The 72,089-nt window shown below is 42.4% G+C and overlaps 1 protein-coding gene across 9 annotated transcripts; it reads left to right on the top strand.

Moving 5' to 3' along the window:
* The first annotated feature begins 19,521 nt into the window (after positions 1–19,521).
* On the top strand, positions 19,522–57,838 carry LOC135541366 (nuclear factor of activated T-cells, cytoplasmic 2). 9 transcript variants are annotated; one of them, XR_010455964.1, is made up of 12 exons: positions 19,522–19,877; positions 23,668–24,691; positions 26,376–26,547; positions 29,044–29,246; positions 29,597–29,769; positions 35,169–35,309; positions 38,759–38,814; positions 45,344–45,476; positions 45,725–46,414; positions 55,254–55,710; positions 55,806–55,865; positions 57,026–57,050. XR_010455964.1 is itself a non-coding variant. In XM_064967557.1 (11 exons), the coding sequence occupies exons 1-11, from the start codon at positions 19,739–19,741 to the stop codon at positions 55,301–55,303; spliced, it is 2,733 nt and encodes a 910-aa protein (XP_064823629.1). In that variant the 5' UTR covers positions 19,522–19,738; the 3' UTR covers positions 55,304–57,838. The 9 variants fall into 9 exon arrangements, 6 of the variants coding, with proteins under 6 accessions (XP_064823629.1, XP_064823627.1, XP_064823624.1 ...); XR_010455962.1 differs by having other exon boundaries at positions 55,806–57,838; XR_010455963.1 differs by having other exon boundaries at positions 55,254–55,865; positions 57,026–57,058.
* Positions 57,839–72,089: the final 14,251 nt, after the last annotated feature.

The raw sequence follows: 72,089 nt of genomic DNA, 5'->3' as shown, positions 1-72,089 counted from the left end.
TTAATGACACTTTACCTCTGGTAAATGTGTTGAAGCTCTTGACTCCAGATAGACCCCTCTCTGGCAACATGGCCCAGTGGCCCCTCAACTTATCTTATCATGGCAGTAGTTGGCAAATAGTGGCTCTGTATGTCACTGTGTACCCCTGGTCATGTCGTCTGCTCTGATTGCAATAGGCCTTAGCAGAGGTGGTCACAGTGGAGTTAATCAAGGAGGGTTAAATGTCAGAAGTTATTTGGGTTTGGGTATGAGCTGATCTACTTACTGTTTTGGGAGTCAATATAGTCCTCTCAAAAAGAACAGTATGTATAGTATCCTTGAGATGGACGTCATCTGTTTATGTTGTGATCACACCATAGTTTACTCAAAAGTAAAAGTCCTCCGCTACTTCCTGGCTGCTAAAATGTTTCAGTTTATGTGACAAAACAAGCAATCTTAATGTTGAGAATAATTGAAACATCTAAACTCCTGTGAAATATATTTTCAATAACTGAACATTTTGTATTTTCAGCTGTTTAAAGTTGGTGTACAATACTGAAAGTAAAAAGACACAAAAAATTGATCTTAAGGTCGGGAAGCACAGAACTAGGACACAAATGGATCTACCACCTATCAGACTTGCTTACAATGAGAATGACAGTTCTATAACTCACATCTCTATGTGAATTTGGTCGGGCCGCACACAATGCTACATATTGCGCCATTAAAAGTGGTATGGGACAAAGGAATCAGCTTGAGATTAGACCATTTTGTAGGTCTGAAAATGTCTGACATTTTTTAGAGTGAACTATCACTTTATGTAGATTTATACTGTTGGCTTTGAAATCCAAATGACTACATTGCTTCACTCTCAAACAACCAGGGCCTCATATCCGAGTTGTGATGTAACTTAAGCTATACGATGATTGTACCAGATGTAGCGTTTTTACAAGCCAACTTTCTAAGAGTGATTCCCAAACAAAAACGTAGAGAGAATGTGTTGATACTGATAGGATTGAAAGAAAACAGCACTGCTCTTGGATCAGCTTTCTCCATTTGTATTTGTTATGGACTCCCATTAGTTGCTGCCAAGGCAACATCTACTCTTCCCGGAGTCCAACAAAATTAAGGCAGTTATAAAAATGGTAAAACATTACACTACATTTCACAACAGATTTCACAACACATTACGTGTGTGCTCTCAGGCCTCTACTCTACAACCATATATCTACAACACAAAATCCATGTGTACGTGTGTGCATAGTGAGTATGTTATCATGTGTGTGTGTGTTTGCGTGTGTCTGTGCCTGTGTGGGTGTCTCTTCACAGTCCTCACTCTTCAATAAGGTGTATTTTTATCTGTTTTTTAATCAAATTGTACTGCTTGCATGACTTATTTAATGTGTAACAGGGTTCCGTGTAGTGTTGGGGAATAATCAGAATTGGTTGGTAACATAGGTAAGATGTTTTATATTCATCAAATATTTGTAAGTTACTTCTCATCAAAATGTTATTTTTGTATAATACTGTGGCGGGTTTGCAGTTATCTGTTCTATGTCAAGACTAAGTTGCATGGGCCGGAGAGAGGGGATGTCAAGCGTGTATCTCTTGGCTCCACAATGTCTGTGTGCCAGTCAGTGTGTCTCTGTGATCTTGTCAAGATAGGATGGATTTGATATATGCCTGTTGATATGGAGGATTGGTTTATGGTTCTGAGTTTGAGAAAGGAGACAAAACTGAACGATAATTTATAGCCAACTCTGTCTGGCTAGGGGATACTCCTCTCTGAAGTAAAGTCTTTCTTTGTGTAAGTTCCTGGGACCTGTGGATTATCATGTCGTCTAGGGGGGGGTGGATCTTCGCTATAAAGGATCCCATTTGCCATTATGTGGGAAATCTCAACTTTTCATTAGAGATACTGAACTGTTGAAAGTCAAAATGCTATGTGGAAGGGACTCAGAGAATTCATTGATAGACACTGAATTGATCTGAGAGTCACAGGGTTTGTGATAGAGCTCATATAATTAAAGATGGACTTTGATAACTAACTCTGACTTGTGTGTGTGGTTTGCTCCCATGATTTGGTAAAAAGAGGAAATTTCCACAACAGTAGACATGGCTCTATATAGTACTGTGCGTCTCCTATAGTCTATTGGTGACTGTGAAGAGACCTCTGGTGGCATGTCTTGTGGGGAATGCATGGATGTCTGAGCTGTGTGCCAGTGGTTTAAACAGACACCTCAGTGCATTCAACATGTAAATTCTTCTCACAAATATGAATGGTGATGAAGTCAATCCCTCCTCTACTTTGAGCCAAGAGAGTCTGACATATTAATGTTAGATCTCCGTGTACATCCAATGGCCAGCCATGCTGCCTGGTTCTGAGCCAATTGTAATTTTCCTAAGCCCATGTTTGTGGCACCTGACCACACGACTGAACAATAGTCCAGGTGCAACAAAACTAGGGCCTGTAGGACCTGTCCTGATGATAGCGTTGTTAAGAAGGCAGAGCAGTGCTTTATTATGGACAGACCTCTCTCCATCTTAGCTACTGCTGCATCAATATGTTTTGACAATGACTGTTTACAATCCAGGGTTACTCCAAACAGTTTATTCTCCTCAACTTGCTCAATTTCCACATTATTCATTACAAGATTTAGTTTGTTTAGGGTTTATGTGTTTACAATCCAGGGTTACTCCAAACAGTTTATTTCTCCCAATTCATTACAAGATTTAGTTTGTTTAGGGTTTAGTGAAAGATTTCTTTTTTTTAAAATTTAGGACTAACTTATTTCTTGCCACCCATTCTAAAACTGACTTCAGCTCTTTGTTAAATGTTGCAGTGATTTCACTTGCTGTGGTTGCTGACATGTATAGTTTTGAGTCATCAGCATACATAGGCCCTCAGAGCCACTGGCAGGTCATTAGCAAAGGGCACGTCAAAAGTAAGGGGCCTAGTCAGCTGCTCTGGGGAACGCCTGACTCCACCTGGATTATCCCAAACAAAATCCTTACCCCAGGATTCTTCAACTGGTGATTATTCAACTGGACAATAAAGAAAAAGGAGCACTTTGTTGCTGCATGAATCTGATAGATTATTGATGCAACAAGTAAACAATCGGCTTATGTTTCGGTGTGAATTGCCTTCATCACAGCTGGAGAGGCTTCCATTAAAGAACACCCTCTGTGTTCTGTTAGACAGGTAATTCTCGATTCACAATACAGCAGGGCGTGTGAAGCCATTGCACTTAAGTTTATGATTGATAATGTCAAAAGCTGCACTGAAGTCTAACAAAACAACTCTCACAATCTTTTTTATTATTAATTTCTCTCAACCAATCATCAGTCGATTGTGTAAGTGATGTGCTTGTTGAATGCTGTTCCTTATAAGTGTGCTGAAAATCATAGCATTGCATCTGATCAAACACAATTATTTCCAAACGTTTTCTAGTTAGTAAGAGGCTGATTGGTTGGCTGTTTTAGCCAGTAAAAGGTGCTTTGCTATTATTTGGTAGTGGAATGACTTTTGTTTCCCTCCAGGCCTGAGAGCACACACTTTCCTGTAGGCTTAGATTGAAGCAATGGCAAATAGGAGTGGCAATAACGATATCCATCCATGTTGTCCGATCCAGGTGACTTGTCATTGTTGCTAGACATATTTTTTCACTTTACGGAATTCAAAATGAAGAAGCTTGTCTTTCATAATATGGTCAGTTATGCATGGATGTGTAGTAGGTTTAGAATTTGTTGTTGGCATGTCATGCCTAAATTTGCTAACCTTGCCAATGTAAAAATAATTAAAGTAGTTGGCAATATCAGTGGGATTTGTGACAAATTAACCATTTGATTCAATGAATGATGGAGCCGAGTTAATCTTTTTTCCCAAAATTTCAAAGATTTTTAATATAATTCTTTATATAATTTATCTTCGTTTCATATTACATTTTCTTCTTCTGTTGAGTCACATGATTTCTCAATTTACAGTATGTTTGAAAAATCGGCTGTGCAGACAGATTTATTTACACATCACACAGACCAGCAAATATTATTTACATCTTCAACAATTGCAATCACTACAAAACATATTGTATCACCTCTTATACATCATATTAGGCCCAGGCTTTTGAACTTTGGTTTTCCAAGATATGGCTACATCTAATGGATTTGGATACTGCTTTAAAGCAGATTTCTGCAGCATTAGTAAAGATGTGATCAAAACATGTGGATTCCTGTGCTGTTTGTAAATAACCTGGTAGGTTAACTGATACGGTTGCAGGCACTGGTTACAGTTAGGGTTAGCATTGAAATAATTCTAATATTAGCATAGCAAAATAATTATTCCACGGCAGATCAGCACCGAGAGAGATACTGTATTACCACCTATGGCTGCAAAAATTGAGGCAGATTCTTCTAGATGCTTACCCTTACACATCCTGAAATATATTGAGGCAAAAATAGAATATAGACTATAGACTTCATCATTTTGGATCTCTATGGTGAGTGAGCATAGGCAGCAGGTCCCATGTTCAATTTCCTATTCAAACCCACTCTATACTCCCCCAACCTCATTCTCACTACAGTCTACTCTCTAGATTGTTTACATGGTCATGGGCGATCCCTGAAAAGCAGCATATCTCTGTATTACCCAGTGCTTCCTCTTCTGGTGCTGATGGGGCTGCTTGAACTCTAGATGACCCTGTGACCCCTGCCTAAGCCCCTAGAATCGGCAGGGCACCCAAAATGATGTCACGCACTCAGTGGTCACACTGTGTTGCTCGAGCCCCCACAAGGGTGCGTTCTGAGCCCTCTCCTGTTCACCCATGACTGCGTGGCCATGGACACTTCCAACTCAATCATCAAGTTTGCAGACGACACTACAGTGGTAGGCTTGATAACCAACAACGACGAGACGGCCTACAGGGAGGAGGTGAGGGCTTGTCGCCAAAAGCACTCATAAACTACAGGTGCATCGAGAGCATCCTGTTGGGCTGTATCACCGTCTGGTACGGCAACTGCTCCGCCCACAACCGTAAGGCTCTCCAGAGGGTAGTGAGGTCTGCACAACGCATCACCGGGGGCAAAGTACCTGCCCTCCAGGACACCTACACCACCCAATGTCACAGGAAGGCCATAAAGATCATCAAGGACAACAACCACCCGAGCTACTGCCTGTTTACCCCGCTATCAACCAGAAGGCGAGGTCAGTACAGGTGCATTAAAGCAGGGACCGAGAGACTGAAAAACAGCTTCTATCTCAAGGCCATCAGACTGTTAAACAGCCACCACTAACATTGAGTGGCCGCTGCCAACATACTGACTCAACTTCAGCCACTTTTGTAAAAATATATCACTAGCCACTTTAAACAACGCTACTTAATATAATGTTTACATACCCTATATTACTCATCTCATATGTAAATGTAATATACTGTACTCTATATCATCTACTGCATCTTTATGTAATACATGTATCACTAGCCACTTTAAACTATGCCACTTTGTTTACATATCCTACGTTAGTCATCTCATATGTATATACTTTACTCTATACCATCTACTGCATCTTGCCTATGCCGTTCTGTACCATCACTCATTCAAATATCTTTATGTACATATTATTTATCCCTTTACACCTGCGTGTAAAAGGTAGTAGTTTTGAAATTGTTAGGTTAGATTACTCGTTGGTTATTACTGCATTGTCGGAACTAGAAGCACAAGCATTTCGCTACACTCGCATTAACATCTGCTAACCATGTGTATGTGACAAATACATTTGATTTGATTTGATTTTGATTTAGGTACAGTTGAAGTCGGAAGTTTACATACACTTAGGTTGGAGTCATTAAAACCCATTTTACAACCACTCCACAAATGTCTTGTTAACAAACTGTAGTTTTGGCAAGTCGGTTAGGATATCTACTTTGTGCATGACACAAGTAATTTTTTCCAACAATTGTTTACAAACAGATGATTTCACTTATAATTCACTGTATCACAACTCCAATGGGTCAGAAGTTTACATACACGAGGTTGACTGTGCCTTTAAACAGCTTGGGAAATTCCAGAAAATTATGTCAGGCTAATTGACATAATTTGAGTCAATTGGAGGTGTAACTCTGGATGTATTTCAAGGCCTACCTTCAAACTCAATGCCTCTTTGCTTGACATCATGGGAAAATCAAAAGAAATCAGCCAAGACTTCAGAAAAAAATTGTAGACCTTCACAAGTCTGGTTCATCCTTGGGAGCAATTTCCAAACGCCTGACGGGACCACGCTCATCTGCACGAACAATAGTACGCAAGTATAAACACCATGGGACCACGCAGCCGTCATACCGCTCAGGAAGGAGATGCGTTCTGTCTCCTAGAGATGAACGTACTTTGGTGTGAAAAGTGCAAATCGATCCCAGAACAACAGCAAAGGACCTTGTGAAGATGCTGGAGAAAACCGGTACAAAAGTATATATATCCACAGTAAAACGAGTCCTATGTCGACATAACCTGAAAGGCCACTCAGCAAGGAAGAAGCCACTGCTCCAAAACTGCCATAAAAAAGCCAGACTACGGTTTGCAACTGCACATGGGGACAAAGATCATACTTTTTGGAGAAATGTCCTCCGGTCTAATGAAACAAAAATAGAACTATTTGGCCATAATGATCATCATTATGTTTGGAGTAAAAACGGGGAGGCTTGCAAGCCAAAGAACATCATCCCAACCATGGCAGCATCATGTTATGGGGGTGCTTTGCTGGAGGAGGGACTGGTGCACTTCACAAAATAGATGGCATCATGAGGAAGGAAAATGATGTAGATATATTGAAGCAACATCTCAAGACATCAGTCATGAAGTTAAAGCTTGGTCGCAAATTGGTCTTCCAAATGGACAATGACCCCAAGCATACTTCCAAAGTTGTGGCAAAATGGCCATCACAAAGCCTTGACCTCAATCCTATAGAAAATTTGTGGGCAGAACTGAAAAGCGTGTGCTAGCAAGGATGCCTACAAACCTGTCTCAGTTATACCAGCTCTGACAGGAGGAATGGGCCAAAATTCACTCAACTTATTTTGGGAAGCTTGTGGAAGGCTACACAAAATGTTTGACCCAAGTTAAACAATTAAAGGCAATGCTACCAAATACTAATTGAGTGTATGTAAAATTCTGACCCACTGGGAATGTGATGAAAGAAATAAAAGCTTAAATAAATAATTCTCTCTACTATTATTTTGACGTTTCATATTCTTAAAATTAAGTGGTGATCCTAACTGACGTAAGACAGGCAATTTGTTACTAGGATTAAATGTCAGGTATTTTGAAAAACTGAGTTTAAATGTATTTGGCTAAGGTGTATATAAACCTCCGACTTCAACTGTATTAGATTGGTTGTAGCTCCATAGAGATAAGATACATCACCCACTATTAATAAGCATTTCGCCGCCTGACTGATGAAACAAAATAGATCTCTGTCACCTGTTTTCCCGCAAGGAACATGAACCTTTTGTGGGATGGCATACTTTTACAGTGCATGTTGTCTCAGATGTTTGGGAAGCACTCCCAGTTTCCCACGTTCCACACAGTCAATGGTCCTTGGTGAAGGTGTGCTTTCTTCCTGGCTTTGAAGAGGTTCTTTGAACATATGCCAAAGAGGAAAAGAGATACACCATGAATGGTATAGCCTGGGATCTTCTCCAGGTGGAGACTAGTGATCCTTGAGGTCCGTCTTCTGTCCGAGGGAGAGAGACATAGAGAAAGGACAGAGGAGGCCCATTGAAAGTCACATGCCTGATTTATTGAAGTAGATTCTTAATGTAGCGTCAGTGCATAACGTCACCTGACTTCACACAAACACAGACACACAGTATTAACCCGAGAGTGACAGTGTGCACCTCTGTCAGATGTCCTTCTTTCTCTCTTTAGGTTTCAGAACCACTGAATTAAAAGTTGAAAGTGCGCCAAATTTATGAGCTTCCTGTTGCATATTGAGAAGTTAAGGTTGTTTACCTCGTTGTAACAGATAAATGCAAGTTCACATAACAGCTGCCTGCAGTCCCAGTATTAGCTGTGTTATGACAGCTGGTGTACTGTGTATTAGTCCCAGTATTAGCTGTGTTATGACATCTGGTGTACTGTGTATTAGTCCCAGTATTAGCTGTGTTATGACATCTGGTGTACTGTGTATTAGTCCCAGTATCAGCTGTGTTATGACATCTGGTGTACTGTGTATTAGTCCCAGTATTAGCTGTGTTATGACAGCTGGTGATTGCACCTAAAATCATTTATCGGATCATCAAGAATTTCAAGGAGAGCGGTTCAATTGTTGTGAAGAAGGCCTCAGGGCTCCCAAGAAAGTCCAGAAAGCACCTGGACCGTCTCCTAAACTTGATTCAGCTGCAGGATCGGGGCAACACCAGTACAGAGCTGGCTCGGGAATGGCAGCAGGCAGGTGTGAGTGCATCTGCACACACAGTGAGATGAAGACTTTTGGAGAGTGGCCTGGTGTCGAGAAGGGCAGCAAAGAAGCCACTTCTCTCCAGGAAAAACATCAGGGACAGACTGATATTCTGCAAAAGGTACAGGGATTGGACTGCTGAGGACTGGGGAAAAGTAATTTTCTCTGATGAATCCCCTTTCAGATTGTTTGGGGCATTCGGAAAAAAGTTTGTCCGGAGAAGACATGGTGAGCGCTACCATCAGTCCTGTGTCATGCCAACAGTAAAGCATCCTAAGACCATTCATGTGTGGGGTTGCTTCTCAGCCAAGGGAGTGGACTCACTCACAATTTTGCCGAAGAACACAGTCATGAATAAAGAATGGTACTAACACATCCTCCGAGAGCAACTTCTTCCAACTAGCCAACAAGCCTACCACTGTTGTGTCGTCCACAAACTTGATGATTGAGTTGGAGGCGTGCGTGGCCGCGCAGTCGTGGGTGAACAGGGAGTACAGGAGAGGGCTCAGAACGCACCCTTGTGGGGCCCCAGTGTTGAGGATCAGCGGGGTGGAGATGTTGTTGCCTACCCTCACCACCTGGGGGCGGCCCGTCAGGAAGTCCAGTACCCAGTTGCACAGGGCGGGGTCGAGACCCAGGGTCTCGACCTTGATGACGAGCTTGGAGGTTACTATGGTGTTAAATGCCGAGCTGTAGTCGATGAACAGCATTCTCACATAGGTATTCCTCTTGTCCAGATGGGTTAGGGCAGTGTGCAGTGTGGTTGAGATTGCGTCGTCTGTGGACCTATTTGGGCGGTAAGCAAATTGGAGTGGGTCTAGGGTGTCAGGTAGGGTGGAGGTGATATGGTCCTTGACTAGTCTCTCAAAGCTCTTCATGATGACGGAAGTGAGTGCTACGGGGCGGTAGTCGTTTAGCTCAGTTACCTTAGCTTTCTTGGGAACAGGAACAATGGTGGCCCTCTTGAAGCATGTGGGAACAGCAGAACGGTATAGGGATTGATTGAATATGTCCGTAAACACACCAGCCAGCTGGTCTGCGCATGCTCTGAGGGCGCGGCTGGGGATGCCGTCTGGGCCTGCAGCCTTGCGAGGGTTAACACGTTGAAATGTTTTACTCACCCCGGCTGCAGTGAAGGAGAGACCACATATTTTCGTTGCAGGCCGTGTCAATGGCACTGTATTGTCCCCAAAGCAGGCAAAAAAGTTATTTAGTTTGCCTGGGAGCATGACATCCTGGTCCGTGACTGGGCTGGATTTCTTCTTGTAGTCCGTGATTGACTATAGACCCTGCCACATACCTCTTGTGTCTGAGCCGTTGAATTGAGATTCTACTTTGTCTCTATACTGACGCTTAGCTTGTTTGATAGCCTTGCGGAGGGAATAGCTGCACTGTTTGTATTCAGTCATGTTACCAATCACCTTGCCCTGATTAAAAGCAGTGGTTCGCGTTTTCAGTTTCACGCGAATGCTGCCATCAATCCACGGTTTCTGGTTAGGGAATGTTTTAATCGTAGCTATGGGAACGACATCTTCAACGCACGTTCTAATGAACTCACACACCGAATCAGCGTATTCATCAATGTTATTGTCTGACGCAATACGAAACATGTCCCAGTCCATGTGATGGAAGCAGTCTTGGAGTGTGGAATTAGCTTGGTCGGACCAGCGTTGGACAGACCTCAGCGTGGGAGCTTCTTGTTTTAGTTTCTGTCTGTAGGCAGGGATCAGCAAAATGGAGTCGTGGTCAGCTTTTCCGAAAGGAGGGCGGGGCAGGGCCTTATATGCGTCGCGGAAGTTAGAATAACAATGATCCAAGGTTTTGCCAGACCTGGTGGCGCAATCGATATGCTGATACAATTTAGGGAGTCTTGTTTTCAGATTAGCCTTGTTAAAATCCCCAGCTACAATGAATGCAGCCTCAGGATGTATGGATTCCAGTTTGCAAAGAGTCAAATAAAGTTCGTTCAGAGCCATCGATGTGTCTGCTTGGGGGGGAATATATACGGCTGTGATTATAATCGAAGAGAATTCTCTTGGTAGATAATGCAGGTGAACAGAAGGATTTGAGTTACTCTATGTTTCTGTGATCACACCACGTCTCGTTAGCCATAAGGCATACGCCCCCGCCCCTCTTCTTACCAGAAAGGTGTTTGTTTCTGTCGGCGCGATGCGTGGAGAAACCCGCTGGCTGCACCGCCTCCGATAGGGTCTCTCCAGTGAGCCATGTTTCCGTGAAGCAAAGAACGTTACAGTCTCTGATGTCCCTCTGGAATGCTACTCTTGCTCGGATTTCATCAACCTTGTTGTCAAGAGACTGGACATTGGCGAGAAGAATGCTAGGGAGTGGTGCACGATGTGCCTGTCTCCGTAGTCTGACCAGAAGACCGCCTCGTTTCCCTCTTTTATGAATATAGTTTTTTTGGGTCGCCGGCTGGGATCCATTCCGTTGTCCTGGTTGAAAGGCAGAACACAGGATCCGCTTTGCGAAAGTCATATTCTTGGTCGTACTGATGGTGAGTTGACGCTGATCTTATATTCAGTAGTTCTTCTCGACTGTATGTAATGAAACCTAAAATGACCTGGGGTACTAATGTAAGAAATAACACGTAAAAAAAACAAAAAACTGCATAGTTTCCTAGGAACGAGAAGCGAGGCGGCCATCTCTGTCGGCGCCGGAAGTAATGGCAGCATGCCTGCAAGGTTGGGTAGTTTACTTTCTAAATGTAATCCGTTACAGTTCTTAGTTACCAGTCCAAAATTGTAATCAGCAACGTAACTTTTGGATTACCCAAATTCAGTAATATAATATAATCTGATTACTTTCTGTTACTTTTTAATTACTTTACCCTTAAAGCGATAGTTCACCCAAATTACAAAATTACACATTGTTCCCTTACCCTGTAAGCAGTTTATGGACAAGGTATGACAGCAATCAATGCTTTGGTTTAGTTTCCCTGACACTGGTTCCATATGCTAAGATTTTAGAATTTGTGGCACAAATCCCATTCACGTCCTGGTACCAAAATGTGCATTTTTCATGCATCATTAGAAGTAGACAAAAAGGATCCATCAAACACATTTGGTGTGTCATCATAGTAGTCTCTGACTTGGTGTCAGACTCACTCAGTAGGAAAAAACTTAAATTGGCACCTTTTTATGTATGTTTTTATTTGATTTCACCTTTATTTAACCAGGTAGGCCAGTTGAGAACAAGTTCTCAATTACAACTGTGACCTGGCCAAGATAAAGCAAAGCAGTGCAACAAAAAACAACAACACAGAGTTACATATGGAATAAACAAACGTACAATAACACAATACAAAAATCTATATACAGTGTGTGCAAATGGAGTGTGTGCACCTTTTTTTCAATGCTGAATTGAATGTCATTGAGGGAACAGAAAGGCGTCAAAGTATTTTTTCATTAATATTCTTTCTGAATTTAAAAGTGATCTTAGAAGTAATCATCAAGTTTTTTGTTGTTGCTGGTAACGTAACAGATTACAGTTATATTTAGCGGGTAGTCCGATTACACGTAACAGATTACAGTTATATTTAGCGGGTAGTCCGATTACATGTAACTGATTACGGTTATATTTAGCGGGTAGTCCGATTACATTTAACAGATTACAGTTATATTTAGCGGGTAGTCCGATTACATGTAACTGATTACAGTTATATTTAGCGGGTAGTCCGATTACATGTAACTGATTACAGTTATATTTAGCGGGTAGTCCGATTACATGTAACTGATTACAGTTATATTTAGCGGGTAGTCCGATTACATGTAACTGATTACAGTTATATTTAGCGGGTAGTCCGATTACATGTAACTGATTACAGTTATATTTAGCGATTACATGTAACTGATTAGTCCGATTACATGTAACTGATTACAGTTATATTTAGCGGGTAGTCCGATTACATGTAACTGATTACAGTTATATTTAGCGGGTAGTCCGATTACATGTAACTGATTACAGTTATATTTAGCGGGTAGTCCGATTACATGTAACTGATTACAGTTATATTTAGCGGGTAGTCCGATTACATGTAACTGATTACAGTTATATTTAGCGGGTAGTCCGATTACATGTAACTGATTACAGTTATATTTAGCGGGTAGTCCGATTACATGTAACTGATTACAGTTATATTTAGCGGGTAGTCCGATTACATGTAACTGATTACAGTTATATTTAGCGGGTAGTCCGATTACATGTAACTGATTACAGTTATATTTAGCGGGTAGTCCGATTACATGTAACTGATTACAGTTATATTTAGCGGGTAGTCCGATTACATGTAACTGATTACAGTTATATTTAGCGGGTAGTCCGATTACATGTAACTGATTACAGTTATATTTAGCGGGTAGTCCGATTACATGTAACTGATTACAGTTATATTTAGCGGGTAGTCCGATTACATGTAACAGATTACAGTTATATTTAGCGGGTAGTCCGATTACATGTAACAGATTACAGGGTTGGGGAGTAATCAGTAATCAGTTCCTCCCCAGCCCTTTATGCGGGTACGTGTGTTTGCTTATACAGTACCAGACAAAAGTTTGGACACACCTACTCATTCAAGGGTTTTTCTTTATTTTTTTTACTACTTTCTACATTGTAAAATAATACTGAAGACATCAAAACTATGAAATAACACATATGGAATCATGTAGTAACCGAAAAAGTGTTAAGAAATTCCAAATACATTTTAGACTTTAAATTCTTCAAAGCTTTGCACACACTTGGCATTCTCTCAACCAGCTTCATGAGGTAGTCACCTGGAATGCATTTCAATTAACAGGTGTGCCATGTAAAAAGTTAATTTGTGTAATTTCTTTCTTTCTTAATGTGTTTGAGACAATCTGTGGTGTTGTGACAAATTAGGGCAGGGAAACAAAAGATATCCATATTTGGTAAAAGACCAAGTCCATATTATGGCAAGAACAGCTCAAATAAGCAAAGAGAAATGACAGTCCATCATTACTTTAAGACATGAAGGTCAGTCAATCTGGAAAATGTAAGAGGACCACCACAGGAAAGGAAGACCCAGAGTGCTAAATCAGATGACCTGGTGACCCACAATCACCCAACCTCAACCCAATTGAGATGGTTTGGGGTGAGTTGCACCACAGAGTGAAGGAAAAGCAGTCAACAAGTGCTCAGACTGTGTGGGAACTCATTCAAGACTATTGGAAAGCATTCCAGGTGAAGCTGGTTGAGAGAACGCCACGAGTGTGCAAAGCTGTCATCAAGGCAAAGGGTGGCTTCTTTGTTAGCATAAACACAATACCTGTTTATCTTTAATTCTCCCTGTGTGTCTGCAATCTCCTTTTACAATCTCCCCTATGACCACTCACAGCACAGGTTGGTTACAACATCTGTCTGACTTTGGTGCCAGAGAATAGGTGATGCCAAGGCTGTGTTGACATAGCAAGCCCTCAGGTCATTCTGTTGATCAGATCAAAATGCGATTTCATGCTTTTTTAGTGACACTAGCTCGCCGTGACCTAGTTGTTTGTTTTATAGGCTACCTCTGACAGGCCACCTCTGCTAAACTCTACACACGCATTTGAGTTTGGGGAGAGGGGTAATGGCGACACTACTTTGTTATTAGGTCCTGTGTGTGACGGTGATGAGTGTGTGGCTGGGTGGGCGCCAGCACAGTGCCCCTAGTTCAGGAGCGTCGTGAGGGAGTTTGTTCCACCATTGGGGGGCCAGAGCAGCGAACAGTTTTGATACAGTACTGCTGGAGTAGGCTAGCTGGCAGTGGCTGCGTTGTTGACTTTGTAGGCTATCTGGCAGTGGCTGCGTTGTTGACACTACACTAATCAAGTCGTTCCGCGCCGGAGCGGAACAGGCCATCAGCCTGTTAAATAGCCATCACTAGCCGACTTCCACCCGGTTACGCAATCCTGCACCTTAGAGGCTGCTGTGCTATACACATAGAATTGGAATCACCTACCACTATAATACTTGAATACTAGTCACTTTAATAATGTTTACATACTGCTTTACTCATCTAGCATCTACCAAATACTAATTGAGTGTATGTAAACTTCTGACAAACTGGGAATGTGATTAAATAGTTTTAAGCTGAAATAAATAATTCTTTCTACTATTATTCTGACATTTTGTAACGGCTTTCTTCTGTTGAAGGAGGAGCGGACCAAAATGCAGCGTGGTATTTTTGAGACATGTTTAATGAAGAACGAAAAAACACGAACAATACAAAAACAACAAACGGAACGTGAAAACCTAAACAGTCCTATCTGGTGAAGACACAGAGACAGGAACAATCACCCACGACACACTCAAAGAATATGGCTGCCTAAATATGGTTCCCAATCAGAGACAACGATAATCACCTGACTCTAATTGAGAACCGCCTCAGGCAGCCATAGACTATACTATACGCCCCACAAAAACCCCAAGACAAAAACACACCACAATAACCCATGTCACACCCTGGCCTGACCAAATAAATGAAGATAAATATAATATATTTCGACCAGGGCGTGACAGAACCCCCCCCTAAGGTGCGGACTCCTGGACGCACAACAAAACTATAGGGAGGGTCCGGGTGGGCGTCTGTCCATGGTGGCGGCTCTGGCTCCGGCGCGGGACCCCACTCTATTAATGTCTTAGTCCCCCTTCCTCGCGTCCTAGGATAGTCCACCCTCGCCGCCGACCATGGCCTAGTAGTCCTCACCCGGAACCCCACTGGACTGAGGGTCAGCTCGGGACTGAGGGTCAGCTCGGGACTGAGGGGCAGCTCGGGACAGAGGGGCAGCTCGGGACAGAGGCAGCTCGGGACTGAGGGGCAGCTCGGGACTGAGGGGCAGCTCGGGACTGAGGGGCAGCTCAGCACTGAGGGGAAGCTCGGGACTGAGAGGAAGCCCATCACTGAGAGGAAGCCCAGCACTGAGAGGAAGCCCAGCACTGAGAGAAAGCTCAGCCAGGTAGTTGGATCCGGCAGATCCTGGCTGACTGGCAGATCTGGAAGAGTCTGGCTGACTGGCAGATCTGGAAGAGTCTGGCTGACTGGCAGATCTGGAAGAGTCTGGCTGACTGGCGGATCTGGAAGAGTCTGGCTGACTGGCGGATCTGGCTGCTCCATGTAGACTGACAGCTCTGGCGGCTTCTTGCAGACTGACAGCTCTGGCTGCTCCATGCAGACTGGCAGCTCCATGCAGACTGGCAGCTCCATGCAGACTGACAGCTCCTTGCAGACTGACAACTCCTTGCAGACTGGCAGCTCCTTGCAGACTGGCAGCTCCTTGCAGACTGGCAGCTCCACGCAGACTGGCAGCTCTGGCTGCTCCATGCAGACTGACAGCTCTGGCTGTTCCATGTAGACTGACAGCTCTGGCTGCTCCATGTAGACTGACAGCTCTGGCTGCTCCATGTAGACTGACAGCTCTGGCTGCTCCATGCAGACTGACAGCTCTGGTTGCTCCATGTAGACTGACAGCTCTGGCTGCTCCATGCAGACTGACAGCTCTGGCTGCTCCATGCAGACTGACAGCTCGGGCTGCGCTAAACAGGCGGGAGACTCCAGCAGCGCTGTAGAGGATGAAGGCTCTGGCAGCGCTGAACAGGCGGGAGACTCCGGCAGCGCAGGAGAGGAGAAAGGCTCCGACAGCGCTGAACAGGCGGGAGGCTCCGGCAGCACAGGAGAGGAGGAAGGCTTTGGCTGCGCTGAACAGGCGGGAGACTCCGGCAGCGCTGGAGAGGCGAGAGGCTCCGACAGCGCAGGAGAGGAGGAAGGCTCCGGTAGCGCTGGAGAGGCGAGGCGCACTGTAGGCCTGATGCGTGGTGCTGGCACTGGTGGTACTGGGCCGAGGACACGCACAGGAAGCCTGGTGCGGGGAGCTGCCACCGGAGGGCTGGTGTGTGGAGGTTGCACAGGATGGGCTAGACCGTGAAGGCGTACTGGAGATCTTGAGAGCAGTGTTGGCACAGGACGTGCAAGGCTAGGGATGTGCACAGGAGGCCTGGTGCGTGAGGCTGGCACCAACTTCACCAGCCGACTAACACGCACCTCAGGATGAGTATGGAGCGCTGACCCAGGTGCCATCAAATCCCTGACACGTTCCGTCGGGTGAATTCCATGCAAAAAGCACCAACACAGCAACTCCCTCATTTCTCTCTCCTCCAATTTCCCCATTAACTCCTTCACAGTCTCTGCTTCGCTCACCTCCAACACCGGCTCTGGTTCTGGTCTCCTCCTTGGCTCCTCACGATAAACAGGGAGAGTGGGCTCAGGGTCTGACTCCTGACTCTGCCACACTCTCCCTGAGCCCCCCAAAAACATTTTTGGGGGCTGACTCTCGGGCTTCCATCCGCGTCGCCGCGCTGCGTCCTCATACCAGCGCCTCTCAGCTCTCGCCGCCTCCAGTTCTTCCTTGGGGCGGCGATATTCTCCAGGCTGATCCCATGGTCCTTCTCCGAACAATTCGTCCTCCCATGTCCATTCCTCTCTTTGCTGCACCTGCCTGTTACCACGCCGTTTGGTCCTGTTGTGGTGGGTGATTCTGTAACGGCTTTCTTCTGCTGAAGGAGGAGCGGACCAAAATACAGCGTGGTATTTTTGAGACATGTTTAATAAAGAACGAAAAAACACGAACAATACAAAAACAACAAAAGGAACGTGAAAACCTAAACAGTCCTATCTGGTGAAGACACAGAGACAGGAACAATCACCCACGACACACTCAAAGAATATGGCTGCCTAAATATGGTTCCCAATGAGAGACAACGATAATCACCTGACTCTGATTGAGAACCGCCTCAGGCAGCCATAGACTATACTATACGCCCCACAAAAACCCCAAGACAAAAACACACCACAATAACTCATTTCACACCCTGGCCTGACCAAATAAATGAAGATAAATATAATATATTTCGACCAAGGTGACACATTTCACATTCTTAAAATAAGGTGGTGATCTTAACTAACCTAAGACAGGGAATTTTTACTGGGATTAAATGTCAGAAATTGTGAAAAACTGAGTTTAACTATATTTGGCTAAGGTGTATGTAAACTTCTGACTTCAACTGTATATACTGTATTCTATTCTACTGTATTTTTGTCATTGCTTTACATATTTCTTAATTTCATTATTTTCCTTTTAGATTTGTGTATTTCTATCAATTGTTGGATACTACAGAACTGTTGGAGCCATGAACACAAGCATTTCGCTACAGCCTGCTAAATAACATCTGCTAAATATGCGTATGTGACCAATACAATATGATTTGATTTATAGCAGGGTTGATCTCTGAGTTTACAGAAGAGGCTCAAATGACCATCCCATGTCCAACTGGCCGCCCGTGTAGCTAGCTACCCTCCCAGGGGGCAGTGGGGCCATGGAGTGACTGACCTCCTATAGGTATTACACATTGATGTGTAATCATCGCTGATGGTTAACTGCTCGCTGCGTCATCACGGCAGCAAGGACACTGTCTCTTGAACCTATTTTGTGTACTGTATTACTATTTAGACTTTGTAGCCATAATCTTGTTATTCTGCAGCGACCATGGATGACACATACCTGCAAAACAAACCCAGGGTGGGATATTTGAGTTTTGACATCTTAATTGGCCACCTTGATAGGATCCGGTTATTGTAAGGCTAATGGCATGACAAATGGGTCAGTTTTTGTGCAATCTACACTGTAGTGGGTCATGGTGAAAACATGAACCTACACTTTGGTGAGTCCTGGTGAGGACATGAATCTACACTGTGGTGGGCCCAGTAGAAGACAGGAATATATACTGTGGTGGGTCCTGGTGTGTGTGTGTGTGTGTGTGTGTGTGTGTGTGTGTGTGTGTGTGTGTGTGTGTGTGTGTGTGTGTGTGTGTGTGTGTGTGTGTGTGTGTGTGTGTGTGTGTGTGTGTGTGTGTGTGTGTGTGTGTGCCTGTGCGTGTGCGTGTGCACGCATGCATGCAGCCGTGTGTGTGTGTTTGCCATCTGATGATCCCTGTCAGGGTATCTTGTCATGCGATAATAGCTTCTCATGTCATCTGAAACGAGAGTCATTATGCCTCCTACTGGTTAAAGGGCTGCTACCCATGCAGGGCCGTATTCATAAAATGTCTCAGAATGAAGTTTGGTCTACAAAACTAGAGTCATTATGCCTCCTACTGGTTACAGGGCTGCTAGCCTGTGCCGGGCGGTATTCATAAAATGTCATAAAGATTTGCCTTTTTAGCACAAGATTAGATGGGCAACGGGGACCTGATCCCAGATCAGCACCCCTATTCTGTGAAGCTTCATGAATACGGGCCCTGGCTCAAAATAATACAATTTGGATTTAACATTCAAAGTATCCTTTGCCCCAAACGACAGATTCCACTCAAGACATTTTGGCTGTTGGGTAGGCTACGTGTAACAGTAGCACCACCCAATGGATTAGTGGCCTATTCATTCCACTTGTGACAGAAATCAGCCAAGTCACTAATACTATATTATGTTAACATGCTTCCAAAATTATACATTGTTTGTCCGGCTCAGTCAATTCTACAATTATTTCTTAAATTATATATAAACGATGTATAACTTCCATCTACTTCCATCTACAAAGACAATGACCAACGATGTATAATTTTATATATATGTAACCTTTATTTAACTAGGCAAGTCCGTTAAGAACAAGTTCTTATTTACAATGATGGCAAACCCGGACGACGCTGGGAAAATTGTGCGCAGCCCTATGGGACTCCCAATCACGACCGGTTGTGATACATCCTGGAATCGAACCAGGGTGTCTGTATTTTTTTTAACCTTTATTTAACTAATCTTTATTTAACTAACTATTTATCTGTAGTGACGCCCTAGATGCAGTGCCTTAGACCGCTGCGCCACTCGTTAGCCTTATAATAGTAAAGTATGGCTTTGTTGCACCTTAAATACAAAATGCAGTGGCCTTTTCTGTTTTTGTTCTCATTTCTGTTTCCTGTCTCTGTTACTTTATTGAGCAACAATCCAAATATATCATCTACATTTGCAGCCTCAAAACATTTGATACAAAATTACCCGATAGACACAGTTACATCATCACCACAGAATCACCCGCCTCAACTAGCCTATGCAACAGAATAGAAACAGGAAGCAATATCGACAGTCTGATTTCTTTTTATGTGGCTGTCATATTTCATTTGAACCATTAGACTTCCGTTGTTGCAAGTGCCTGAAGTTAATACAGAATCGTCGTGAAAAGCCTAAAGTATAGCCTAACATCAGCTGGTGTTTTGTCTCTCTTTCCATTTTGATAAATAATTTACGTGCTTAAGATGACTTCCATCTACAAAGACAATGACCAACATTCTTTGGAGCTTGTGGAAGATCTTGGTCAAGATAACAGTCAAGAGGAGTTGGACTTTTCTTACCTGTTTTTGTACAACCCATCTGACGACTTTCGCGTGATTGAAGGTAAGAGCATTTTCCTGAAGTGCCGTCAAAGGCAATCAATCAATAACGTATGTTTAAATAGGAGTTTACACCAATTAGATGTTTATTCAGGATAACAAAAATAACCAAGGTAGCCTAATCACATAATCAGATTTTGTACACTAGCCTACTCAGAAAAGATGGAAGATTTTAGAATATTCACATGAAAATCTGTCGCCTAAAGACTCAGGTTGTCCAGCGTCTCGTTGATTATGCCTGCACATCATGGTTTACCAGGAGCCCCAAACATCTAAAAAGAAAAGAAAGCTATCAGCCAATAAAGCTTTTAAGAATTGTAGTTAAAGTACTTATCTGGAGTTTGAGCATTTTCTACGTCTCTGTCTCTGTGACGTGTCTATATCTATGTAATTGTAAGCGTATATATGTAAAAATAGGGACCACAATGGAAATAAGTCCCAGACCCAATAAGTCCCAGACCCAATATATATATATATTTTTTTAAACTGACAGACAAAATCAATCAATCGATCAATCCAAACTGTGCAGAGCATCTTCCTGACGTGCCGTAAAGAGCAATCAATAATTTGTTTAAATTGGAGTTTACAACAATTCGATGTTTATTCGTGATTTAAAAAACAAAGGTAGCATACCATATCACATAATCATATTGTGTACACTAGCCTAGTCAGAAAAGGCTACAGTCACAAACCGAAATGTGATAGAATACATTTCAATAGCTTTGACATGCTGGTCTGTGGTCTCCACTGTTCATGCATGGCTTTCTGATTTGGTTTATATTTAGGGACAGATCATAATTTACTGTGAGGGGTGGTCCAAAATGGGGGAGGGCTGTCAAAAAATGTTTTTTTGCTTTGGGGAGGGTTGTGTGATTTTTTGGGGGGCACAGGGGGGCTAGTGTGTTTTTCCCTAGTTTATTCGCTCTTCTGCTCATATTTTCCCTAAAAACAATGGCTTGGATCAGGTTATTGTAAGGTTAATGGAATGTCAATATTTTAATATTACCCTAATAAAGTTTAGAATAGTTTGTGAAGCTTTGGTAGGGTGTGGCTATTATTAAGCTTTAGCTACTGCAGGCCTATGATATGAAGGCAGTGAGCCCTGGCGCGCCAACTGACTCCAACAGTTGAATTTGAGGTGAGGGAAGAAAGTTTCAGGTCTACCAGAGATTCTCCTATAATCTAACAATATAATGCCTATCTTTAGAAAAATATTTCTGATAGAAAATGAACCAATTACCCTCTTTCTGTACATCTATGTCTGTATAGCAGACAGAGTAGACAATCAGACATAAAGAAATGCGTGGTGTGTCGTAGCATGTTACCAGCATCTCTCTCTCTCTCCTTCTGTCTGTGGTTTGGCCTAAGCTTCTCTTCCTTTATATATGTATTCATTTATTAAAATGTTAATATCACACAGTGGACACCTAACCCTATAGGCCTATGCATGCAATGCCCCTGACAACTGAACCGTAAGGTGCACAATTATTGTTTTAGGAAAGTAACCAAAAACAAAATAGAAAAATAGGCTATAAAGTTTTGCATATGCTACACATTGAAACACAAGGAATAGTGTTTTTTTGTAATTTGTTATAGGCTGTTTTTAAGGACACGTAAATGTGGCTCATTTGGGCAACGTCCCTTGTTTATTGATGGCGCTGGCTGCCCCAGGGTGGATCTGAATGCATATGGATGTACATTTTTCAAATGTTCGGTAATTTAAAATCTTCGCTGTCATGTTGTCCGCCTCCAAATTTTCCAAAAGGAAACTCTGAAATGGCATATTCTTTTTGGAAGATTTTAGAATATTCACATGAAAATCTGTCGTCAATTGGATGGAAACCTATAGACCCCCTAAAGACTCTGGCAAGTGCACTAGTCCAGTGTCTCTTTGATTATCTTGCACATCATGGTTCACAAGCAGCCCCAAATATCAGCCAAACCAACTTGAAAGAACTGTACTTAAACTCCCCCCTCAAACTCATCTGGAGCATGTTTTCCTCTCTATCTATGTAATGTGTCTGTATCTCTGTAATGTGTCTGTATCTCTGTAATGTGTCTGTATCTCTGTAATGTGTCTGTATCTATGTAATGTGTCTGTATCTATGTAATGTGTCTGTATCTCTGTAATGTGTCTGTATCTATGTAATGTGTCTGTAATGTGTCTGTATCTATGTAATGTGTCTGTATCTCTGTAATGTGTCTGTATCTCTGTAATGTGTCTGTATCTATGTAATGTGTCTGTATCTATGTAATGTGTCTGTATCTCTGTAATGTGTCTGTATCTCTGTAATGTGTCTGTAATATGTCTGTATCTATGTAATGTGTCTGTATCTCTGTAATGTGTCTGTATCTATGTAATGTGTCTGTATCTCTGTAATGTGTTTGTATCTCTGTAATATGTCTGTATCTCTGTAATGTGTCTGTAATATGTCTGTATCTATGTCTGTATCTCTGTAAGTTAAGTATCTCTGTGTTACTGGGTCAGCATACAATGTGTCTGTATCTCTGGGAGGGATTGATGCTGCTAAGCCTGTGTCTTACTGGGTCAGCATACAAGGTATCTCTGTAAGGGAGTCTGTATCTCTGATTGTATCTCTGAGCTAAGCCTGTTTTACTGGGTCAGCATACAAGGCAGGGAGGGATTGACGAGCTAAGCCTGTGTTACTGGGTCAGCATACAAGGTAGGGAGGGATTGACGAGCTAAGCCTGTGTTACTGGGTCAGCATACAAGGTAGGGAGGGATTGACGAGCTAAGCCTGTGTTACTGGGTCAGCATACAAGGGAGGGAGAGATTGACGAGCTAAGCCTGTGTTACTGGGTCAGCATACAAGGTAGTGAGAGATGGACGAGCTAAGCCTGTGTTACTGGGTCAGCATACAAGGTAGGGAGAGATTGACATACAGTAGTCTATTATTGTGGTGTTGAAAATGAAAACCATGATATTGAAGTGCCTGAAGTTGGTATGTTATGTTAATTGGTTGTATGTTGCATTGGCACAGAAACCTGTTGTTGGAAAATGTGTTGCATATATTTAATAAAATTATAAATATGGCATCAAAATGTTGAAAGTCTGATTTCCCCCTAGCTGATCATTGTCTGCAGCCGGTTCTGATTTTAGTGTAATGAAACAGGCAGTGAGAGGGAGCTCGTCTGTGGTGGTCGGCAAACCCCCAACCTTTGGCCCATAGGCCTACATCGCATCGACTGTGCCACAAAAGCAAACTGAAGTAGTTAAGTCGATATCCACGTTTATAAACACAGGGTCACTACAGTTACCGTTATTTGTGGTCGTAAACATTACTCTGAGTTAATTCTATGAGGGGTGAGGGTGTTCTATGTATTTTAAAGTACAAGGGGAGGGTCATGTGAAAATATTTTGGACTTTGGGAAGGGGGGTGCATTTTGTTTATGATACCTTGAGTTAGACCAGCCCCTCCACCAGTAAATGTTGATGTGTCCCTTAGCCATTTTTAACCCCTGTTGAATTATGGACTATCCAATAATAGAGGAACAGCCCACTCAGCTGTCAAACGCTTATGTTGTAAAATCCTCGACCCAGTGTAACTCTATGTCTGTTTCACATGCCTGCTGTTTTAAGAACAAGTTTCCTATTATTGCTGGTAATTGCCTGATGTTCATTAAAAAAGACTTGGTAACAAAATCTCTAAGAACATAAAATATAGTCACTGAAACGGCAGGTGTGAGTTTAGAAGAAATCACCACTCTGATCCTGAAATGTTGCAATACATAATGCCTAAATGAGTACTCCTTTCATCCTGCCATATTCTTAGCAGACAACTCAGGGGTTCCCCCTCGCGGAGATCACAACCCCTCATCTGTGGTGAACTACCCTTGTGACGGAAGCTCCAGTAACGCCCCTACAACCTCCAGCCAGTCCTCTTACCACCATGGGCCTGTCCCAGACAGCCTGTCTGGGCCTGGGTTTAACTCACTGGATCTCCCCTCCGGGCCAAGGGGTGCTCCCTCTCCCAGCCCCAGGATTGAGATCACCCCATCAGGGGACCCTCACCAGACTCATCCCCTGGACGCCAGCCCCAGAACCACGGCCCTGACTGTGCCTGGTTATGAGAACACGGCCTACCGAGAGCCCCAGAGCCCTGCCAGCAGCAACTCCTCCACGGGTTGGCTGTCTGAGGCCTACTCGCCCTGGGTCTCGCCTTGTGTATCTCCCAGTGGTGGTGGGGGCATGGTTGGCTTGACCGCCTTGGACCTCCTCCCGGGCCTCCAAGGCATCCATACGTCCTCGGCCCACTCCTCCCCTGGGACCTCCCCGCGAACCAGCATCACAGAGGAGACTTTCCTGGTACCGCAGAGTCAGCGGTCTTCCTCGCCACATTCCCACGATTACCCCCGCTCTCGCTCCGCCTCTCCTCAGGGAAAACGCACCTACGACCAGTACAGCGGCCCCAATCTGGGGACCACCAGCCAGCAGCAACGCTCCCGGAGCCCAAGCCCCAGCCCCTCGCCTCACCACCCCCAAGGACGACCCTTGGCCCAAGCTGACCCACAGGGCAATGCCCCTCAGCAGATGCCCAGTGTTGAAGAGGTGTTGAGCAGCTTCAACTCCAGCCTCAGCTCCAGCCTCAGCTCCAGCCTCAGCTCCAGCCTCAACTCCAGCCTCAGCTCCAGCATGTCCAGGGCGGTCCCCTCCAAGATGGTGCGGCCCAGTGTTGAGTGCTATACGTATGGAGAGAACCAGGGGGAGCATGGGCAGAGAGGCAGAGCTGGGGCTGAGACCTTCTACATCCTCCCTACATCTTTCTGGCCGGCTTCACTAGCCCATGGAGCCTTCAGGTATAATGTGCAATGTGCTATGATAATGATGATCCCTCATAAGAATGAAAAGTAATGACAGTCACATGAATCTGTAATGATAGGTAAAGAAGTAATGACAGTCACATGAATCTGTAATGACAGGTAAAGAAGTAATGACAGTCACATGAATCTGTAATGACAGGTAAAGAAGTAATGACAGTCACATGAATCTGTAATGACAGGTAAAGAAGTAATGACAGTCACATGAATCTGTAATGACAGGTAAAGAGGTAATGACAGTCACATGAATCTGTAATGATAGGTAAAGAGGTAATGACAGTCACATGAATCTGTAATGACAGGTAAAGAAGTAATGACAGTCACATGAATCTGTAATGACAGGTAAAGAAGTAATGACAGTCACATGAATCTGTAATGACAGGTAAAGAAGTAATGACAGTCACATGAATCTGTAATCTGTAATGACAGTCACATGAATCTGTAATGACAGGTAAAGAAGTAATGACAGTCACATGAATCTGTAATGACAGGTAAAAGTAAAGTAATGACAGTCACATGAATCTGTAATGACAGGTAAAGAAGTAATGACAGTCACATGAATCTGTAATGACAGGTAAAGAAGTAATGACAGTCACATGAATCTGTAATGACAGGTAAAGAAGTAATGACAGTCACATGAATCTGTAATGACAGGTAAAGAAGTAATGACAGTCACATGAATCTGTAATGACAGGTAAAGAAGTAATGACAGTCACATGAATCTGTAATGACAGGTAAAGAAGTAATGACAGTCACATGAATCTGTAATGACAGGTAAAGAAGTAATGACAGTCACATGAATCTGTAATGACAGGTAAAGAAGTAATGACAGTCACATGAATCTGTAATGACAGGTAAAGAAGTAATGACAGTCACATGAATCTGTAATGACAGGTAAAGAAGTAATGACAGTCACATGAATCTGTAATGACAGGTAAAGAAGTAATGACAGTCACATGAATCTGTAATGACAGGTAAAGAAGTAATGACAGTCACATGAATCTGTAATGACAGGTAAAGAAGTAATGACAGTCACATGAATCTGTAATGACAGGTAAAGAAGTAATGACAGTCACATGAATCTGTAATGACAGGTAAAGAAGTAATGACAGTCACATGAATCTGTAATGACAGGTAAAGAGAAGTAATGACAGTCACATGAATCTGTAATGACAGGTAAAGAAGTAATGACAGTCACATGAATCTGTAATGACAGGTAAAGAAGTAATGACAGTCACATGAATCTGTAATGACAGGTAAAGAAGTAATGACAGTCACATGAATCTGTAATGACAGGTAAAGAAGTAAGGTAAAGAGGTAATGACAGTCACATGAATCTGTAATGACAGGTAAAGAAGTAATGACAGTCACATGAATCTGTAATGACAGGTAAAGAAGTAATGACAGTCACATGAATCTGTAATGATAGGTAAAGAGGTAATGACAGTCACATGAATCTGTAATGACAGGTAAAGAAGTAATGACAGTCACATGAATCTGTAATGACAGGTAAAGAGGTAGTATTAAGAGAACCTTAGAGGAATTTCATTTGAAATTGTGATGTAATGTACTGATGTGTATTTTGTGTGTTATGTCAGGAAATGTTACAAGTGAAAACCCTCTCTCTCTCTCTCTCTCTCTCTCTCTCTCTCTCACACATCAGTGGCATCCCTGTGCCATCTATGCCCCCTCTAGAGTGGCACTTGCCCAGTCACTCCGACCAGTATGAGCTCTGTTTGGAGCAGCAGCCTAAACAGCACCACCGGGCCCACTACGAGACAGAGGGCAGCAGGGGAGCAGTCAAAGCGGACAGTGGAGGTCACACTGTGGTTCAGGTACTGGGTGTGGGATGGGGGAGTGTGTGTTTGTTTAACCTTGTATGTATGTATGTATGTATGTATGTATGTATGTATGTATGTATGTATGTATGTATGTATGTATGTATGTATGTATGTATGTATGTGTGTATGTGTGTATGTATGTATGTACAGTGCCTTGCGAAAGTATTCGGCCCCCTTGAACTTTGCGACCTTTTGCCACATTTCAGGCTTCAAACATAAAGATATAAAACTGTATTTTTTTGTGAAGAATCAACAACAAGTGGGACACAATCATGAAGATCTCTGCAGTTCATCCAGAGTGATCATGGGCCTTTTGGCTGCATCTCTGATCAGTCTTCTCCTTGTATGAGCTGAAAGTTTAGAAGGACGGCCAGGTCTTGGTAGATTTGCAGTGGTCTGATACTCCTTCCATTTCAATATTATCGCTTGCACAGTGCTCCTTGGGATGTTTAAAGCTTGGGAAATCTTTTTGTATCCAAATCCGGCTTTAAACTTCTTCACAACAGTATCTCGGACCTGCCTGGTGTGTTCGTTGTTCTTCATGATGCTCTCTGCGCTTTTAACGGACCTCTGAGACTATCACAGTGCAGGTGCATTTATATGGAGACTTGATTACACACAGGTGGATTGTATTTATCATCATTAGTCATTTAGGTCAACATTGGATCATTCAGAGATCCTCACTGAACTTCTGGAGAGAGTTTACTGCACTGAAAGTAAAGGGGCTGAATAATTTTGCACGCCCAATTTTTCAGTTTTTGATTTGTTAAAAAAGTTTGAAATATCCAATAAATGTCGTTCCACTTCATGATTGTGTCCCACTTGTTGTTGATTCTTCACAAAAAAATACAGTTTTATATCTTTATGTTTGAAGCCTGAAATGTGGCAAAAGGTCGCAAAGTTCAAGGGGGCCGAATACTTTCGCAAGGCACTGTATGTATGTATGTATGTAAGTATGTATGGGTGTTGACAAGTGGAATGCTTTCGACACCTTGTTGCTGACCCAAATTTGGTATACTCAGTGTACAGTGCAGCTTTTACTCCTGTGTGTGAATGTGTCTGTGGTGGTATTTCCTTGTCATTACATCACCATGTCTGTCTCAGGTGCCCAGCAACAATATGTAAATGAACAAATGTATCAGCCTGCATTATTATGACTAAACCCATTCAACCACAAAACCAGCACAGTTAAACCACCATAGGACATTTTCATCTGAAAATCGGTACGCTGGTTTGGTTTCCTGGAGCATTTGTGAGAATTACATTTTGGTTTCACATGACCTGATAATAACCGATTCAGGGTATGATTTGCGAGACGCAAATTCAACATGACATTAGCAAGCTTGCTTGTTTACAAGGGTGAAAACAGTTCCACGCGATTAACCCAATACCTGACACGCCAATCCTGAATCCTGGAACTGCTACTGACGCAGGTTTCCAGGGTTCCTTTGTGTTTCACACACGCTACAAAGAGCGGACCAGGGTACCAAACGCTCCCGGCTCTTTACCAATTAAGCCTGGGATGGAGGTTAACTTTCGAGTGTATTTTAAATGATGGAAGATCCACCCATATGAAGTATGAAGTTCAGGGACATATTGACTAAGCCATACTGGTTTTAATGTATAGTTACTAATGCAGTGAGCTGTCTTCTCATCTAAGGATGTGAAAGCCATTTCTGGGTCCAGGGCAACAGTAGTGATGCTATCCTTCTGCTAACCATTCGCCATACGCTACATATGCAAATAATTATGTCGGGAGTTGGCCTTTCATAACCTATGAAGTCATTTTCCTACATTATGTAACAGAATTCAACTGTGATATTGTTGAAGGTAATTAACCCTTGATGTTCTCAAAGTAATTATGGACGTTCAACAGTTTTATCAGTTAATATTTTGATAAGTACATTTAGAAAAAAGGGTTCCGAGAAAAAGGGTTCTCCTATGGGGACAGCCGAAGAACCCTTTAAGGTTCTCGATAGCACCTTCTTGTTCTAAGAGTGTAGAATGAATTATGGTCCCGTGGATTACATATTAGAAGGAGGTGCACAGTTCAAAAGTAACACTTTTAGTTAGAGATATGATTATGTACTATCATGTTTAAAAGCTGTAAGATTCGTGTAGCTCTGCAGTACAGAGGACACAGTGTTGAATTCAACAGTATCAAAAATGTTAAATGGATACACTCCAAGATCGAAGTGTGTCAGTTGTTTTTAGACCCCACATCCAATGTCATTGATTGCGTAGAGTCAGCTCTGCCTCAAACACAAATGAATGGAAAAGATAAGCAGCCAATAAGATTTGTATATTACATGGTGTTTATATTTTACATTCATTTGGAGTTTTGGCACATAGGTGATTCTACACAATAGATGTCTTGGGATGTGGACGTATCTCAACACAAGACCACTATTGAGGTCTGAAAACGTTGGTTTTTGGAGTGTAACGTCCCCTTAAAGGTAAAACGGTTTGTTTGGTTGTATCTCTCGACAGCTTCATGGGTACAGAGGCACTGCTCCACTGGGTCTGCTGGTGTTCATCGGAACGGCTGACGAGAGGGTCCTCAAACCCCATGCCTTCTACCAGGTGCACCGCATCACTGGGAAAACGGTCACCACACCAAGCCAAGAGAGAAAGGTCCATGGCACCAAGGTCCTGGAGATCCCTCTGGAGCCCAAGAACAACATGAGAGCAGTGTAAGGAGAGCAGTCAAGTTAGAGACAGTACACACACAAGCACGCACTCACGCACACACACACACACACACACACAAACAAACATACATATACATGCACACACACACACACACACACACACACACACACACACACACACACACACACACACACACACACACACACACACACACACACACACACACACACACACACACACACACACACACACACACACACACACACAAACATACATATACATGCGCACAAACACATACAAACATACATATACATGCGCACACACACACATGTGTTTTCAGAGCTCGGGTATAAAATAATTAATAAAACATTGTTTTACTTCCCTTGTAAAGGATTGACTGTGCTGGGATACTAAAGCTGAGAAATGCTGACATCGAGCTCAGGACAGGCGAGACAGACATGGGACGCAAAAACACCTGTGTCCGCCTTGTCTTTCGTGTCCATATTCCTCAACCAGGAGGACAGTATGTCTCTCTTCAAGTGGCCTCCCTTCCCATCGAGTGTTGTAAGTGAACTTTTGTTCCTGAAACCCAAAATGCTATTACTACTACAAATAATAATAATAAATATAGCTGCGAGCAGCAATGAACGGGGTTCACAGGATGACAGAAAGGACACAAGATCAGTTGGATATCAAAGCAAGCATGTGGGAACTATCTTCCTTTATGTGCAATCAGTGAAGGCATTACCATTATTATCTCTCAATACCACAAGGAGGACGCAGGTGAAGCGTAGTCTAGTGCTGTAGGTTGGTTATCTTTGAATTTAAGTCATTAATGTATTGAGTTTATATATAAATATTAATATTTATAATATATATACGCTGACTGCTCAAGTGGCACAACTTCTGGTTTCTAATTTTCCTAAATAAAAGATCCACTTTTCACTACATTCAGACCACATAATAGGGCAACACTATGTGATTATACAGATACAGTGCATTCGGAAAGTATTCAGACCCCTTCCCCTTTTCCACATTTTGTTATGTTATAACCAAATTCTAAAATTTATCCAATAATTTTTTCCTCATCAATTTACACACAATACCCCATAGTGACATCACAATACCCCATAATCACAAAGTGAAAACTGGTTTTTAGATTTTTTTTGCACATTCATTAAATTTTTTAAACAGAAATACCTTATTTACATAAGTATTTAGACCCTTTGCTATGAGCCTCGGGAACTGGGCTCAGGCACATCCTGCTTCCTTTTGATCATCCTTGAGATGTTTGCACAACTTTCTTGCAGTCCACCTGTGGTAAATTCAATTGATTGGACATGATTTGGAAAGGCACACACCTGGCTACAGTATATAAGGTCCCACAGTTGACAGTGCATGTCAGAGAAAAAACCAAGCCATGAGGTCGAAGGAAATGTCCGCAAAGCTCAGAGAGAGGGTTGTGTCAATGCACAGATCTGGGGAAGGCTACCAAAAACTTTCTCGAAGGTCCCCAAGAATACAGTCGCCTCCATTATTCTTAAAAGGAAGAAGTTTGGAACCACCAAAACTCTTCCTAGAGCTCCCTGACCAAGTACCCAATGGTCACTCTGACAGAGCTCCAGAGATCCTCTGTGGAGATGGGAGAACCTTCCAAAAGGACAACCATCTCTGCAGCACTCAACCAATCAGGCCTTTATGGTAGAGTGGCCAGACAGAAGCCAGCATACACATACCAATTGATTAATAAACTCCTCAATGTATATATTTTTCTCTTGCTTTGTTTGCTATTTTCCAAATCTCTGATAAGCTACACAGGAAATGAGCTGAAAAGAGCCCATATTAATATATGTAGCCTTAGAAATAAGGTTCATGAAACCAATAACTTGCTATATTAGCCATTTCTGAGACTTAGATAATTAATTTGATGATACAGCAGTAGCAATACAACAATATACCATCTATAGAAGACACAGAAATGCTTATGGGGGAGGTGTTGCTGTATATATACAGTATATATATTCAGAGCCAAATCCCTGTAATGCTTAGAGAAAATCTCATGTCAAGTGTTATTGAAGTGTTGTGGCTGCAGGTTCACTTGGCACATCTAATGACTTTTCTTTTGGGGTGTTGCTATAGGCCACCAAGTGCTAACAGTCAGTATCTAAATAATATGTGTGAAATGCTTGATAGTGTATGTGATGTAAACAGAGAGGTCTACTTTCTTGGGGACCTGAATATTGACTGGTTTTCATCAAGCTGTCTGCTCAAGAGGAAGCTTATTTTTGTAACCAGTGCCTGTTATCTGGTTCAGGTCATTAATCAATTAAGCAACACCTCCCCCATCAACCTACCAGGGTGTTTACAAACACTACATGAACAAGATCATCCACATGTATCAATCACATTTTTACTAATACTGTAGACCTTTGTTCTTAAGCTGTATCCGTACCCATTGGATGCAGTGATCACAGTATAGTGGCTATATCCAGGGAAGCCAAAGTCCCAAAACTGGGCCTAAAATAGTGTATTGGAGATCTTACAAAATATTTAGCTGTGACTATTATGTGGATGATGTTACAAATATTTGTTGGTCTGGTGTGATTAATAAGGTGCATCCAGACGCTGGATATAATAATAATATTTCAAAAAAAGCTTTGCAAGTATGAATGTTGTAAAGTTGGTGTGGGAGAGGTGGAAGAATTATTGTTATTGATCAATAATGACAAACCTCCAGACATTGACATCTTACATGGAAAGCTACTGAGGATGGCAGCTGAATCTATAGCCACTCCTATCCGTCATATCTTCAATCTGAGCCTAGAGGAAAGTCTATGCTACCCAAGAGTGGTAAAGCTGCCTTTACTGGTTCTAACTGCAGACCTATCAGCTTGCTGCCAGCTCTTAGCAAACTGTTGGAAAAAAATTGTGTTCAACCAAATACTATGCTATTTCTCTGTAAACAAATTAACAGTAGATTTTCAGCATGCTTATAGAGATGGGCACTCAACATGTACTGCACTGACACAAATTACTGATGATTGGTTGAAGGAATTTGATAATAATAATATTGCGGGAGCTGTACTGTTAGATTTCACTGCAGCCTTTGATATTATTGATTATACCCTGTTGTTGAAAAACTTTTCAACCTCTGCCATACCGCGGATTCAGAACTATCTATCTAATTGAACTCAAAGGATTTCCTTAATCTAAGCTTCTCTAATGTCAAACATGTAAAGTGTGGTCTACCACAGGGCACCTCTCTAGGCCCTCTACTCTTTTCTATTTTTACCAATGACCTGTCACAGGCATTAAACAAAGCATGTGTGTCCATATATGCTGATGATTCAACCATATACGCATCAGCAACCACAGCTAATGAAGTCACTGAAACTCTTAACAAAGAGTTGCAGTCTGTTTTGGAATGGGTAGCTAATAATAAACTGGTCCTGAACACCTCTAAAATAGCATTGTATTTGGTTCAAATCATTCCCTAAGTTCTAGACCTCAGCTGAATCTGGTAATGAATGGTGTGGCTGTTGAACAAGCTGAGGAGACTAAATTACTTAGTGTTACCTTAGATTGTAAAAAAGCAAGTCCTTTAAGTTTTGTATTATCTTGATTATTGTCCAGTTGTGTGGTCGAGTGCTGCAAGGAAATGCCTAGTTAAGCTGCAGCTGGCCCAGAACAAAGTGGCACATCTTGTTCTTCATTGTAATCAGAGGGCTGATATAAATACTATGCAGTCAGTCTCTCTTAGTCAAGAGTTGAGGAGAGACTGATTGCATCGCTTCTTCTTTTAATAAGAAAAGTTAATGTGTTGTAAATCCCAAGTTGTTTGCATAGTACAGAGAGATCCTTGATGAAAACCTGCTCCAGAGTGCTCAGGACCTCAAACTCGGGCGAAGGTTCACCTTCCAACAGGACAACGACCCTAAGCACACAGCCAAGACAATGCAGGAGTGGCTTTGGGACAAGTCTCTGAATTTCCTTGAGTGGCCCAGCCAGAACCCGATCAAACATCTCTGGAAAGACCTGAAAATAGCTGTGCAGCGACGCTCCACATCCAACCTGACAGAACTTGAGAGGATCTGCAGAGAAGAATGGGAGAAACTCAGGTGTCTCCCACAGGTGTGCCAAACTCGTAGCGTCATACCCAAGAAGACTCAAGGCTGTAATCGCTGCCAAAGGTGCTTCAACAAAGTACTGAGTAAAGGGTCTGAATACTTATATAAATCTGATATTTCCGTTTTTTTATACATTTACTAAAATTTCTAAAAACCTCTTTTTACTTTAGATGTGGGCTATTGTGTGTAAATTAATGAGGGAAAACAACTATTTTCATCCATTTTAGATTAAGGCTGTAACATGACAAAATGTGGAAAAAGTCAATGGGTCTGAATACTTTCTGAATGTAAGTATACAAATCACAATATCTTACATTCTTCGTCTGCACAATTTAAATCTAACATTAATTTGCATTAAATCTAACATTACAGTTCACTTGAGAAATAGTTATTGCTCTAGTATATCCTATGATGCAACTGGTGCCAATGACATCTATAGTGCCACAAACCTTTCAGGTGCAGCCATCTTGCAGTGGCTTTATATTCACACAGCTTCTAAGGACATCTACATAAGGTTAACATACCAAAGTATTTTAGCATTAGCATATATGCTAACGTGCATCTATAGGTACAGTGCAGCCATATTTAAATGCAGCAACAACAACAAAAATCTCAAAACCATTAAAGAATGATCTGGAGTGAATATGATGTATGGTCATGAGGAGAAGATGAAGATGATTACCAAATTCAGTCAGGTTAATCTTTGGGACATCCCCGATAGCGATGACAAGTTTCAAGTTGATAGGCCACTGTGGAGTGGATTTACAGTGGTTTAAATGACATGTAAAATCAGATGTTTGATTTGTCACTAACTCAAGCCATCTTTTGACCGATCCATTAGATTTTCTCTAACTTTGTTAATTTCATTCCAAATTTGGTGTCATTTGGTCATACGGCTCATGAGAAGAATATTCATTTGTTTGCATATTTTATGTGCTAATATTCATCTACTTCTATAGTGTGGCCATCTTTGAATGCATCAATGTTATTTTCTCAAATGTTATTTTTTCCAAAGATACAATTTGGAGCGAATCTGATTTTTAGTCCACGAGAAGAAGATATTTTATAATGATTTTAATCATAAGAATTATATAGTCAAAAAAGTGAATTGTTAAAGGGATACTTCGAGATTTTGGCAATAATGCCTTTTATCTACTTCTGATCAACTCGTGTCTCTGTGTCCAGTGTGAAGGAAGTTAGAGGTAGATTTGCAAGGCAATGCTAACTAGCATTAGCACAATGACTGGAAGTCTATGGGTATCTGCTAGCATGTCTTTCCACCCTCTGTGGAAAGGGTTCTACATGAAACCCAGAAGGGTTCTACCTGGAACCAAAAAGGGTTATTCAAAGGGTTCTCCTATTGGGACAGCCGAATAACTCTTTCAGGTTCTAGACAGCACCTTTTTTCTAAGAGTTTATTCTTAAGTTATTTGTCAAGAAAAAAAGAAACAAAGTAATATAGAGAATAACAATAAAGTTTCACTATCAACCACAAAAAAATAATCTGCAGAGCGATTGAATTAGAAACTTTTTTTCATTGATGTGCGTTAAAAGGAGGGGATTATATAACTGGAATTTAGTAATCTACGTGATGATGAGTCATTTGCATTGGAATGGATAATATGCCTTCATGTCTTAGTTGAAATGGTTAAATGCGGAAAACACATTTCAGTTGAATGCATTCGGTTGTACAACTGACTAGGTATCCCCCTTTCCCTTTCCCATTACACTTATTTTACTCACAGCTTGTGCAAAACGTTGCCCTCAGAATGTGACTCATGTTCTCCTATGGTTGTTCTAATGTTCTCCTAAAGACGTTCTACTGTCGTTCCACAGCCCAGAGGTCGGCCCACGAGCTTCCCACTGTAGAGCGCCAGGACGTGGAGCGCTGCTCGGTTCTAGGGGGACAGCAGGTGATACTGACAGGACAGAACTTCACCTCTGATTCCAAGGTGGTGTTCACAGAAAAGACACCTGGTGAGGACTTTACAATCATTCAATTAATCAAATATATTTATGAAGCCCTTTTATATCAACAGTTGTACTTTACAGTAGCCTTGCCTGGACTCCTAAGAGCAAACAGAAGGGCAAAAGTAATTGTATCTAATAATGGCATACTGTACACTACCTTTAGTAATGTTCAGCATCATGGTAGTAAAAAACGTCTTTGCTTCATAGAGCAGTTAGTAAGTAGCCTTGGGTTGTGTGAGCCCGGAGCATAGCGTGAGGCAGCTTGATGTACAAGTACACTCCCTGAACAGGATGCTATAGTCTATCTATAATCTATGGCAGGGCCTTACCCCAAATGTAGGTCGAATGCCGGGAAACGGGTTACCGAGATATACCTCCCAAAACCACTCCCTATTCCCGGGATAAATAACTGCAAGCAAACTGTAAATGCTAATAAATTATTTATATGAACAGTATGACGTGAATTGGAACTGTTAAATTATATGAGATGTCTAAATATGTTCTTCTCAATGGCCTTCACTCTGCTATCTGCATGATCAATGATCAACACTCAGGGTGGGGACAGACAGCGCATGTTTAATCTCAACATGGTCACTTTTTTTCTTGTGACAGGTAGGCCCTACATTTGCTCCAGCATTGCCTATGCTGCAGTAACATAAGGGCTGAATGTGCATCTAATGGACACATCTCCGTCTGGCTTTTGGGTGCCACCATATGTTTTTTAGTGTACCGTATTGTAGTTGTTTTAAATCAGTGCATACGGGAGCACTGTCTCTCTCTCTCTAACAATCCCATTCAAATTCCAGCCAATACAAATAGACCCTTACAAAAAAAGTTTTGAAACCGCAGTAAATGTACAGTAAATTACTGTGGTATTTTGGACCCGGTAATTGCATAATAACTGCAGTGTTATTCCAACACTCTAACTGCACTTACACTACAAAATTACTGTGGTACTGCAGTTATACTGCATTCTAACTGCAATCTTTTTTTGTAAGGGGATCATTTGTTTCATATAGATATCCTAGCCTACCCCTTTCAGACAATACATTCATCCAGTATTAGCCATTTATCTATTGAAGGATGGGTTATTCATAAGTGTATAATCTCTGTCTCTTGTGCTATATGAATTTTGGCGGGAAATACTGGGTTACCTGAGAGAAAAGGGATTTATTCTCGGGATGGAACATTTGTAAAATATTCAACCCTACTCCAAATCCATCTCCTTAATGCTGAGTGCCAAGTAGAGATGCACCAGGTCGGATTCTTACGACTATCAAACTCCCACCCTTCCGATCTCAAGGCAGACACTCAAACCACAAGGCCTCTGAGTTCCTACAGCTCTAATTGATCATTATTAATAGTTGTCCTATTGAGATGACAATTGCCAGAACATTATTTATTGATGAATTAATTTTTTTTAACCTTTGGCTCGCTCTTTATCTCGCAATTCTACTCTGTTGTGATCCAGAATTAATGTACTGCATGTTCTGAAACCAACCTGCTCCGCTTTGACCTGCTTAGATTTGTATAGATTACTGTTCTCAATGGACTGGTTTCAATGGACTCCAAGCTCTCAATCATCACCATGGCTGTATAATACAAAGATTTATTTCAGACCACCACTACCAGCCCAACATGGATATGATTATTATCGTCTAGTTTGTTTATTTGTATTCCCATCCAGTTTGCATATTGCCAAGGCAACTGTTAGCACTGGAGCCATAGTACAGGGCAGTGATATGTCTAGTTCCGTCGTAATAACATCCTGACTGCAATACAGGAAGGGAAACTAGATAATCGTTTTACATTGATGCACTACTCCCAAAAGCTTGAAGTTGAAACAGTCACAAAACAGTTATGCACTGCACATGCTCAAAGAACACAAATCAATCAAATATGCCAGTTAGCAGACACTTTTTTCCTGTGGGAATGGAACCCATGATCTTAGCCTGAGAATGGAACCCATGATCTTAGCCTAAGAATGGAACCCATGATCTTAGCCTGAGAATGGAACCCATGATCTTAGCCTGAGAATGGAACCCATGATCTTAGCCTGAGAAGGGAACCCATGATCTTAGCCTGAGAATAGAACCCATGATCTTAGCCTGAGAATGGAACCCATGATCTTAGCCTGGGAATGGAACCCATGATCTTAGCCTGGGAATGGAACCCATGATCTTAGCCTGGGAATGGAACCCATGATCTTAGCCTGGGAATGGAACCCATGATCTTAGCCTGAGAATGGAACCCATGATCTTAGCCTGGGAATGGAACCCATGATCTTAGCCTGGGAATGGAACCCATGATCTTTGCCTGGCCAGTGCTACGCTCTTACTGAGTCACATAGGACAGTAATTTGTTCAATTATTCATTTTCATCATTGCATCGTCATTACAGGATTATGACGCCTCTGTGCGGTGTCTTCTAACATAGAGGTGTTAGGTAACAACATCTGGGTCTTCTAACATAGAGGTGTTAAGTAATAAGGTCTGGGTCTTCTAACATAGAGGTGTTAAGTAATAAGGTCTGGGTCTTCTAACATAGAGGTGTTAGCTAACAACATCTGGGTCTTCAAACATAGAGGTGTTAGCTAACAAGGCCTGGGTGCAGAATAAAGGCACTGTTATGAGCTTGTAAACTGCTCTCTTGTTTAGCATGTGGTTTAGTGCGAGAGGATGTGGTTAGACAAACATTGATACCATCTCCAAGCAGACAGACGTTTCTGTCTCACTTTACTCAAAACGTGGTCTCTAAGCAGGAGGTAAACGTTGAGATGGGAATATACTAAAACAGAGATCAATGGCAATCATTACTGATACTGCCTACGTACCAGTTTCTGAGAAGAACGTGGGGGTGGATATGGGGTTTTCATATAAATCCTCATCACCATTATAGGTTTACAGATGCTTGCTTAACATTGTGACAATTGTTTTTGTAATTGCTAAATTTTATGCTACCAACACAGACCTGTGTTTGTTGGTGAGTGTTTGTGGGATGTTAAAGCTTATATTTGACTGTAAATACACCAGCTAACTTGTTTTATATACTTATATTTTTAATAATAACAATAAATTGTATTTCTAGTTTCTAGCTGCCTTCACATACCTGCCTTCACATTCCTGCCTTCACTCTCCTGCCTTCACATTCCCTCCTTCACATTCCTACCTTCACACTCCTGCCTTCACATTCCTGCCTTCATACTCCCTCCTTCACATTCTTGCCTTCACATTCCTGCCTTCACACTCCCTCCTTCACATTCCTGCCTTCACACTCCTGCCTTCACACTCCCTCCTTCACATTCCTGCCTTCACATTCCTGCCTTCACATTCCTGCCTTCACACTCCCTCCTTCACATTCCTGCCTTCATATTCCTCTCTACTTATTGTATGGTTTGTTCATATCAATCTCTGCTCCCCTCCTGATTAAGGTACACTGCATTGTGTTTCTTTCAGACGGGGTGCAAATCTGGGAAGCAGAAGCTACAGTAGACCGAGACAAGAGCCAGAAAGTGAGTTACCGTCCTATCACCTTTACCAACAGTACTAGCTAACTCCTACACTGTAAAAATAGAAAGTCTCAGAACACCATGACTGTGTAGTGAAACCATGAGAAGTAGTGCACCTAAGCTGAAATCTGGTGTTTGGAGGGTGTTTCAATCTAAACCCAATATAAGAGTTATGATGACCTGAATGTGTTTTAACGCTGTAATATGTAACTTTCTGGGGTGACCCGACCAAATTCACATAGAAATGTGAGTTAAAGATCTATCATTCTCATTGAACGCAACTCTGAGGAACGGTAGATCTGTTCTATGTGAGCTATTTCTATGCTTCCCATTCTTACATTTTTGTACACCAGCTTCAAACAGCTGTAAATACAATATTTGTTGTTATTGAAAATATATTTCACAGCAGTTTAGATGTTACAATGATTCTCTACACTATGCATTGCTTGTTTTGTCACATAAACTGAGATTAGGAAAACATTTAGAATTTTAGCAACCAGGAAATGGCGGAGCAATTTCTGCATATTGCACCTTTAAAACAGAAATGAAGTACTCTGAAACACTCAAAGTGGTTCTTCAACCTGAATATTGGTGTTTTTAAGAGTGTTGTGAAAACACTTTTGGGGTTTCAGTGCATGTAAATGTCAGCATCAAAACACAAAACTGTGTTTTCTCATACGATCAATGGTTTACAAATACTACTAGTTTATAGCCTAAATATCAATATTTTTTTGTGAAATTCCACCTTTATTTGTTCAATGCTTTATTTAGACAGATTAGAAACAGGAGGGGCAGTAAGATGGTACATTTACTCAATCAACCACAGCCACAATGTAAGAAATTATTCTGGGGTGAATTTAAGTGGACCAACATATAGGCCTACTTAATAAAAGTGAATGCAAGTGGTGCAGAGCCTGTGGTCTAGCGGTAACACCTCCGGGAATAGACACATCACCCGTTTCCACACTGAAGACCGGGGTTAAATTCCCTGATCCAACCCTTCAGTCTGTTTCCCCCACCTATCTGTATCCCCTCTGTCATTTCATAACTGCCTCAATGAAGTGTTAAATATGTTTTAACTTTTTTTATTAATTTCAATGTTTTTGTTAATTTAATTTTACCAAAATAATGTTAGAATATATCGAAATGAATATGTTGCTGTAAGGATCTGGGTGTAGCTGGTGCAGAGGAGTCAGGTGCTGTAAGGGTTTTCCTCTGGTTGTCACGCCTTGGTCTTAGTATTTTGTGTTTTATTTAATTAGTTGGTCAGGCCAGGGTGTGACATGGGTTTATGATATTGTGTTGTCGTATTGGGTTTTTGTAGGCATTGGGATTGTGGTTGATTAGGGGTGTGTTTAGTTTAGGTTTGGCTGCCTGAGGCGGTTCTCAATCAGAGTCAGGTGATTCTTGTTGTCTCTGATAGGGAACCGTATTTAGGTAGCCTGGGTTTCACTGTGTATTTCGTGGGTGATTGTTCCTGTCTCTGTGTAGTTTCACCAGATAGGCTGTAATTAGGTTTCACGTTCCGTTTTTGTTGTTATTTATTTATATCAGTTATTTCATGTACCGCGATTCAGTCATTAAAAAACATGACCAACACGCTGCATTTCAGTCTGACTCTCTTTCAACAAACGAAGAACGCTGTTACAGAATCACCCACCACACACGGACCGAGCGGCGTGGTAACAGGCAGCGACAGCAGGAGCAGCGAAGGGAGGTCGTTATAGACAGCAGAAGCATAGAGTATACGACGTGGGATGAAATAGACAGGTGGGCGATCGACCCAGAGAGAGTGCCGGAGCCCGCCTGGGATTCGCTGGAGCAGTGCGAAGAGGGCTATAGGAGAATGGAGTTGGAGAGGCAATCACGACGGCGCAGAGGGAAGCCCGGGAATCAGCCCCAAAAATTTCTTGGGGGGTGGCTTACAGGGAGTATGGCTACGCCAGGTAGGAGACCTGTGCAAACTCCCTGTGCTTACCGGGGGGCTAGAGAGACCGGGCAGGCACCGTGTTATGCAGTGGTGCGCACGGTGTCCCCAGTGCGGGTGCATAGCCCGGTGCGGTATATTTCAGCTCCGCGTATCGGCCGGGCTAGATTGAGCGTCGAGCCAAATGCCATTAAGCCGGCTCTACACATCTGGTCCCCAGTGCGTCTCCTTGGGCTGGCTTACATGGCACCAGCCTTGCGCTCGGTGTCTCCGGTTCGCCTACATAGCCCAGTGCGGGCTATTCCACCTCGCCGCACTGGCAGGGCAACCGAGAGTATTCAACCGGGTAAGGTTGGGCAGGCTCGGTGCTCAAGAGCTCCAGTGCGCCTGCACGGTCCGGTCTATCCAGTACCACCTCCACACCCCAGCCCTCCGGTAGCAGCTCCCTGCACCAGGCTTCCTGTGCGTGTCCTCGGCCCAGTACCACCAGTGCCAGCACCACGCATCAGGCCTACAGTGCGCCTCGCCTCTCCTGCGCTGTCGGAGCCTTTCTCCTCTCCTGCGCTGTCGGAGTCTCCCGCCTGTTCAGCGCTCCTAGAGCCTTCCTCCTCTACAGCGCTGCCGGAGCCTCCTGCCTGTTCGGAGCAGCCTGAGCTGCCAGTCTGCATGGAGCCGAGCAGAGCTGCCAGTCTGCATGGAGCAGCCAGAGCTGTCAGTCTGCATGGAGCAGCCAGAGCTGCCAGTCTGCATGGAGCAGCCAGAGCTGCCAGTCTGCATGGAGCAGCCAGAGCTGCCAGTCTGCATGGAGCAGCCAGAGCTGTCAGTCTGCTTGGAGCAGCCAGAGCTGCCAGTCTGCAAGGAGCTGCCAGTCTGCAAGGAGCTGCCAGTCTGCAAGGAGCTGCCAGTCTGCAAGGAGCTGTTAGTCTGCAAGGAGCTGCCAGAGCTGTTAGTCTGCATGGAGCAGCCAGAGCTGTCAGTCTGCAAGGAGCTGCCAGTCTGCATGGAGCTGCCAGTCTGCAAGGAGCTGCCAGTCTGCAAGGAGCTGCCAGTCTGCAAGGAGCTGCCAGAGCTGCCAGTCTGCATGGAGCAGCCAGAGCTGCCAGTCTGCATGGAGCAGCCAGAGCTGTCAGTCTGCATGGAGCAGCCAGAGCTGCCAGTCTGCATGGAGCAGCCAGAGCTGCCAGTCTGCATGGAGCAGCCAGAGCTGCCAGTCTGCAAGGAGCTGCCAGTCTGCAAGGAGCTGCCAGTCTGCAAGGAGCTGCCAGAGCTGCCAGTCTGCATGGAGCAGCCAGAGCTGCCAGTCTGCATGGAGCAGCCAGAGCTGTCAGTCTGCATGGAGCAGCCAGAGCTGCCAGTCTGCTTGGAGCAGCCAGAGCTGCCAGTCTGCAAGGAGCTGCCAGTCTGCAAGGAGCTGCCAGTCTGCAAGGAGCTGCCAGTCTGCAAGGAGCTGTTAGTCTGCAAGGAGCTGCCAGAGCTGTTAGTCTGCATGGAGCAGCCAGAGCTGTCAGTCTGCAAGGAGCTGCCAGTCTGCATGGAGCTTGCCAGTCTGCAAGGACCTGCCAGTCTGCAAGGAGCTGCCAGTCTGCAAGGAGCTGCCAGAGCTGTTAGTCTGCATGGAGCAGCCAGAGCTGTCAGTCTGTAAGAAGCCGCCAGAGCTGTCAATCTACATGGAGCAGCCAGAGCCGTCAGTCAGCATGAAGCAGCCAGAGCCGTCAGTCTGCCAGGATCCGCCAGTCAGCCAGACTCTTCCAGATCTGCCAGTCAGCCAGACTCTTCCAGATCTGCCAGTCAGCCAGACTCTTTCAGATCTGCCAGTCAGCCAGACTCTTCCAGATCTGCCAGTCAGCCAGACTCTTCCAGATCTGCCAGTCAGCCAGCCTCTTCCAGATCTGCCAGTCAGCCAGACTCTTCCAGATCTGCCAGTCAGCCAGACTCTTCCAGATCTGCCAGTCAGCCAGACTCTTCCAGATCTGCCAGTCGGCCAGACTCTTCCAGACCTGCCTGCCAGTCCAGATCTGCCAGTCGGCCAGACTCTTCCAGATCTGCCAGTCGGCCAGACTCTTCCAGATCTGCCAGTCGGCCAGACTCTTCCAGATCTGCCAGTCGGCCAGACTCTTCCAGATCTGCCAGTCGACCAGACTCTTCCAGATCTGCCAGTCGACCAGACTCTTCCAGATCTGCCAGTCGGCCAGACTCTTCCAGATCTGCTAGTCAACCAGACTCTTCCAGATTTGCTAGTCAACCAGACTCTTCCAGATCCGCCAGTCAGCCAGGATCTGCCAGAACTGCCAGCCAGCCAGGATCTGCCGGATTCAACTGCCTGGCTGGGCTTCCTCTCAGTGCTGGGCTTCCTTTCAGTGCTGGGCTTCCTCTCAGTGCTGGGCTTCCTCTGTCCCGAGCTGCCCCTCTGTCCCGAGCTGCCCCTCTGTCCCGAGCTGCCCCTCTGTCTCGAGCTGCCCCTCAGTCCAGTGGGGTTCTGGGTGAGGACTACTAGGCCATGTTCGGCGTCGAGGGTGGATTATCCCAGGATGCGTAGGGGAGGAACTATGACATTAATGGAGTGGGGTCCACGTCCCGAGCCGGAACCGCCACCATGGACGGACGCCCACCCGGACCCTCCCTATGGTTTTGAGGTGTGTCCGGGAGTCCGCACCTTCGGGGGGGGGGGGGTTCTGTCACGCCTTGGTCTTAGTATTCTGTGTTTTAGTTAATTAGTTGGTCAGGCCAGGGTGTGACATGGGTTTATGTTATTGTGTTGTCGTATTGGGTTTTTTGTAGGCATTGGGATTGTGGTTGATTAGGGGTGTGTTTAGTTTAGGTTTGGCTGCCTGAGGCGGTTCTCAATCAGAGTCAGGTGATTCTTGTTGTCTCTGATAGGGAACCGTATTTAGGTAGCCTGGGTTTCACTGTGTATTTCGTGGGTGATTGTTCCTGTCTCTGTGTAGTTTCACCAGATAGGCTGTAATTAGGTTTCACGTTCCGTTTTTGTTGTTATTTATTTATATCAGTTATTTCATGTACCGCGATTCAGTCATTAAAAAACATGACCAACACGCTGCATTTCGGTCCGACTCTCTTTCAACAAACGAAGAACGCCGTTACACTGGTGAAGGAGAAGCGGACCAAAATGCAGCGTGGTGGTTATTCATGTTCTTTAATAAAGGAACTAGACATGAAATAACTAACAAAACAAGAAATGTGAAAACCTAAACAGTCCTATCTGGTGCAGACACAGAGACAGGAACAATCACCCACAAACACACAGTGAAACCCAGGCTACCTAAATATGGTTCCCAATCAGAGACAATGACTAACACCTGCCTCTGATTGAGAACCATATCAGGCCAGACATAGAAATAGACAAACAAGACATCCAACATAGAATGCCCACTCAGATCACACCCTGACCAACCAAAACATAGAAACATACAAAGCAAACTATGGTCAGGGTGTGACAGCTGCAGGACAGCAGAGATGAGTAACAAAAGGAATTTTACTCAAAAATTCATAATACATGAAGTAACACCAAGCCCACAAACAGCAGACAGAACTTACAATAAACAAACACGCACAAAAACCATGGGGAAAACAGAGGGTTGAATAATGAACGTGTAATTGGGGAAATTGAAACCAGGTGTGTAAAACAAAGACAAAACAAATGGAAAATGAAAAGTGGATCGGCGATGGCTAGAAGGCCGGTGACGTTGAACGCCGAACGCCGCCCGAACAAGAAGAGGGACCAACTTCGGCGGAAGTCATGACAGTTGCTCAATTTCTTTCATGAGGATAACCAAAGAGACTGAGAGAGAACATTGAGGGATTGAACTCATTGGAAGTCTTTGGTTTTAATCACCTTGCTTTTCCTATCTTGCCACATGATTGTGTGTAATAAAAAAAAAGTTGACTTTCAAACAATGTTGTATGCATGTTTGAAGAAAAAAAAAGTATATTAGTATGAAGCTTGTTGTGCCATGAGGTGTAATGGATCATAATGAACGCATATCAAAACCATCAGTCAAATTGACATTATATTCTTGCAGTTCAACCTCCAGCTAGTGCTGGTTGTTTGAACACTGTACTTGACAATGCCGGCCAAAAATGTAAGCTTTAAGACACTTCATAAAAAGGGATCTAATTCTGCCCTAAATGGGACTTAAAATATCATCATGGTGTTTAGAAGCTTTTAGAGAGTGGAAACAACACCAAAATAGAAGATATCTAATTCTGTACTAAACAGGACTTGAAACACCAAAATAGTGTTTTCAATGTTTTCTGTTAGTGCTGCCAGTCCCTGGCAAGGTGTTGCACAACACTTGATTAAGTGGTGTTACAACACACCATGTAATGTTTCAGAACATCTCAGGATAATGTGTTTCAATACTCCAGCAAAGATATGGTTTTGTCTCCTTCAAGTTGGTGGAAGCTCAGTTGCCACTAGTTGTGATGTTACAAAGCACTTCATTTTAACAGTGTACTTTTCCTTGTCAATGTTCTTTTACATGATGTCATACAGTCTCAGTGTAGATATGTCCACACCGTCACCCAGTGATACTCTCTATGACAAATGACTGATTGACGTTCATCTGCACCATATGTTATATCTAGAGCATGCTGTTTGTGGAGATCCCTCCGTATCGAGATCCCACCATTCATCACGCGGCTAAAGTCAACTTCTATGTGATCAACGGGAGGAGAAAACGCAGTCAGGCGCAGCACTTCACCTACACTCCTTTAACCGGTGAGTCCATCCTTGCTCTACCCTTACATCTTTTATTCATCATTAGAACTGAATACGGCCACACCTTACATTGCAAATTTCATCACTATCCCATTGATTACTAGTTGAAGGAATAGTTCCGCCAAGTTATATTGACAATGTGTCATTTTTTAAAAAAATGTGTGTGAACTATCCCTTTAATAACTTGTTTTGAGCACCAACTGTTAATTATAATCCAAAATCTGATTTAGATTTCATGTCCTTTTCAGTTCCCGCCATTAAAACGGAACCCGTAGATGACTTCCAGTTTGGCCAGCTGGGCTGCGCTGTCTCCCAAATCCTAGGAATGTCATCCAAGTCCTACCACCACACCCCCAGTAGCCAGCTCAACCCTAATAGCCACATAGTGGCTGGCATGACATCCTTGGCAACCTGCCAGCGTGCAAGCCATCACGATCCCAATGCCTATCAACCACAGGACCCACCTGTCTATTACCCCAGTAAAAGCCGAAGCCTGGGTAGCACCCCTGTCCTGTATCAAGATATGAACCACCACCCAGTGATGATCCACAGTGGTTCCCCATCTCAGATGTCCTATACCCAGCACTACTCCAGCCAAGTGTCCCAACCCTTCCACCCCTCTCGCTCGGCCACCAATCAGCGAGTTGTCAACGTAGCTGTCCCATTGCCCCAACACCAGCACGCCACCATGGTGGGTGATGGGTACCGGGCTGCAGCTTCATTATGGAAGGTTGGTGACTCGCCAGAGGCCTGTTCCTCAGAAGGCCAGTACCAGGGCTTCATGCACACGGTGGTGCCTGTCTTGAGCAGGTCTCCGCCACGACACAGCCACATCCTGACCCAGAGAGGTCCAGCCGCTACAGGGAGCCAGAGTGGGCCAGTCCCTGGGAAAGTGACAGCGAAGCAAGAAAACCTGAACCAAGCCTATCTGGATGATGGTGAGTTAGTACAAAACATATTGGATACTGCAGAAACGTACTGTACCCCAGGCTTCTCTAACGTGTTGTTTTGAATTCGTGACAATGTGTATGGTTAAATGGTGATTGATGCTGGAACTTGAGATGGACTATACTGATACACAGTGCACAGCAACATCTTCAAAGAGACTCTGATATGTTTGAAAAAGGAAACTCATTTAGTCATATCCCTAAGCTTGACTACAGTTTGTACAAAAGAGATACAGATACATTTGATTTGATTTTGATTTGATGATGAACAAACAGAAACAGAACATAATACACACAAACAAACATTCTAAATATTACCAGATATGGGTTCTTTGTCTTGTAACCATAGCCTGTTTTTAAGGTTCAATAAAGAACCAAATGGAACCTGTATGGTCCTGTAAAAAAACTTTTTCCTAAGGTTCTATAATGAACCATTAAAAAAGGTTCTATATAGTACCAACAAAGGGTTTTGCAATGGTTACAACCCTTTTCTATGGTTATTTATAGAACCTTTATGGAAAATGGATCTATAAATAACCACAAGACACCATCACTGGCCACAGTCATATAAAATATGTAATGGCATAACACAACACTTTAGGAACTGGAATGACACTCTCATTCGAGGTTGCACAAAAAGAGCTGTGAGCAAACCATGCAACAAAATATTCAAGTAAGCCACCTCCCATACCACCTCATCACTAAAAGAGCAAACAACCATTTTATGAACTTTAAAGAACCATTGACGTGCAACAAGGGTTCCACATATAACCATCACCCTTCCCAAAGAACCCTTGAGGAACCTTCATTTTTTTAGTGTGTAGAGCACATGTGAAAACAGTCAGTATGTGAATGTGTGCCAGCAGTAGCCTCCCATTATAAACTGCCCTAGCATTTGGGCCTCTTCTACTCTGAATCCCTCAGCATCAAATCAATTCTTAGACCCAACACTAGATTCAGGGTTTTGGCAATGAGGCCCTTTATCTACCTCCTAAGAGTCAGATGAACTTATGTATACCATTTTTATGTCTTTGCGTACAAGTTTGAAGTTGTGTTAGCATAGATACCCATAGACTTCCAGTCATTTAGTTAACCGTAGTTATCAAAACTATCTCTAACTTCCTTCATACTGGACACAATATGACGCAATGGTATCCATGAGTTCATCTGACTTTGGGGAAGTAGATAAATGGCCTTATTGCCAAAATCCCAAAGTATCCCTTTGAAAGATTGGATAGCTATGAGTAACCACATTTCTATCCACAGTTCGTATGTGAGTAAGGTCACAACGTATAAAAAAATCATGACAGCTGTGATGGAAACAGGAAGTTTCATTTCATTCATTTTTGAAATGCAGAGAGATCATTAGTTCGTTCGACATGGTGTGATCTTTTTGTTTCTGTAAAATGTATTATGCAAGAAATGGTGGTGGAAACGCCTTCATGCTAAATATTGATATAATAACCATCATATCGAGGTAAACTTGGAGTCATGCAATGATCTGGTGTGTGGTCCTCCCACTACGTCTCGGGAAACTATGCAGTTTATTAGGCTACATACAGTGCCTTGCAAAAGTATTTATCCCACTTGGCATTTTTCCTATTTTGTTGCATTACAACCTGTAATTTAAATAGATTTTTTGGGGATTTCATGTAATGGACTTACACAAAATAGTCCAAATTAGTGAAGTGAAATGAAAAAAATTACTTGTTTCAAAGAATTCTAAAAATGGAAAAGAGGTGCCTGCATATGTATTCACCCCTTGGCAATGAAGCCCCTAAATAAGATCTGGTGCAACCAATCACCTTCAGAAGTCACATAATTGGTTAAATAAAGTCCACCTGTGTGCAATCAAAGTGTCACACGATCTGTCACATGATCTCAGTATATATACACCTGTTCTAAAAGGCCCCAGAGTCTGCAACACCACTAAGCAAGGGGCACCACCAAGCAAGCGCCACCATGAAGACCAAGGAGCTCTCCAAACAGGTCAGGGACAAAGTAGTGGAGAAGTACAGATCAGGGTTGGGTTATAAAAAAGATCAGAAACTTTGAACATCCCACAAAGCACAATTAAATCCATTATTAAAAAATGGAAAGAATATGTCACCACAACAAACCTGCCAAGAGAGAGCCGCCCACCAAAACTCACGGACCAGGCAAGGAGGGCATTAATCAGAGAGGCAACAAAGAGACCAAAGATAACCCAGAAGGAGAGAAAAGCTCCACCTCGGAGATTGGAGTATATGGCCATAGGACCACTTTAAGCCGTACACTCCACAGAGCTGAGCTTTACAGAAGAGTGTCCAGAAAAAAGCCATTGCTTAAAGAATAAAATAAGCAAACATGCTATGTCTGATGCAAACCCAACACCTTTCATCACCCCGAGAACACCATCCCCACAGTGAAGCATGATGGTGGCAGCATCATGCTGTGGGGATGTTTTTCAATGGTGCTACTGGGAAACTGGTCAGAACTGAAGGAATGATGGATGGCACTAAAATACAGGGAAATTCGTGGTGGAAACCCGTTTCAGTCTTCCAGAGATTTGAGACTGGGAAAGAGGTTCACCTTCCAGCAGGACAATGACCCTAAGCATACTGCTAAAGCAACACTTGAGTGGTTTAAGGGGAAACATTTAAATGTCTTGGAATGGCCTAGTCAAAGCCCAGACCTTAATCCAATTGAGAATCTGTGGTGTAACTTAAAGATTGCTGTACACCAGCGGAACCCATCCAACTTGAAGGAGCTAGAGCAGTTTTGCCTTGAAGAATGGGCAAAAATCCCAGTGGCTAGATGTGCCAAGCTTATAGAGGCATACCCCAAGAGACTTGCAGCTGTAATTGCTGCAAAAGGTGGCTCTATAAAGTATTGACTTTGGGAGGGTGAATAGTTATGCAAGCTCAAGTTCTCTGTTTTTTTTGTCTTATTTCTTGTTTGTTTCATAGTAAAAATATATATTGCATCTTCAAAGTGGTAAGCATGTTGTGTAAATCAAATGATAGAAGCCCCCCCCCAAAAAATCTGTTTTAATTCCAGGTTGTAAGACATCAAAATAGGAAAAATGCCAAGGGGGTTGAATACTTTCGCAAGCCACTGTATAAATTAAGTTATGATGAACTTCACAGGGTGGTAAAAGTGCATGGTGATCTTCCAATAAATATCAAGTGTTTGATTCTGATGACATATTCGATGCTTGACCGCCATTTGACAAATAAAAATATTCCATAATTATCTATAATAGTCTCATCATGTAGACTAGCCTACCCACACTGCATCTGTGAGCTGTTGGCTAGAGAGCACGTGCCAAAACCAGAGTAGACACATTTGCTATTTAACACAATAGTTTGTGACAGAATGTGATGGAAACACATTGAACTTCAGATTTCTATTTGGCACTTGAAGACTTAAGCGAAAAAGTACATTTTTACTATGTTACTATGTCATCACACACTGATTTTTATACACAACAAATCCGCTTGGTGGGAACAAACCACTGGTGGGAAAATGTGCATATTTTCTTTATGCAGATTTTTGATATTCACATGAAAATCTGTTGCCAATTGGATGGAAACCTAGCTCGTAATATGGTGACAATTCCACTTAGTAGAGGGCAAGAGGGAGTTACCAGGGTTTTGCATACACCTATTCAGTTCTCTCAAATCTACAAGTACCTAGACTGGGGTGTCTGAAGGTTTTAGATTTTTGCTTTCAATTAAAACCTAAACAACCAGGTGAGGGGAGTTCCTTACTAATGCTACGTTCCCACAAGACAAACTCAGTGTCGCTCACAACAAAGGGAACTAACAAAGAAAAATACATTTTGACAACCAAAACAAAACAGAAAGGGGTTCAAAAGGGGTTCTGAAAAGGCACCCATGTGGGTGCCCACTGAATGTTGGTAAAGCCACTAGTAAGGGGTTCTGAAAAGGCACCCAGGTGGGTGCCCACTGAATGTTGGCAAAGCCACTAGTAAGGGGTTCTAAAAGACACCCATGGCCACTAGGTTTGACTCTCGAAAAGACAAACTAAGAGAAAAACCCACAACAACTTAGGACAGGGAGTAAGAAGAATATGGAGCGAAACAAACAGGGATAATAACAAAAATCTGCCTTCTTTCTTTTAAACGGTTGAGCTCGAAACTGCACCTCAACTGCCGTGAAGTGTACCTTTGTGTAGCTTTCCCAACATCTCTCAAGCGTTTAAGTGGAGATGGACAAGCGTTTGAGATGGACAAGCGTTTGAGATGGACAAACCAGCACAGGTGAAACACCTTCTGACTAACGAGATGGACAAGCCAGCACAGGTGAAACAGGTTCCCACTAACAAGATGGACAAGCCAGCACAGGTGAATCACCTTCCGGCTAACGAGATGGACAAACCAGCACAGGTGAAACATCTTCCGGCAAACAAGATGGACAAACCAGCACAGGTGAAACATCTTCCGGAAAACTGAGATGGACAAACCAGCACAGGTGAAACACCTTCCGACTACTGAGATGGACAAACCAGCACAGGTGAAACATCTTCCGGTGAACGAGATGGACAAACCAGCACAGGTGAAACATCTTCCGGCGAACAAGATGGACACACCAGCACAGGTGAAACACCTTCCGACTAATGAGATGGACAAACCAGCACAGGTGAAACATCTTCCGGCGAACGAGATGGACAAACCAGCACAGGTGAAACACCTTCCGACTAATGAGATGGACAAGCCAGCACAGGTGTAACACATTCATACTAACAAGGTGACACAAATCAGTGCTCCCTACAGGCTAATGTGCTACCTTGAAAATAGAATAACCGAAACCTGTAAACACTAATTAGCGTGTCAAGTATAAGGGTGGAGCGAAAACCCGAAGACACTCGGTCTGCCGTGGAATGAGTTTGACACATGACCCAGGAGGCAGGGTGGAAGGGTGTAGGGGTTGATGTGGGATTCAGAGTAACACTTTTTGTTGTGGATGCTCCCTTTCCCTTGCTTGTCCAGCTATGTAGGTCAACGTTTTAAATAGTCCCCAGCTAAAAGCCAGCTGAAGTTGTTTATCTATGTGTGAACCGACACTAAGCCTGGCAAGGTCAGTGAGAGTACAAGCTATCGATCATTTTAGAATGGATACAATTAGACTCCCCTGGTCGCTAAATGTGCTTTGGCATCCAAATAATGACGATTTAGTAAGCCTTCGTCATGACTGAACTCTACATGTTGTGTAGAAGACTGCCATTACATCTAGTTATTCATGTATTGTGTTGATTATTGCAGAGGCTTGTTACCTTGTGTGTTCATTTATGATTCATTGCTTTTCAGAGGTAAATAAAATGAAGATCTGGACAGAATTGACATGCAGTTCTCACCATATATATTTGGACAGTGAAGCTAACATTTTACATTTTGGCTCTATACTCCAGTATTTTGGATTTGAGATCAAGAGTACAGAGTGTCACCTTTTATTTGAGGCAATTTTCATAAATATCTGATTTACCATTTAGAAGTAAAAGCACTTCATGTATCTAGTCCTCCCATTTGGAGAAGTCATAAGTACATGGACAAATTCACTTTAAGGAAGTAGTCAGAAGTATATTTGATCCCATATCCATTGCACGCAATCGCTATACCAAGTACAAACATGTACTGTGACCTCATATTCATAATTTCATCTCAAATCTAAAATGCTGGAGAGTAAAAAAGTATTAATTGTTAGTATTAAAATGTTAGCTTTACTGTACAAATATGGTGAGGACTGTGTTCGGGAAAAAGAAAAAGGCCATATGTTAGAGTATAATACATTACAGTATAATACATTACAGTATAGTACATTACAGTATAATACATTACAGTATAATACATTACAGTATAGTACATTACAGTATAATACATTACAGTATAATACATTACAGTATAGTACATTACAGTATAATACATTACAGTATAGTACATTACAGTATAGTACATTATAGTATAGTACATTACAGTATAATACATTACAGTATAGTACATTACAGTATAATACATTACAGTATAATACATTACAGTATAGTACATTACAGTATAATACATTACAGTATAGTACATTACAGTATAGTATACATTACAGTATAATACATTACAGTATAGTACATTACAGTATAGTACATTACAGTATAATACATTACAGTATAGTACATACAGTATAATACATTAAAGTATAGTACATTACAGTACATTACAGTATATACATTACATTACAGTATAATGTATAGTACATTACAGTATAATACATTACAGTATAGTACCTTACAGTATAGTACATATACAGTATAATACATTACAGTATAATACATTACAGTATAGTACATTACAGTATAATACATTACAGTATAGTACATTACAGTATAGTATAGTATATATTACAGTATAATACATTACAGTATATACATTACATTACAGTATAGTACATTACAGTATAATACATTACAGTATAGTACATACAGTATAATACATTAAAGTATAGTACATTACAGTATAGTACATTACAGTATAATACATTACAGTATAATACATTAAAGTATAGTACATTACAGTATAGTACATTACAGTATAGTACATTACAGTATAATACATTACAGTACATTACAGTATAGTATAATACATTATACATTACAGTATAATACATTACAGTATAATACATTACAGTATAGTACATTACAGTATAATACATTACAGTATAATACATTACAGTATAGTACATTACAGTATAGTACATTACAGTATAGTACCTTACAGTATAGTACATTACAGTATAATACATTACAGTATAGTACATTACAGTATAATACATTACAGTATAGTATAGTACATTACAGTATAATACATTACAGTATAGTACATTACAGTATAGTACATTACAGTATAGTACATACAGTATAATACATTAAAGGATAGTACATTACAGTATAGTACATTACAGTATAGTACATTACAGTATAATACATTACAGTATAGTGCATTACAGTATAATACATTACAGTATAGTACATTATAGTATAGTACATTACAGTATAATACATTACAGTGTAGTACATTACTTAAATGTAAATAAAGTACATTACAGTACATTATAATACATTACAGTATAATACATTACAGTATAGTACATTACAGTATAATACATTACAGTATAGTACATTACAGTGTAGTACATTACAGTATAATACATTACAGTATAGTACATTATAGTATAGTACATTACAGTATAATACATTACAGTGTAGTACATTACAGTATAGTACATTACAGTATAGTACATTACAGTATAATACATTACAGTATAGTACATTACAGTATAATACATTACAGTATAGTACATTACAGTGTAGTACATTACAGTATAGTACATTACAGTATAGTACATTACAGTATAATACATTACAGTATAGTACATTATAGTATAGTACATTACAGTATAGTACATTACAGTATAATACATTACAGTATAGTACATTACAGTATAGTACATTACAGTATAATACATTACAGTATAATACATTACAGTATAGTACATTACAGTATAATACATTACAGTATAGTACATTATAGTATAGTACATTACAGTATAGTACATTACAGTATAATACATTACAGTATAGTACATTTACATTTACATTTAAGTACATTCATTTAGTACATTCAGACATTACAGTATATCCAGTATAGTACATACAGTATAATACATTACAGTATTACATTACAGTATGGTACATTATAGTATAGTACATTACAGTATAATACATTACACTATAGTACATTACAGTATAGTACATTACAGTATAATACATTACATTAAGTATAGTACATAGTATAATACATTATTACAGTATAATACATTACAGTATAATACATTACAGTATAGTACATTACAGTATAGTACATTACAGTATAGTACATTACAGTATAGTACATTACAGTATAGTACATTATAGTATAGTACATTACAGTATAATACATTACACTATAGTACATTACAGTATAGTACATTACAGTATAGTACATTACAGTATAGTACATTATAGTATAGTACATTACAGTATAGTACATTATAGTATAGTACATTACAGTATAGTACATTACAGTATAATACAATACAGTATAATACATTACAGTATAATTTATTCATTATGTTTTTTAACAGATCAAGGACAATATATCACCATTAAAATTAATTAAAAAGAAACCAAGAATGTTTTTGGAAATACACTTTCACTTATTTGAAAATACTAAAATATACTGACCCAAATACACTCCCATGCATTTGACCCAGGTATTTGAAATAAAGCATTTGAAAATACTCTCAAATACAAATTGGTAGACTATTTCGTTTTTACAAATTACCATTCCAATACTCAAAGAAGAGTACTTGTTTTGGACTGCTCAAATACACAGAAAAAAAGTATTTTAAATACCAGATACTCATATACATGTGTATTTGAACCCAGGGCTGATACATTATAATAGTTAGTTTGCTACAGATTGTGGTTTAACATGGAAACAATGCCCTTGGTTAGCTTATACTGTAGGTGTCGGAAAACACATATACACCCCTGTACATTCTAGAGAAAAGTTTCCATTTGATCTTATGTAGTACAGAAACAGGAAGCACTACCAAATAAAGTGAGTACCTGTTGCAAAGATGATCTCTGCCTGTGATTGCTAGGAAAAAACAGTGATATGACCCCTTTTGGAGCATAAGTGTCAATGCGATTTGTAAACTGGCAGTACACCATTAGTACACAACAGGCCTATGTGTTACACACTGTCCTAACCATTATCTCACACTTTCTTGTTCTTCAGTGAATGACATCATAAGGAATGATCTGACTGTCCGCAGTAACGAGCAGTAAAGAGCATCTATATTGTGACCAACAATCACACGGGCTCCAGAAATGCCATGACGTCATTCTACTGTCTGATTGCCCCCCTTCACATGTACTGTATATAGGGTGTTATTTAAGTCAAAATCACATCTTTTGACAAATGGGTAGAATAATATGTTAATTGTGTAGATAATCCTCTAAGAAAACAAATGGTCCAAACTTCATGTCTTTATCATAATTTGTTCACAAGTTATTGAAGTTTTTACCCTTGAAGGATGGTCAGAATTACTGTGACTAAATCAATGGACGCCAGAGAAAAAAATCTCAAAAGTTATAAAATTAGGAAAATTGCATTTGGATCAGCTAGGCTGGACTCTGGGCTACCGGCTACCTGACAGGCTCACTTTCCCATTGGGACAAAAAACAATTTAGAGGTAAGATGGATATCGATTTTGAGAAGACATATTGTATTTTCATATTTTAGTATATGCTTTTCAGATTCATTTGAATTTACTGTTATTTTTTGAAGATTTCACTGAGCGTGTACCAGGAGCCGTGAGTGGGTAAAATCACTGAGCAAGCCAAGAAGGTAAAAAAGTCATATTACAACCTACGTTTTGATAATTGCGTTGTTTGCTCTATAACCCATTTGTTCATACGCCACCGTGATATACAATAAGGCCCGTGACAACAAAAAGACAACAGTCACACAGTGGTGGAATAAATTCAGCTACACATAAGTTTGTTTCACAAAACCGGAGACAACATCTGTCTAGTGAAGTCCACAAAGAAAATATTGCATGCAACAAACAGTTATATCACCTGCAGCATAGTCAAGCAAGTTAATGTTTTCTACTGATTTAGAACCACAGAGTTACCACAAGTCAGCACAAAGACAAAAAGAGCACTGCCTCTGCTATTTCAGCACCATTTCAACTTAAACATTTAAACATCATCAAATCAACAAAGCTATATACAGTATGCTTAGTTTAATACACTGAAAACAAACTTAAAGATACCAAAAATTATTTAGTCCAATCAATGTTGCTAAATATCATGTCCATGGTATTGATTTCTGTCAGTCTGTGTGTATGTATGCGTGTGTGCGCATGCAAGTAAAACAACAATGTGGACTCCCCCTACCTGTAGACTAGTTGAACGCCAATGCCATCCTCCTCGCTTTCGTGTTGGCACAACGGTCTAGGGCTCTGCCATACAGTACACTTTTAGTTTTGTTGTCATAGGCTACCTAGCTAAAATGCTTGCTAGCCTAACTTCCTCGCATGGGCAACAATGAAACAGCGAAGTTAGCTAGCTAGTTAATGTGAGCCTACTAGACTACATCTAGGCTACATATTGAACTTCAATCATCTCAGGCCAGTGGTACAACATATTTATTTATGGTTAGATCAGAATCGCTGTCATTGGCCTATACAGAGAATTAAGTCAAAACCACAAGTCTAAATCCACATCTCCATCCATGGCTTAGGAAAGGGCCAATTTAGCAAGCTAGTTACTGCAGTACATCAACACAAGCAATCCAGAAGATCTGATTTGATTGGTGTGAAGCCAAATCTAAACTGGCCTCCCTTGGGGGGGTGTTTTGCTACACCAGGACAACCCAAAGTTGAGCTTAGCTCAACGATGATTGGCTAATTATTTTATTTTTTAATCAAGGGAGGCCAAATGCTTGCTGGTATCAATTAATCAATTGCTACAGCGTCAACATGTCATACTCTTTTCTTCCAGACAGCATCAGATACATGGGTGATATATACTGAGACAGAGGGGCGCTGTTTCCCTCACTCAGATGAGATTTCTCCGGTGAGATTCAGCCACTTGCGAATTGAAGGAAAATGATGAAAACACAGAGAGAAGAAAGATGTATTGGTCAAATATTTGGGGAAGCCTGGCTTCCCCTTGGCATTCATGAATACACGCCACTGAGCGTATACCAAACATTTTATTTTTCAAAGCCTTTTAACATTTAATTCAGTTTGTGTCATGCTAATTTAGATTTTTGTGACCCGCGGAAACAACTTTAAAGATGACGACCACAAAATGTAAAATCCTCAAAAGTTGTTAAAAGAAACCTGCACGGCTATGCCAACATAGCTCGGTGCTCATTATCGAATGTATTATGTAGAAATCCAACTTTTTTGATATAATGCTAAGGGTATGTTACATTTCATCACCAAAGAGCCAAAGTGCGTTTTCACCAACATCATACTGTATTTACTGTATTATGGATGCAGATGATACTTAGTTAGGGCCATGCAGTGCCAGATTTCAATAAGTGTGTTGACCATGGGCTACCTTTTAAACAGTTTTATTATTTTATCATATGTAATCATGTATGTGGCCTCAATGTAAGCTTTTGTAATTGTAAATAAAAACAACTTCAGGAAAATGTCTGTAATTACTAAGAAAATTATGAAAAAAACTGATTGATGATTGAGAAATATTTTTTTTTCTGTCATGATGTTGGCAATTTCATAATATTTTTTTATTTGATTATTTTATTTAGTCTGCCTGTCATTAAAATATATATTTAAAATCTTATTGTTTGTTGATTAAATGGATCTCGAAATGAATCAATGTCTATATGTCATGAGTTTAAATGTCCAAAAATGGATGTAGCAATCACAGATTTCCATTGATTTGTAATACCAATGCAGTCAATCTTATTGGACATAACCCAACCCTACCAACGGTACCATACCGCTTCTGGATGATGACTTTTTAATGTAATCTAATATACCAAATATGGTATCCAACTTTGCTCCGCCCCATTGGTCTCCAGGTCGCAGTCGGCTGCGACAGAGCCTGGACTCAAACCAGGATCTCTAGTGGCATAGCTAGCACTGCAATGCAGTAACTTAGACAACTGCGCCACTTGGGAGGTGTCAGATAAATGTCGTCACAGCTGTACATTTCATTGTATTTTCTATAAGACTTCTAACGATTGTTGTTTGTAGTTTAATATTACACCCCTTTCTTATGAGGATATAGTGCACGCTTTTCATTGATGAAAAATAAATACACAAATAACTAACATTTGTTTAAATAAAAAAGGGTCTGTCCAATGAACATCAAGGTGAGGCTGTCTAAACAGGGCTGAACCATGAGGGTCTGTCCAATGAACATCAAGGTGAGGCTGTCTAAACAGGGCTGAACCATGAGGGTCTGTCCAATGAACATCAAGGTGAGGCTGTCTAAACAGGGCTGAACCATGAGGGTCTGTCCAATGAACATCAAGGTGAGGCTATCTAAACAGGACTGAACCATGAGGGGCTCTCCAATGAACATCAAGGTGAGGCTGTCTAAACAGGACTGAACCATGAGGGGCTCTCCAATGAACATCAAGGTGAGGCTGTCTAAACAGGACTGAACCACGAGGGGTGATCAGATGCAGTAGGTTGAAAGGAAGGTATTTTCCCCTTGGCTGAGAACGTCTACGTTCCCCTCTGCCTTCTAGTGGCTGCTTCTTGCAGGTACCTGCACCATCGCTCAGCTCATCCTTGGGTTTGAATGTTTCATATGCTGGAAGGTACTTCTCCTATTTAGAAAAGGTTAAGAAATATTATAAATAAACAAAAACTTAAATCTAGCTAATACAAATCTCCTGAGCAACAATTGAGTAATGACCTAGAGTAATAGTAGTGAATAACAGCATAGCAGGCTATTATTGTGTTTTTCTATCCCTATACAAATAGTCTCCAGAGTCCTAGGAAGCAGACTCTCTTCCTCCCTTGCCGTGTGATATGAACATAAATGGGGGAACCGTTGTTCTTGACGTCCGTTGCATTACCTGCCTGTGTGGTTCTGGTGAGGTGGAAGGGTCTGTCCAATGAACATCAAGGTGAGGCTGCTAAACATATGAGGGGCTGTCCAATGAACATCAGAAATGGGCAAACTATCCTTCTGTCGAGGTTTGAATTCCTCATCAAAATCAAATTATAGCTCAGAGACCAGGTCGCTAGTAAATGAGACGTCAATTTATTTTGAATGCCAAGAGATGCTTCCATAGGCAGGAGATGGTGGAGGCACTGGGCTCCCAATCTGTACAGCTCAAGCATAAAACAATCATTCAATATGTAGGCTGTTTTGTATTTGGTTAAATTGCTAAGTAATGACATCCAACAGTGACTATGTCTATAGGCCTGATTTAGCACCTTGATATCTCTTTCTACACAAAATTAACTGATGCACAATCCTTACCAGCACAGAGCAGGGTGGAAACAGCAGTCATTATGGGCATCACAGCCCATGTTTAGGTCCTGAGTCAGGCCACTTGAAGCTGTTTCAGCACTGGGCTTGACGGCTTCATCTTTCAGGTCCTTCAGGAGGAACTGTATGGCAGAGGGACAACCAATACAGTTGATTGGCTCCCACACATTCATCTCATCAACCAATGGAGAGACGTTATTAGATGCTTGGGAATATCTATCTATCTATCTATCTATCTATCTATCTATCTATCTATCTATCTATCTATCTATCTGTCTGTCTGTCTGTCTGTCTGTCTGTCTATCTGTCTGTCTGTCTGTCTGTCTGTCTGTCTGTCTGTCTGTCTGTCTGCCTGTCCGTCCGTCCGTCCGTCCGTCCGTCCGTCCGTCTATCTGTCTATCTACAATGCCTCCGGAAAGTATTCAGACCCCTTCACAATTCAGTTCGTTAGGTTACAGCCTGATTCTAAAATGTATTTAAAAAATATTTTCCCTCATCAATCTACACACAATAACCCATAATGACAAAGCAAAAACAGTTTTTTAGAATTTTTGCTAATTTATTACAAATAAAAACACTTTACTCAATACTTTGTTGAAGCAACTTTGGCAGCGATTACAGCTACAAGCTTGGCACACTTGTATTTCGGGAGTTTCTCCCATTCTTCTCTGCAGATCCTTGCAAGCTCTGTCAGGTTGGATGGGGAGAGTTGCTGCACAGCTATTTTCAGGTCTCTCCAGAGATGTTCGATCAGGCTCAAGTCCAGGCTCTGACTGGGCCACACAAGGATATTCAAAGACTTGTCCCGAAGCCACTCCTGCGTTGTCTTGGCTATGTGATTAGGGTCATTGTCCTGTTGTAAGGTGAAACTTCGCTCCAGTCTGAGGTCTTGAGTGCTGTGAAGCAGGTTTTCATCAAGGATCTCTCTGTACTTTGCTCCGTTCATCTTTGCCTTAATCCTGACTAGTCTCCCAGTCCCTGCCGCTGAAAAACATCCCCACAGTATGATGCTGCCACCACCATGCTTGGTGCCAGGTTTCCTCCAGATGTGATGCTTGGCATTCAGGCCAAATAGTTCAATATTGGTTTCATCAGACCAGAGAATCTTGTTTCTCATGGTCTGAGAGTCTTTAGGTGCCTTTTGGCAAACTCCAAGCGGGCTGTCATGTGCTTTTTACTGAGGAGTGGCTTCCGTCTGGCCACTCTACCATAAAGACCAAATTGGTGGAGTGCTGCAGAGATGGTTGTCTTTCTGGAAGGTTCCCCCATCTCCACAGAGGACCTCTAGAGCTCTGTCAGAGTGACCATCGGGTTCTTGGTCGCCTCCCTGACCAAGGCCCTTCTCCCCCGATTGCTCAGTTTGGCCGGGCGGCCAGCTCTAGGAAGAATCTTGGTGGTTCCAAACTTCATCCATTGAAGAATGATGGAGGCCACTGTGTTCATCTTCAATGCTGCAGAAATGTTTTTGTACTCTTCCCCAGATCTGTGCCTCGACATAATCCTGTCTCGGAGCTCTAAGGACAATTCCTTCGACCTCATTCCAAATCATGTCCAATCAATTGAATTTACCACAGGTGGACTCCCATCAAGTTGTAGAAACATCTCAAGGATGATCAATGGAAACAGGATGCACCTAAGCTCAATTTTCGAATCTTATAGCGAAGGCTCTGAATACTTATGTAAATAAGGACTTTATGTTTTTCATTTTTAGCACATTTGCAAAAATTCTGAAAACCTGTTTTCGGTTTGTCATTATGGGGTATTGTGTGTATATTGCTGAGAAAACTGTTTTATTTAATCCATTTTAGAATAAGGCTGTAACGTAACAAAATGTGGACAAAGTGAAAGGGGTCTGAATACTTTCCGAATGCACCGTATCTATAATACAAACAACAGGCCTAATTTAACATACAGTGCCTTGCGAAAGTTTTCGGCCCCCTTGAACTTTGCGACCTTTTTCCACATTTCAGGCTTCAAACATAAAGATATAAAACTGTATTTTTTATGAAGAATCAACAACAAACGACATTTATTGGATATTTCAAACTTTTTTAACAAATCAAAAACTGAAATATTGGGCGTGCAAAATTATTCAACCCCTTTACTTTCAGTGCAGCAAACTCTCTCCAGAAGTTCAGTGAGGATCTCTGAATGATCCAATTTTTTTTTTTTTTTACCTTTATTTAACCAGGCATGTCAGTTAAGAACACATTCTTATTGTCAATGATGGCCTGGGAACAGTGGGTTAATTGCCTGTTCAGGGGCAGAACGACAGATTTGTACCTTGTCAGCTCGGGGGTTTGAGCTCACAACCTTCCGGTTACTAGTCCAACGCTCTAGCCACTAGGCTACCCTGCCCCCCCTAATGTTGACCTAAATGACTAATGATGATAAATACAATCCACCTGTGTGTAATCAAGTCTCCGTATAAATGCACCTGCATTGTGATAGTCTCAGAGGTCTGTTAAAAGCGCAGAGAGCATCATGAGGAACAAGGAACACACCAGGCAGGTCCGAGATACTGTTGTGAAGAAGTTTAAAGCCGGATTTGGATACAAAAAGATTTCCCAAGCTTAAAACATCCCAAGGAGCACTGTGAAAGCGATAATATTGAAATGGAAGGAGTATCAGACCACTGCAAATCTACCAAGACCTGGCCGTCCCTCTAAACTTTCAGCTCATACAAAGAGAAGACTGATCAGAGATGCAGCCAAGAGGCCCATGATCACTCTGGATGAACTGCAGAGATCTACAGCTGAGGTGGGAGACTCTGTACATAGGACAACAATCAGTCGTATATTGCACAAATCTGGCCTTTATGGAAGAGTGGCAAGAAGAAAGCCATTTCTTAAATATATCCATAAAAAGTGTTGTTTAAAGTTTGCCACAAGCCACCTGGGAGACACACCAAACATGTGGAAGAAGGTGCTCTGGTCAGATGAAACCAAAATTGAACTTTTTGGCAACAATGCAAAACGTTATGTTTGGCGTAAAAGCAATACAGCTCATCAACCACAACACACCATCCCCACTGTCAAACATGGTAGTGGCAGCTTAATGGTTTTGGCCTGCTTTTCTTCAGCAGGGACAGGGAAGATGGTTAAAATTGATGGGAAGATGGATGGGGCCAAATACAGGACCATTCTGGAAGAAAACCTGATGGAGTCTGCAAAAGACTTGAGACTGGGACGGAGATTTGTCTTCCAACAAGACAATGATCCAAAACATAAAGCAAAATCTACAATGGAATGGTTCAAAAATAAACATATCCAGGTGTTAGAATGGCCAAGTCAAAGTCCAGACCTGAATTCAATCGAGAATCTGTGGAAAGAACTGAAAACTGCTGTTCACAAATGCTCTCCATCCAACCTCACTGAGCTTGAGCTGTTTTGCAAGGAGGAATGGGAAAAAATTTCGGTCTCTCGATGTGCAAAACTGATAGAGACATATACCCAAGCGACTTACAGCTGTAATCGCAGCAAAAGGTGGCACTACAAAGTATTAACTTAAGGGGGCTGAATAATTTTGCACGCCCAATTTTTCAGTTTTTGATTTGTTAAAATTTTTTGAAATATCCAATAAATGTCGTTCCACTTCATGATTGTGTCCCACTTGTTGTTGATTCTTCACAAAAAAATACAGTTTTATATCTTTATGTTTGAAGCCTGAAATGTGGCAAAAGGTCGCAAAGTTCAAGGGGGCCGAATACTTTCGCAAGGCACTGCATACGCACACCTACCTTGATATAGCCTAGCTTTCTTCACAAAAACGTATTTCAATAATTTTAGAATTACCAAATTTCTCTCACATGATATAAGATCGTTCTCCATATTTGCTTTTTTTAATGCAATATAATATTGATATTACAATTTAGAAACGGATTAACGTGGTGTCCTGGTTGTTTGCTAAACCATGAATAATCGTATCTAGAGAATTCTGTTTATTCTGGAAATGATGATGACGCATTGGTGTCACAGACAGAAGGGGAAACCCAGACACATCACAGGGGCTATGAAGCTGACGCATCCGTTTAGAATCTTTTCTCACAATCAAATATGGTTGTGAGAGGAAGTCAATTCGCGGGTAATGGGAGAGGGTGGAACTAGGTGAAACTGGGCTGACAGTCTTCTAATTTTATCATCGATGAAACATCTGATCTCGATCAATTTTTCTTTTCCCAAAACTAAACTCTGTTACGAACACAGTATACTAACATTTATAATCTTGACGATTTACCAAAGTTTTACAAAAATGCGTTGGTTAGAAGGGAGTGCAAGGGCGAATTGTTTGTGCACACGAGCACTCTACAGATGAGACGTCCCCTGACAGAAACATGCAAATACAAGCTACAACGCGCCAATAGGATCTTGCTAGATCGTGCGTGGCTTTGCCCACCTTCTTGCTTGTTCTGCCCACTATGCTTAATTTGTTCCCACTGCAAACGACACAGATGAACTATCTTGGGGTAGTTATAAATATCTTTGTTTTGTATTGTGACCCTGTATTGTTTAATCGGCATGGAATTCTAATTACAATCAAGTGTTGGAGATCTGTAAAGTTCTGTTTGTTAAGGAAAAATATAATGATGTCTCTTGTAGGATCATTTGATCATTTTAATTTACTGGGCTATTCGTTATATTTTTGTATCACATATAATCGACCATGTTTTATACAGTGTAACTGTTAATCTAATCCTTCATTCAACCACATGTCTTCATGTGACTTTCGTTTCTAATATTGTGATTTTTTGTATGTTATAAATATAATTTACAACTTCTTTCCACGGTCTCAATTTTTTCATCTGTCAACTCATTTGTCAGAATCTTTCCACTCTAATTTTTCTTCTTCTCTTATCTAATTTTTCCATGTTATATGCCTTAATATAATTACCAACTTCATTCCATTGTCTCATTTTTTGTAATCTCTCATCTCATTTTGGTTAGATTTTCTCTTGGTAAAAACATGTTCATGCTCTACAACATCCTTAGAGCACAACCTTTCCTCACACAGGAAGCGGTGCAGGTCCTAATCCAGGCATTTGTAATCTCCCGTATATACTACTGCAAATCTCTGTTGGCTGGGCTCCCCGCATGTGCCATCAAACCCCTGCAATATCTCCAGAATGGCGCAGCCATCATGTTCAACCTTCCTAAATCCCCCCATGTTACCCCGTCAAAGCTTGCATCATCTTCAATACCCTGGTGCTTGCCTGCGGTGCAGAATGGGGAACTGCCCCTCTTTACCGTCAGACCATGCTCAAACCCTACATCCCAACTCGAGCACTCCGTTTCGCCTCCTCTGGTTTCTTGGCCGACTCATCCCTGTGGGAGGGCAGCTCCTGCCCAGCCGAGTCAAAGCTCTTCTCTTTCCAATTGTGGAACAAGCTTTCTCCTATCTTCAGCGCCTGAGCGCCCTGACGACCCCTCAATGTATGTATTTATTTTTAAGAATACAAACAAAGTACTTGTCCCTTTTCCACTAACACTGATTTTGTTGATAAAGACTTTGTTGTCTCACCTAGTTATGTTAAAATGAATGCATTAAGTGTATACCTCTGGATAAGAGCGTCTGTTAAATTACTAAAATGTCAATTGTAAAAAATAAATTACAGTAGAGGGCGACGTTTCCCAGGGTTGGCCCTACTGTAGGTACTAGAGCCACACAGTCATAAACCCCGCCTATTTCTACAATTTATCTTCTTAAAATCTTATTTTAAACCTATCCCTAACCGTAACCATGCTGCTAACCGTATGCATAACACCAACCTTAAATCAAGACAAAAAATAACCTTTTTGTTTCAACAGCCAATTTTGTGGTCATGGTTACTAGTGGAAACCCTTTATCGGGAATTCACATTAAATTAAGAAAGGAAACGGATTCGACCCTTGTCACCAAAAGCACTCACAAACTTCTACAGATGCACAATCGAGAGCATCCTGGCGGGCTGTATCACCGCCTGGTACGGCAACTGCTCCGCCCACAACCGTAAGGCTCTCCAGAGGGCAGTGAGGTCTGCACAACGCATCACCGGGGGCAAACTACCTGCCCTCCAGGACACCTACACCACCCGATGTTACAGGAAGGCCATAAAGATCATCAAGGACAACACCCACCCGAGCCACTGCCTGTTCACCCCGCTATCATCCAGAAGGCGAGGTCAGTGCATCAAAGCTGGGACCGAGAGACTGAAAAACAGCTTCTATCTCAAGGCCATCAGACTGTTAAACAGCAACCACTAACATTGAGTGGCTGCTGCCAACACACTGACTCAACTCCAGCCACTTTAATAATGGGAATTGATGGGAAATGATGTAAAATATATCACTAGCCACTTTAAACAATGCTACCTAATATAATGTTTACATACCCTACATTATTCATCTCAAATGTATACGTATATACTGTACTCTATATCATCTACTGCATCCTTATGTAATACATGTATCACTAGCCACTTTAACTATGCCACTTTGTTTACATACTCATCTCATATGTATATACTGTACTCGATACCATCTACTGTATCTTGCCTATGCTGCTCTGCACCATCACTCATTCGTATCTTTATGTACATATTCTTTATCCCCTTACATATATAAGAAATTAGTTTTGGAATTGTTAGTTAGATTACTTGTTAGTTATTACTGCATTGTCGGAACTAGAAGCACAAGCATTTTGCTACACTCGCATTAACATCTGCTAACCATGTGTATGTGACAAATAAAATTTGATTTGATTGATTTTGACCCACAATGACTTGACTTCCGATGCAAATGTTAGCGCTGTATCATAATTTTTGCCCTGATACAAGTTACATTGAACTCACAAATACTCAATGTTGTGTTTGGTGCTGTAAAAAGAACGAATGACGAATTGAGTAAGTGCTCTAGTAAGCTTTTCTTTGAAATTGTATGGTTAGATTCACCAAATTAGTGATGGGCATTCCGGCTCTTTTCATTGAGCACGCTCGTTCGGCTCAGCTTACAAAAAAGAGTCGGCTCTTTTGGCTCCCAAACGGCTCTTTTAAAAAAAAAAGATTGGGAATTTTTTCAAGTCAAACAGTTTGCGATAGTTTGACTATGATTGGTGTTAAAACAATTCTAATTAAATTATTAAATGAAATCATACTCTTCCTTAACCACAATGTACTTAAAAATGCATTGGTTTGTTATGAAAAAAGAATGCTATTTAAACATTTGCATTTAAAGTATAACTTTATATATATTATGCATATTTATATAGTGCATATAAATCTAACCATTCAAAACAAATACAATCTGTCTGAACAGCATAATAGAATATTGCACCATATCAAAGAAAAATAAATAACATTTTGCAAAACTGCAGCATCCAACAAATTGAAATAAATGTAAAAAATAAGGATGCTATTACACATGTGCATTTAAAGTATAACTTTTTTAATGTATATAAACAACGTACATATACATTTAACAATTCAAAACGAATGCAATCTGAACAACATAATAATATAATATTGCACCATATCAAAGAAAAATAAATAACAATGTGCAAAACTGCAGCATCCCACTTAAAACATTAAACTGGTCCCTCTTTTCTCCCTCTTCTTTATTGCCATGTTATAACCAGCAGCACCATATTTTGTTTTTATGAGAGATTTGCATTCAGAAATGCAAGCTGCCTCACTTGAGGGGCTGATGCAGTTTCTTCTCTCAGTAATTATTTGTCCCATTTTCGAGAAGACCCTCTCAGAGGGAACGGATGTGACCACTATGCAGAGTCTCCCTGTCTTGACTTTAGAAAGCCATGGGTAGACAGAGGCCTTGTTCTTCCACCAGCTCAGAGGATCTGCAGATCTTTGGGGGAGGGGCTCCTCCAAATAGGACCGGACCTCCCTTATGGCATCTGCTGAGGGATTCCTTCGTGCTGCATCCCCAGTTGCTCTCTCGTCAAACAGCATCCAAACAGCAGATGTTTGTGGCACTACTGCTGGTGCTTCTGTTCCATCTGATCCCTCTTCTTCCTGTTGCCCTGGTGCCTGAGCCAGCTGACTGCTGGGGCTGTCCCTCCCTGCTGCTGAGGTTATTCTTTGAAGAGCCTCATTAATCGCTCTGGCATCACTGAAGGCTAACTTCTTAAACCTGGGGTCAAGTGCAGCAGTTTCTGATAGTACGTGATTATATTCCATTCTGTGGAACTTTCTGTCCATTGATCAACATTGGGTGTCCATCAACTCTGTCACATGTCCTGTGGTTACATTTGCTTCTCTCTGGCGGCTGGCTGTGATTCGCTGCAGACCCTTACACAGGAGTATCATTTTTGATGCTGTCACATAGCTGGAAAGAGAGAACAGTTACTTATTAGTTCAGATTCACGTTTTGTCTACTGACACTACATTCTCATCTACTGCTCATATACATATATAATACTGGATTAAATAATATGTAGTAATAACTGCTTACTGTACCTCTCTCCACTGATCTCCACAGTGACCCCTCCTCCACCACCTCCCATTCCTCTTGGGTCAGAGCATCAACAGGTGCATTGACAATGGCCAGGGTGTCAGGATTTGGCCAGGGTTGTTCCGGGTTTTGGTCACTAGATGCCCCCATTGTGCTTTTTGACCTTATGTTTTTTCCCTTGTTCCCCATTATTATTTGCACCTGTGCCTCGTTTCCCCTGATCAAGTTGGCCTCACACATTGACCAGCGTCTGAGAGAGAGAGAACTCAACCGTAGACCTCTAGCCCCTATCAGTCCCAGCTCCGAGTCCCCACCTTTATCCTCGCTGGCTCCATCGGAACCCATGCAGATTGGACGCATCTCCCAGGCTGAGAGAGACCGCCGGATGAGGGAGCGACGTTGTCTATATTGCGGCAAACCGGGCCATTTCCGTTCCACGTGTCCCGGGCTCCAGGGAAACGCTCTGTCCCGTACAGACCGGGGGGAACTGTAACGGGAAACATAACCTCCTCCCATCCGTCCAACTCCCGTCTGCTCATTCCAGTCACCCTCTCCTGGGACAACCACAAGCTTCACCTTCAAGCCTTGGTAGACTCTGGAGCCGCAGGTAACCTCATGGATGGTGTCTGGGCGAAGGAGAATGGCGTTCCCTCTGAACCTCTAAGTGAACCCATGAGGGTCACTACATTGGATGGAAGCCCTTTGGGATCTGGACTTGTCACTCATGTCACTACCTCCTTGCGACTTTCAGTTTCACAACACCAGGAATTGATGAACTTTCATTTGATCTCCTGTTCCGAGTTCCCTCTCGTCCTTGGATACCCCTGGCTTCACAGCCATAACCCTCACATTGACTGGTCTGTGGGCACTATCAAGCAGTGGGGTCCTACGTGCCAAGCTACTTGTATTTTCCAGAATTCCCCGAGTTCTACTCCCGAGTCTTTAGAATCCATCAACCTGACCCGAGTTCCCGAGTGTTACCATGACCTCAAACTGGTGTTTAGCAAACAGAGGGCCACCATGCTACCACCCCATAGACCTTACGATTGCCCCATCGACCTGTTTCCGGGCACTTGCCCCCCAGGGGTCGGATCTTTTCCCTATCTCCACCCGAACGAGCTGCTATGGATACCTACATCAAGGACGCTCTGGAAGCAGGCCTCATGCGTCCATCCACCTCCCCGGCGGGAGCAGGGTTTTTCTTTGTGGCCAAGAAAGACGGTGGATTACGTCCTTGCATCGACTACCGGGGACTCAATGCCATAACCGTCCGTAACCGTTACCCGCTACCCCTTATGGCCACAGCCTTCGAGCTGCTTCAGGAAGCAGTTGTTTTCACTAAGCTTCACCTGCGGAACGCATACCATCTTGTGCGGATCAGACCTGGTGACGAGTGGAAGACCGCTTTCAACACGCCTACTGGTCACTATGAATACTTGGTGATGCCCTTCGGCCTGACCAACGCCCCAGCGGTGTTCCAAGCGCTCATAAACGATGTGCTTAGGGATATGCTTAACATATTTGTGTTCGTTTACTTGGATGACATCCTCATCTTTTCGAGTTCCCTTCAAGAACACACTAAGCATGTCAGACAAGTACTCAAACGCCTCCTGGACAGCCATCTGTACGTTAAGCCGGAAAAATGTGAATTCCATTCATCCCGAGTACAATTCCTGGGATTTGTAGTGGAACCCGGTCGAGTCCAAATGGACCCCAGGAAGGTAGGGGCGGTAGCGGATTGGCCCACCCCCAAATCCGTTAAGGAAGTTCAGCGTTTCCTGGGCTTCACAAACTTTTACCGCAAGTTCATCAAGAACTTCAGCTTGGTGGCAGCCCCTCTCTCAGCTTTAACCAAGGGTGGCAATGCAAGGTTTTTGTGGGGAAGAGAACCTGAGACGGCCTTCCAAGGACTCAAGCAGCGCGTTCTCTCTGCTCCCATCCTGATACTACCGACTACGGATGAACCATTTGTGGTGGAGGTAGACGCATCAGAGGTTGGTGTTGGAGCTGTCCTGTCTCAGAGGGGTGAAGACGAGAAGCTTCATCCGTGCGCTTTTCTTCTCACACCGGCTTACCCCGACTGAGAGGAACTACGATGTGGGGGATCGTGAACTCCTAGCGGTTAAGATGGCATTGAAGGAATGGAGACACTGGCTCGAGGGGGCTTCTCACCCGTTTCAAGTGCTTACGGACCACAAAAATCTGGAGTATATCCAGCAGGCGAAGCGGTTGAACTCTAGACAAGCTAGATGGTCTCTTTTCTTCAATCGATTCCAGTTTATCCTCACCTATCGGCCCGGGTCGAAGAATCTCAAACCGGATGCCCTGTCCCGAGTCTACGCTCCTGCCATTCGAGATGACACGGACATGCCTGTCCTTCCTGCTGCTAAGATTGTGGCTCCGATCTCGTGGCAAGTTGAGGATACCGTGAGACGTGCTCAAGCTAGCGAACCGGACCCGAAAGGAGGTCCTGCCAATCGGTTGTTTGTCCCCAAGGCAGTGAGGACTCAGGTCCTTCTGTGGGGGCACTCCTCTCGCCTCACCAGTCATCCGGGCGTAGGTCGCACCTTGGAGTTCATCCAGCGTAAGTTCTGGTGGCCTACCATAAGAGAAGACGTTGCCACTTTCGTCAATGCCTGTCCCGTGTGCTGCCAGGGCAAATCTTCTCACCTCCGCCCTACATTTACATTACATTTAAGTCATTTAGCAGACGCTCTTATCCAGAGCGACTTACAAATTGGTGAATTCACCTTCTGACATCCAGTGGAACAGCCACTTTACAATAGTGCATCTAAATCATTAAGGGGGGGTGAGAAGGATTACTTATCCTATCCTAGGTATTCCTTGAAGAGGTGGGGTTTCAGGTGTCTCCGGAAGGTGGTGATTGACTCCGCTGTCCTGGCGTCGTGAGGGAGTTTGTTCCACCATTGGGGGCCAGAGCAGCGAACAGTTTTGACTGGGCTGAGCGGGAACTGTACTTCCTCAGTGGTAGGGAGGCGAGCAGGCCAGAGGTGGATGAACGCAGTGCCCTTGCTTGGGTGTAGGGCCTGATCAGAGCCTGGAGGTACTGCGGTGCCGTTCCCCTCACAGCTCCGTAGGCAAGCACCATGGTCTTGTAGCGGATGCGAGCTTCAACTGGAAGCCAGTGGAGAGAGCGGAGGAGCGGGGTGACGTGAGAGAACTTGGGAAGGTTGAACACCAGACGGGCTGCGGCGTTCTGGATGAGTTGTAGGGGTTTAATGGCACAGGCAGGGAGCCCAGCCAACAGCGAGTTGCAGTAATCCAGACGGGAGATGACAAGTGCCTGGATTAGGACCTGCGCCGCTTCCTGTGTGAGGCAGGGTCGTACTCTGCGGATGTTGTAGAGCATGAACCTACAGGAACGGGCCACCGCCATGATGTTGGTTGAGAACGACAGGGTGTTGTCCAGGATCACGCCAAGGTTCTTAGCGCTCTGGGAGGAGGACACAATGGAGTTGTCAACCGTGATGGCGAGATCATGGAACGGGCAGTCCTTCCCCGGGAGGAAGAGCAGCTCCGTCTTGCCGAGGTTCAGTTTGAGGTGGTGATCCGTCATCCACACTGATATGTCTGCCAGACATGCAGAGATGCGATTCGCCACCTGGTCATCAGAAGGGGGAAAGGAGAAGATTAATTGTGTGTCGTCTGCATAGCAATGATAGGAGAGACCATGTGAGGTTATGACAGAGCCAAGTGACTTGGTGTATAGCGAGAATAGGAGAGGGCCTAGAACAGAGCCCTGGGGGACACCAGTGGTGAGAGCGCGTGGCGAGGAGACAGATTCTCGCCACGCCACCTGGTAGGAGCGACCTGTCAGGTAGGACGCAATCCAAGCGTGGGCCGCGCCGGAGATGCCCAACTCGGAGAGGGTGGAGAGGAGGATCTGATGGTTCACAGTATCGAAGGCAGCCGATAGGTCTAGAAGGATGAGAGCAGAGGAGAGAGAGTTAGCTTTAGCAGTGCGGAGCGCCTCCGTGATACAGAGAAGAGCAGTCTCAGTTGAATGACTAGTCTTGAAACCTGACTGATTTGGATCAAGAAGGTCATTCTGAGAGAGATAGCTGGAGAGCTGGCCAAGGACGGCACGTTCAAGAGTTTTGGAGAGAAAAGAAAGAAGGGAT

This window comes from Oncorhynchus masou, chromosome 6 (assembly GCF_036934945.1).
Source record: "Oncorhynchus masou masou isolate Uvic2021 chromosome 6, UVic_Omas_1.1, whole genome shotgun sequence".
NCBI classification, from domain to species: Eukaryota; Metazoa; Chordata; class Actinopteri; order Salmoniformes; family Salmonidae; genus Oncorhynchus; species Oncorhynchus masou.
This window is presented reverse-complemented; position numbering and strand designations above follow the sequence as displayed.

What these genes read in the sequence shown, in the direction of transcription:
- LOC135541366 (XM_064967551.1), top strand. Translation starts at nt 19,739, where the DNA reads ATGACTTCCATCTACAAAGACAATGACCAACATTCTTTGGAGCTTGTG. An exon ending in ACCGAGACAAGAGCCAGAAA is followed by an intron (nt 38,815 to 45,343) that starts GTGAGTTACCGT and finishes TGTTATATCTAG; the next exon opens with AGCATGCTGTTTGTGGAGAT. An exon ending in CACCTACACTCCTTTAACCG is followed by an intron (nt 45,477 to 45,724) that starts GTGAGTCCATCC and finishes TGTCCTTTTCAG; the next exon opens with TTCCCGCCATTAAAACGGAA.